The sequence below is a fragment of the Pelodiscus sinensis genome, chromosome 1 (genome assembly GCF_049634645.1).
Source record: "Pelodiscus sinensis isolate JC-2024 chromosome 1, ASM4963464v1, whole genome shotgun sequence".
NCBI lineage: Eukaryota > Metazoa > Chordata > Testudines > Trionychidae > Pelodiscus > Pelodiscus sinensis.
This window is the reverse complement of record NC_134711.1, coordinates 329,958,824-330,029,085: the sequence shown is the minus strand read 5'-3', so window position 1 is coordinate 330,029,085 and position 70,262 is coordinate 329,958,824. Positions and strand designations below refer to the sequence as shown.

Below are 70,262 nucleotides of genomic sequence, written 5' to 3'. Positions count from 1 at the left end.
GGGTCCTTGGCAAGCTCATGTCCCACTGATGACATGGGAGGGCACCTTTCCCAGCGGGGGGCAGCCATGTGGGAGCCCCCCCCAAACACTCACCGGGTTGCTGCCCCAGCCGGGGATCAGGAGTCTCTGCCTGGGATCCAGGTGGGGAGCTGAAGGGGCAGGAACCGCACTGGCCGGGGCTCGGAGTCAGGGACATTTATCCTGCCTGCCTGGGAGTCCCAGAGAGGTCGGAGCCAGCAGGGAGCCCTGGGCACAGAGCAGTTTCCAGCTCAGCCGCAGGCAGGGGCAGGGGCAGGGGCAGGCTGGGATCAGGGGATTTGTATGTTTACATCAGTGATCATCCTGACGGCTTTGCCCTCATAGGCCCAAACACCCAGGCTGCGTGTTCTCTGCAGGGAGCCGGGCAGCCCTGATGCGTCCCCCTGGGATCACAAACCAATAGATCAACAAACACAAACGGTTCCTCAATTTTACAGTATTTAAATTTAAGTATTTAAATTTCAGAATAACTGAAATGGACTCACAGACATTAGAAGTTGGTACCGGCAGTAAGGTGCGTTACAGCAGGTGAGAGCCTTAAAGCACTGACCCTAATTAGAGAACCCCAGGGTTGGAAGAGACCTGAGGAGTCATCGAATGCAACCCCCTGCTAAAAACAGGCTCAATCCCAGTTTAATCCTCCCAGCCAGGGCTTTGTCCCGCCGGGACTTAAAAGCTGTAGTGATGAAATTCGACCCCTTCCCTGCCAATGTAGACACAGCCTAATATGCCTCTAAGCTCTCTTGGTCAAAAGGAGACACTGGGCCTATAATTCAAAGAGTCGCTTTCCTCATTTTAGCCCGAGCGGACGGAAGCCCTGTGTCAGATCCGTGGCAAATGGCGTTTTCGAGTGACAGTGTTATGCTGAAACAAAACACACGAGATCTTTTATAGGGGAAAAGACAGCACACCGTATTTCTTAAGAATACAACAGTAACATATGCTTTTCAGTCACTCACACACACAAACGCCATACGCACAGTCCCACCAGATGATGTTGTAGTTACCAGTTCAGAGTCTGGATCAATGTAGTGGCCAGCCATATCGATCACAGAGTGGGAGCCGGGCTTTGTCGGTCATGATCTTATCCTCTCCTGGAGTTGGTGGCAAGACAAACCCAAAGTTCCATAGCAAAGCGCCCCGCTTTTATAGTCCTTTTCTTTGTTGAAGTCTATGGATTCTGCTGAGCCTGTCTGTGTCCGGTGTGTTATCTTTTTGATGTTAATCATTCCCCGAACATTTCCAAGAGGCTCATCCTGTAATCAATTGTCTTTTGGGGTGCTCGCTCCACTTTAGAGTCTTCAGTCTGCCAATCTGATCAATTCCTGAGCATATCTACGCACTGATGGATCCTCTGACGCCGACAAGTCTGTTTTCACCCATTCTTCGCCCCTCCTTTCTTGGCCATCTGGCTCTGAGGATAACTTTCCCTCCTCTATCTCCACACATACATAACACTTTCACACATAAATAAGCTCTACAAGGACCTTCTAAGAAAGCAGAAACAATAGCATTTTATATTGAGCAAAGCCAAAAGACATTGTCAATTATGCCTTAAACAAAACTATTCACACTGAAATTCGGGCCTTCAGCACTCTTCTACTTTCATTAATATAGATACACTATGAGATCCTGTCTCTTTACTTAGTAAACGTACTAAACTTACCAAATATATACAAATATAATTGAAAGGCTTAATTAATAAAATATGAAATGTGTAACCTTAACGTTACTACATTATTAAGCCGAAAAATCTTACTCCAACAACAGACCCACAAGTGATGTCAGAGAAATGTTCTGTGTTGAGAGAGCCTGGTAAAGCCGGGCCCTGCTCAGCTCCGCTCAGGGTGGTCACCATGGATCCTTCCTCTCCCGGCCACGAGGGGAGACAAGTTTTGATTTTCCTGCCCGAGAGCCCAGGACAGAGCCGGGCAGAGGCACCAGCATTTCCTACCCTGAGTCCCCAAATGACTCCGCTACAAAATGTGAATCAATGTCCAGGACACAGCCACTGGGGGCAGGGCCCCCCAGGCCTCTCTAAGCTGCCTGGCCTGAAATCGAGCCCCAGGTTCTGTCTGTTCCTGCCCTCCTCAGCCTTATCTCTGATTAGTGGTGGCTCCTCCTCCACCTGCATGGGCCGCCATGCGCCTTAACCCAGCTGGCCCCATGTGGGGTGGACTTGCCCTCTAGCCCTCCAACTCCAGCCAGTAGCCTTGGTCGTGGGGATACTTGCTGCTCGACAAGTGCCTGGGCCAGGCCCACAGGCCAGTCTGTCTCTTGTGGGGTGTCCCTGGATGCCCTGCTCTGCCATTCTAACTCCCCTGCAGTTTCTTGTTAGGCCAGCTGGGCAGCTCCCGTGCTCATATTCAACAGAATCCCACAGCATGAAGGGTCTTAATTCCCCAAAGTTGGGGGGTGTCCAGCCTGTGGTGGAGCCAAGCGCAGCTCCCTGCCAGTGTAACCACACACCTCGGCTATGTCTACCCTGGCGAGTTCTTGTGCCAGAAATATGCAAATGAGGCTAAGCATGGAATATCGCCGAGCCTCATTTGCCTACCAAATGAGCCGCCATTTTTGCAGAAGAGGCTCTTGCAGCAGAAGGAGCTATCTACACTGCCCCTTCTTGTGCAAGAAAACAGAATAGTTTTCGTTATAAGTATTTCCGGAAAAAGAGTGTCTACATTGGCAGGCTGCTTTTCCGGAAAAGCCCTTTTTCTGGAAAAGCATCTGTGGCCAATGTAGACGCGCTTTTCCGGAAAAGAGCCCCGATCGTCATTTTCGCGATCAGGGCTTTTTTCCAGAAAAGACTACTGTGCTGTCTACACTGGTCCTTTTCCGGAACAGTGTTCCAGAATAAGGACTTATGCCTGAGCGGGAGCAGCGTAGCTTTTCTGGAATAGCGGCTGATTTTGTACAGTACAGCGTCGTTGCTTTTCCAGAAATTCAAGGGCCAGTGTAGACAGCTCGCAGCTTATTCCGGAAAAGCGGCTGATTTTCCGGAATAAGTGGCCCAGTGTAGACACAGCCTAGATGTGTGGGTTACAGGGGAAACTATGTGCAAGCGGGTTGCCGTGTGCAAGGGCAGTTTTGTGTGAGGGGGTTGCCGTATGCAAGGGGGCAGGCTTGTGGTCTCTTTACCACCTCCCCACACACTGCTGTTCTCTCTACCCTCAATGCTCACACACACTGATGGTCTCTCTACCCCTTTTTCCCCAACACACACTCCTGGTCACTCTACCTCCCCACCCCACCCCACACATACACTGCTGGTCTCTCTGTTCCCCACCACACACACATACTGGTGATTTCTTTACCCCCAACCCTACAGACAATGCTGGTCTATCTACTCTCTCTCCCCCTCCCGCCATACTGCTTGTTTCTCTACCCCACTCACCCGCATACATTTCTCGCCTCTCTACTCCCACTCCCCCCCACGCGCTGCTGGCATCTCTACCACACACCCTCATGAAATGATGTTCTTTCTACCCACCATGCCCACACACACTAAGCTGGTTTCTCTATCCCACAACACACACACACACTCATGATCTCTCTAGCCCCCTACACTGCCCACCCACCTTCCACACATTGCTAGTCTTCCTACACCCCACACTCACACACACTCTGCTGATTTCTCTACTTTCCTCCCCCCCCCCACACACACACTGCTGGTCTGTCTACCTCCCCACAGTGCTGGTCTTTCTATCACCCCCCAAACACACACTCACCAGGTCCCAGGCTCCCCCTTGTACCTTCTTCCCCCAGCCACCCCTACAGTCAGAGAACCCCACTGGTACATTTCTCAGGGGGAGCGGGCAGGGGGCCATACCCAAACTTCCCACTGGAGCGTGTTGGTTCCCATGACACATGGGCTGGGCAGGTACCTCAGGAGAGACTGGCAGGTTAGCAAGAGCTTCCAGACCTGAATTACCCCGAAGGAAAGTACAGAAGGCGGTGGGAGACCTGGTGTTAATGTGAGCTCTGCGCGATTTGGAGCAGGGGTTTCACCCTAAGTCTTATGTGAGCGGCCGGAGCGCTGGGCTGGGGGGTTCTCTGTGTCCCACAAGGTCTGTGTGTTGTGGGCGCATCCCCACTGACCAGGGGGCAGGTCACTCGGCCGTTGTCCAGGCCCTGGGCTGGGATGCAGTGCAGTGAGGCAGGAGGCCTGTGTGAGTCCAGCATCCATTGCGTAAGAACACTAGACTGTGCTGGCACTCGGCCCATAATGGAGCCCAGGGCCACTGGCACCAGCATCCAACTGGGAAATAAATGGTTATAAATTTGGGAGTCCAAAGGTGAGTCTCGCGATGGATGTGTGGGAGACGCTGGACACAAACAAAGTCCTGGTCCTCGCCCGGGCAATGGTAGCCCTGCAGTAGGGGGGAAGGCACGTCAGGAGGAGAACACCCCACACAGATCACTCCCCAACCAGCATGGCCTCTATTCCTTCCTCGGGGGGGCAAAGGAAGGGCGTGACTTTTGCCTTTCCAACGGCTGCCACTGCCCACTCACCAGAGTACAGTCCACTTAGCCAGAGGCAGGGAGGGGGAAGAAATCTCCCCAATCCTGTTCCGTGGCTGCCAGTGTCTCCCAGAGAGGGTGTGTCTAGACTACAGGGGTGATTAGAAAACAGTGGCCTTTTTTCGAAAAAACGTCCCCTGAGTCTAGACTGCTACCACGTTCTTTCGAAAGAAAATCCAAAGAACGGGGCAGTTTTTTTGCCTGCGGAAAACCTCGTTTTTCGAGAAATAAATCCTTTTTTCGAAAGTGCTCTTTCGAAAAAAGGTCCTCTGTAATACAAACTGTGCTTTTTCGAATGAGACCATCCAGACTGATTGGGTGCTCTCTTTCAAAAAAACGGATTGCTTTTTTGTATGTACTGAACATAAGAACATAAGAACGGCTGTACTGGGTCAGACCAAAGGTCCATTTAGCCCAGTGTCCTGTCTGCCTACAGTGGCCAGCACCAGGTGCCCCAGAGAGGGTGGACCGAAGACAATGATCAAGCGATTTGTCTCCTGCCATCCCTCTCCAGCCTCTGATTATAGTCTATTGGTTATAGTCTAGATGCCCTCTTTCGAAAGAGACTTGCAGTCTAGATGTAGCCTGACTGGAAATGACCCGTGCTTAGAGACAGAAGATCCATGTACCCCAGAATCTCCTTCATGCCGTTATTTTCTTTTGTGTCCCGGGTACCTGTGACCAGGGTGGGCTCATGGGCATTAGCAAACCCACCCTGACACAGCAGAGCTGTAGCTGGACTGTCCACGCTTTGGGGTTTGAGGCAGATCCTATCCGGCTGACTGGGGGAAGGAGCTTTATAGATGGCCCCTATGAGCACCGTTGGGAGTGTGATGGGTTGGGCCCCCTTGGGATATTGTGTAATGTGCTGACATACCACTGAGCTGCCTTTTCTGTCAGCCTGAGCGTGCTTTTGTCCTGTCTTGCTGAACCAGGCTCTTCAGCCTCCTCCAGCAACACATCGGTAGCCGCACCCAACTGCGGAATGAGACAGACTCTGAAATAAGCTCAGGGATGTCTCAGCTGAAGGGACCTGCCACAGCTCCCCGGTGCCCATCTCCCTCAGAGTGCAGAGCCAAAATTTTATGAAACTCGTCTTAAAGAAGTAGCTAGTAGAAGGAAGCAGATTTCTAAGACACTCAAACAGCGCACACAAATTAAACTTGATTCACTAAAGAAACTGGTTACAAACGACGACTCTGCTTCCTGGATCTTGTTTTAAGTACATAAGAACATAAGAACATAAGAATGGCCATACTGGGTCAGACCAAAGGTCCATCTAGCCCAGTATCCTGTCTACCGACAGTGGCCAGCACCAGGTGCCCCAGAGAGGGTGGACCGAAGACAATGATCAAGCGATTTGTCTCCTGCCATCCCTCTCCAGCCTCTGACAAACAGAGGCCAAGGACACCATTTTATCCCCTGTAGATTCCTTCACAGGCCAGGTATCTTTCTAACCCTGGTGTCAGGGCTTTTCTCCACTCTGGCATTTTGAATGGAGACAATGGGAGCCCACAAGAGACTTTAAAAATACTTTGCCACTAAATACTTCCCCAAGGTGAAAGATTCCTCAGCCTTGGATTGATATCGCTGCCACCACCCAAACACGAAACGCTTGTAAGAAACCAGGAAGGTGCACGTGGCAATTCCTTCCTATAAGTGACCCTCAAGCTATTTTACACTTCCTCTGGTGCAGGCTTGAAAACCCTGTGTGGCGGCGCGTTGGGGTTTTCCCGTCTCCTGCACCCCCGTAGTGTCACGGACAGACTCCACCAGCCAGCAGAATAGAGGGAGTTTATTGCTTCTCCAGGATACAGCACAGCACAGATGTAATCTGGTTCCAGGAACTGGGGCTAGGAGGCCTCAGTGCCCCCCCTTGAGATGGGGGGTGGCTGGGCCCTACAATCCCAGCCCCCTCCCTAGCTCCTTCTCCCCTGCTTCCCAGACAGAAACCAACTAACTCACATCCAGCTCTGCCCCCAGCCAGGGCTCCACTCCCCTTCTTCGCATTGTTCCGCTCCCAGGGGGATACCGGTCGGACAGGTTCAGAGCCTCCTTTGCATAATGACTCATTCGCTGCCCTGCTGGGCCACGCTACAGCCAGCAGCCAGTGGCGGTCACTCACAACCCACTGCCCAGCATAGCAACCAGCAAGGTACCACACACTATGTCACACCCTGTTATTGCGATCAGCTGAAAAGGGAAATGTATATTTCTCTGACTGGTTTGGCTGTGCTGTCTTAGGCAGCTGCACACAGAACCTCCTGCCTTCTAGGATGCAGCAACCAACTCATTTCCCAAAAAGGGTGATTTTTACTTAAGAAAGAACAGGAAAAATAGAGAAAACTCCTTGGATGAAATATGGCTTGGTTGCACGGTGATACAGAACAACTGGAAAAAAGTATTAAAAACATAGGGAATTGTTTTCCAGGGAGTCAGCCCGGGAAGTTACAGTGAAAGAGGGTAATTATATGTGCTCAGCACAGAGAAGACACCTGAAAATAGAGAAAAACATCTGATCACATTTGACAAAACAGTCCCTGTTCTACTCATATAGCTATCGTTTCTAGAATGAGTCTTTCTCTAAGCATGGACGCCACTGGATTCTCGATGTGTGGGTCCTCAGCTCCTCACCGGTTCTTCTGGGGTATCTGCTCTGGACAAACAAGATGAAGAGGAAGGGCTTTCAGATTACCATTCATCAGCCCACACTGTGTTTTCATTGGATATCCGGGCCCCATGATATCCTACTTCATACTCCCTAGTATGTCTGGGGACTCTCTAGGACTCATGGTCTATGCTTTTAAACAGTTTTCTCTGTTCTTCCCTGTAGACCTCAGTTCCAGTCCTTTTCTTCCCGGCTGTTCTCAACTATCTCTTTGGATGGGACGCATAAAAGACCCAAACTGAAGTCCTTGATTGCTTCCACTGCCACCTTAAATAGGTTTTCCATAAAGCAGGAGCCCTTTGTTCGATGGCCCCACCTCACCATCTGAGAGGGAGGATCGTATCAGGAGGCCAGATCACCTAACTCTAGTATCTCAGCGTCCACGAATAAGCGGCAGAATGGAGCATGCACATGGATGCCCGGCCTTTTCACAGTCCTTTGTCCTCACTGATGGCCAGCCAGCCTCATTTGGCTTTTCCATTGTTGCACCTAATGTGTTAGCAGTGGGTGTCAACCAAAGAAGCACAGCTCCACTCCAGATACGTGGTCAAAATGCCTCACTTCAAATGCAGAAATGAGACAGGCATGCAAATAGGACAGTCACATTCAGTAAATCACAACCTTTCCCGTGACACCTCACATGAGTTACCTGGCATTCAGCATATCTCAGTTCTGTCGCAGGCAGATCACGTGCCCATTTTCTAAAAGAATTTGGAGTGTCACATCACAACAAAATCACTGGACTGTTCCAGACTTTCCCAGTTGTGCGGCGATTCGCTGCTGTACAGAAACCATCTGGCGAAGAGAATTCCATGTGCACAAGGCGGTGGGACGACTGTGCAGAAGAAAGTCACGTACTAGTACTCTTACAATGCTGGCAACATATATGAGCTCAATTTAAATGCAAAACCACTAGTTCAGTCCGCAGTAGTCACAGATGCAATCTAAACGAACTATGTTTCCCATCCTGGTACTTCATGGCAGGACATAGCACTCTTGATAAAAGTGGGTTGTGGTTAAATTAGTTAACAGACGGACATACATGAAACATTGCGGTCTGCAAACTCAGTAAAGGCTCCCCGGACATGCCAAGTACCTGGTACAACAGGCAATAGAAGCTTTCAGTTCCAAAGTTCTCTATCTAGGTGGGGTTCTTTATGCCAGGCGATCTAGGAGGAGATTTATGCCAGGCGAGCTAGGCAGCAGGAGATTTCACATGTACAATACTAGCACTGGGAAGAGGGCAGGATTAGCAGCACAGCGCAAAGCATCAACTGTTCTTACATAGCATAATGAGATGTTGGAACTCCCGTGCACAATGTGAGCAGGGTACAGAAGAGAGTGGAGATGAACGGAGAGGAGAGTATACACTTTTATAGCAATGAGGGTGAAGTGCTTATTTAGCAGGGATTGAAAACTTCCTGCTTCCACGGACAAGCCAGCTCTAACTGTGGGGGTTTAGGAAGAATCTTTCCCTTGAGCGGGACAGCTGTGTAAACCTCCATGGGGTTTCCTCTGAAGCAGCCAGAACTGGCTACTAGAGACAGGATATGGATCAGACGGACCAGTGCTCTGATCCAGCCGGGTTACTCCTATGTCCCTAGATATCTAATGGCCAAAACCATTCTCTAACCGAAGGGGTGTCTCTGGGGTGTGTGATGTGGCAGCAGCACTCCATGGAATGCAGAGATAGTTGATGGCCAGCAAGGTGAGTTACCTTGCCCATCACGTGTTAGCGTCTTTATGCCTGTCCATTTGGCATAAAGTGGGCAGCATAAGAACAAAACTCCCCTGTGGCCTTCATCTCAGACTAATGAAGCCTCCTTAATTTGGGGGGTGCACTAAAGAGGATCGCATTGAGCCTTGGCCCTGGATTTGCAGGGAAACTTCCCTGGGGGGTGAAAATGTCTGTTTTACTACATGGAGTTAATGGGTTAACATCTCTGTTTTGGAGCCAAGAGGCCCTCTCTTTGCCATGTGGAAGAAGCCAGCTAGTGAGTCACATTGCACTGGAGTCAGAACTATTTCCACTTCCGAGACAATAGGCAGCCTATTTGCTCCCTCAGCTGCTTTGTTTTCATCCCGTAAACAATGGGGTTTAGCATGGGGGGGACGAGCACGTAGAGATCGGCCAGCAGGATGTGAAAGTGCTTAGGGATATTGTGGCCAAAGCGGTGGGTTAGGAAAGTGAAGAAGGCTGGGATATAAAATAAGAGGATGATACAGACGTGGGAGCCGCAAGTGCTGAGAGTTCTCTGTCTGGCATCTTTGGTGGGTAGCTTGAAGACAGCCCTGAGAATCAGCACATAAGACACAACAATAAACACAACATCTAATATAAAGGCTACAATAGGCACTGCCAAGCCATACCAGATATTGATAGAGATGTCCGCACAGGCCAGCCTGGCCACCCCAATGTGCTCACAGTAGGAGTGAGGGATGATGTTGCTTGCACAGAAGGGCAGCCGTTTGAGCAGAAAGACATCGGGAACAATTATACAAAAACTTCTGATGACGATGGCCATGGCTATTTTCCCGATCTTCTTTTTGGTGAGGATAGTCGTGTACCTCAGGGGGTCACAGACGGCAACATACCTATCGAACCCCATGGCCAGCAGGATGGTCGACTCGGCGGCAACCCCAAAGTGCAAAAAGAACACCTGGGTGAGGCAGGAAGTGAAGGAAATGTCCTTGGGTCCAAACCAGAAGATGGCCAGCGTGTTGGGCACGGTGGACGTGCATAACAGTAAATCAGACACCGCCAGCATGGAGAGGAAAATGAACATGGGCTCGTGCAGCCTGCGCTGGGTGGAGATGAGCAGGAGGAGACCACAGTTCCCCAGAACAGCCACCGTGTACATCAGTGTGAAGGGGATGGAGATCCAGGGGTGCCAAGGCTCCAGGCCTGGGATGCCAACCAGGATGAAGTTGAGGTGACTGAACGTTGTGCTGTTGGGTGTGTCCATGGGACGCTGAGGGCTCCGCTTGGGTGCCGGGCCTGGCTGGAAGCAGACAAGGTCAGTGCTTGCTGGGCTCTCCCCCCTCTCACACTTAATTCTGACTTCCCGCTCTCTCCCTGCTCTCCTGGCTGTGAGAGTGAGCTCAGAGTTGTGCAGGGCAGAGCCGGAGCCCATGACAGAGACCTGTTAGGAACTGGGAGGTGACCACTCTGCAAACCAGCCACTGAGCAAGCAGGGCTGGGCAGAGAGTTTCAGAGAGCCCAGCCCATAAAGCCGGCGTCCCTCAGCTTCAGTAAACATCCAGAAAAAACAATGCTGAATGGACCGTTCAGTTACTCTAGCTCCGTGAGGTTTTACTGCCCCAGCTCTGGCCCTGCTCCCTGCTTTGCCCCTGAGAGACGCTGAACCCTTCAGGGGGCTGCCGAGCCCACGAACACAGCGGCCACTCAGATCTGCCTAGTGCAGAAAGGGGCACTAATGGATTCGGGGTATGGGGACACAGAACTGGGCCCAGGTTCCCAGCAGTGGCCCTACCAGCTACAGAGACGGTGAGGATAGAATCTCCCTGCCACCCGAGCATGTTTGGCCCCAGCTCTGCACTGAGGGATCCTGTTCACCCGACCCCTGAGTCCTGGTCATGTCCAGTGCCCCTGGAGCTTCTCACAGCGCTGCTTGGCCGGCAGGGAGCGCTGCGCCCAGCCCATGGAAATTCAGAAAATGCAAATCATTGACTGTTACCACTAAAGTATACAACTGTTCGATAGATTTGGGAGAGCCTCTCTGTCCATCTGTCTGTCTGGTGAAGAGCTCCTCTGAAATGAGTGGAGCCAGCACCACCAGATTTGATAGGCAGCTTCCTTTTTCCACAACTTACAGCAAGGTCAGAGTTTTTCTGTGTGGAGAAAACGGAAAGTGTTCGAGATGGGATTGCTCCTCTGAACACCCAACAGAAAAGCAACAGACTCACTTGCAAAGGTGCTTCCACCTCTCATTCAGGATGGGTACTGCTCCAAGCCTCACCTCCCCAGGCTCCCTTTGCGGAGGGCAGGTGAGGCTGAAGCTGCCCCCAGTCCATGAGGGATCACTGCTGGAGGTGCCGCTTTGTGAGGGGAGAGTGCACATTTTACTCCACTCCACACTTTCGCTAGGGAAATCAGGGCACACATGAACCGGGACTTGCCCCAGTGGGGGAAATGCCCGGATCGCCCAGCAATGCCACCTGTAGCTTCAGTGGCCATGGAAATGAGATCACCCTGTCCCCAAGCTGTGGTGGGGAGAAAGGGTTGGAGTAGCCCTCTCTCCTGGGGTAGCCTGCACACTCTGAATCCCCCCTCTTCAGCTCAGCGCAGGGCAATGGCTCAAAGGAATCCTGGGCATGTTCAGCTCCAAGTGTCAGCTCGGAGGAAGGCCTGGTCCCCTCCCAGAGCTGAAGAGAGACAAAACCTGCAGCTCCCATCTGCAACCGGTGGCTCATGACTGCAGCTGCAGGCGATCTCGGAAAAGTGTCACGCTCCCCCACATCTGCCCCTACTGGAATTTCCTGCCCTTTCCTGTAACCCTGGTGCTGCCCACAGGTGCAGGGGGAGGCTCGACAAACCTGACCGTAATCCAGCTCAGTCTGGGAAGGCCCGTTGGCAGGAGCTGCACGTTGCTCTTTGCTGTTTTTTCTCGCTGCCCCAGGCCAGCAGCTTGTCAGTGAGGGCTCCCTGAGGCCACAGCCCGGCCCAGCTCGGAGACGCCCGGGAGACTCTCCAGGGTAAGAGCTGAGAAGGAGCCTCCGGCATGAACGACCCCCCATGGGCTCTTCTGGGTCCTGGAATGTCCGCTGGATCCAGAAATGTCCGAGTGCCCCTGATAGGCAAACCCTGCCTGGGTGCCGGGCACCTCCCTTCCTGGGCGCCTGGAAGCCAAGTCCGTGGGGCCTTTCTCCCGGCTGCAGATGTCCTAACGCTCATCCCAGCCCTTCTCACTGCTTCAGTTGTCTCCCTGGGCAGCCGTTCCCTAGACCCCTCCGGGCAGGCGCAGTCCCCTGCAGCCCTGACGCAGGGTTTGGGAGCGGAGACGTCGGCTGCTCCATGAGAATTGCCCCTTCCCACCCAGCACAGAGTAACTACAGAGCGTCCGTCTGTCCCTGCCCGTCTGTCCATGCACCCGCCCTCTCTGCCCCCTCCAGCCCTGCCCCAGTGTCTGTGTCCCGGATGTTCATTCGCATTTCGTAGCGGAGACATTGGGGGCTCAGGGTCAGGAAATGCTGGTGCCTCTGCCCAACTCTGCTGCGGGCTCTCTGGCTGGGAAACCAAGACTTGTGTTCATGGCTGTTCTCTGTTTGCTTTCCCTGCCTTTCCTTCCCCTGTGGGCGCCATCCTACTCCACCCAACCTGTCCCCCACTCCCAGGGGCACCAGGGGTCGTGGGGGGTTCCCCTGGATTGGGTCAAATCGCACTGATAACATGCAAGGGCACCTTTCTCAGCAGGGGGGCAGCCATTCAGAAAGCCCCCCCAAAAACACTCACCGGGCTCCTGCCCCAGCCAGGGATGAGGAGTCTCTGCTGGGATCCAGGTGGGGAGCTGCAGGGTCAGGAACTGCACTGACCGGGGCTTGGAGGCAGGGACATTTATCCTGCCTGCCTGGGAGTCCCAGCGGGGTCGGATCCAGCAGGGAGCCCTGGGCATAGAGCAGTTTCCAGCTCAGCCACAGGCAGGGGTAAGCTGGGACCAGGGGATTTTTGTGTTTACATCAATTATGTTGGCTTCACTCTCAAAAGCCCAAAAGCCCAGGCTGCGTGTTCTGTGCAGGGAGCCGGGCAGCCCTGATCAACAAACACAAATGGTCCCTCAATTTTACAGTATTTAAATTTAAGTATTTAAGTTTCAAAATCACTGAAATGGACTCACAGACATTGGAAGTTGGGGCCGGCAGTAAGGTGCGTTACAGCAGGTGAGCGCCTTAAAGCACTGACTCTAGTTACAGCATCTCAGGGTTGGAGGAAACCTGAGGAGTCATCAAATGCAACCCCCTGCTAAAAACAGGCTCAATCCCAGTTTAATCCTCCCAGCCAGGGCTTTGTCCCGCCGGGACTTAATAGCTGTAGTGATGAAATTCGACTCCTTCCCTAGGGAACCCCTTTCAATGCTTCACCATCCTCCTCCGGAAATAATTTGTCGTATCATCCAACTTAGACCTCCCCCACTGCAACTCGATGCCATTGCTCTTTGTTCTGCCATTCCTCACCACTGAGAACAGCCTCTCTCCATCCTCTTTGGAACGTCCTGTCAGGAAGTTGAAGGCTGCCATCAAATCCGCGCCTCAATCTTCTCTTCTGAAGTCTAAACAAATCCATCCCTTAGCCTCTCCTCATAGGTCGATGTGCTCCAGCCCCTTAATCATTTCCATTGCCTTCCAGTGGACCCTCCATATGCTTTCCATAGTGGGGAGCCCACAAATGGATGCAATACTCCAGGGCTGTGTCTAGACTGGCAAGTTTTTCCGCAAAAGCACCTGCTTTTGCGGAAAAACTTGCCAGCTCTCTACACTGGCCACTTGAATTTCCCCAAGAACACTGACGATCTCATGTAAAAAATCATTTTCTTGCGGAAATACTATGCTGCTCCCGTTCAGGCAAAAGTCCCTTTTGCTCAAAGCTTTTGCACAAAAGGGCCAGTGTAGACGGCTAAGATTTGTTTTGCGCAAAAAAGCCTCGATCAGAAAATGGCGATCTAGACCCTCTTTTCCGCAAATGCTTTTAACGGAAAACTTTTCCGTTAAAAGCATTTGCAGAAAATCATGCCAGTCTAGATATAGTCCAGATGTGGCCTCACCAGAGCTGAATAAAGGGGAATTATCACCTCTCTGGTTCTGCCAACAACGCTCCTTCCAATACACCCTGAGGCTACATCTACATTGGCATGATCAGTGGTGAATGGGCCGCCAAGTGCCTTAACCCAGCTGGCCCCGGGTGGGGTGGACTCACCCTCTTGCCCTCCAACTCCAGCCAGTAGCCTTGGTCGTGGGGTTATTTACTGTTGGACAAGTGCCTAGGCTGGGCCCTCAGGCAAGACTGTCTCCTTCCAGGTCCCGTGTCATGAAGGGAAGCCTGTTTGTCTCCTCCAAGGTGCTTTGCCCCCTGCCCATCCTTAAGTCACTCCAGTCCTTCCCCATCCCCATAGCCTGGCTGCTTCCCACTAACTAGGTGAGGGGATTGGCCACCTGCCCGTCCCTTGGCCAGCACTGCCCTGTCTACCTGGCCGTCTGCAGTGTTCCTGAGTCACTGGTCCCCGCACTGTTGCCAGGTGACTAGCTTTCAACTGGACGCACAGGGGGAAAGGGACGTGGACAGCGCCAGTCAGCACCACTAGCTGGGCCACCAAGAATGTAGCCAGTAATGCACCGGGGTAAGGCAGGCCCCCTGCCCGCCCTGGCTCTGGGCCCCTGGAAGCAGCTGGCATGTCCCGGTCCCAGACACAGGGGCTCCGTGCGCTGCCCCCACCCTGGGGTGATGCTGCAGCTCCCATTGACAAGGCCCTTCAGCCAATAAGAGCTGCAGGGCCGGTGCCGGCGGTTGAGGGCAGCACATGGAGCCCCCGGCTGCCCCTGCACCTGGTAGCCAGAGGGACGGGATGGCTGCTTCTTGTGAGCCCTGACCAGAGCCTGCGCCTGCCACCCTGCCTCACTCAAAGCCCCCACTTGAACCCCAAACCCCTCAGCCCCCTCCACCTCAGAGCCTGCACCCCAAACCTGCCTCATCCAGAGCCCCTCCCACCCCCTGAACCCCACAGCCCCAGCCCAGAGCCTGCACCCCAAACCTGCCTCAGCTAGAGCCCCTCCCACCCCCTGAACTCCTCAGCCCCAGCCCAGAGCCTGCACCCCAAACCTGCCTCAGCCAGAGCCCCTCCCACCCCCTGAACCCCTCAGCCCCATCCCAGAGCCTGCACCCCAAACCTGCCTCAGCCAGAGCCCCTCCCACCCCCTGAACCCCACAGCCCCAGCCCAGAGCCTGCACCCCAAACCTGCCTCAGCCAGAGCCCATCCCACCCCCTGAACCCCTCGGCCCCAGCCACAACCCAGGGTCCTGATCTCTGGCCCTCCCCAGTGCCCTGAGCCAGCCTCTGCCCTGTAACCATGAGCCAGTCAGTGACGGGGGAGAGCAAGTGATAGGGGGCAGGGAGGGAGGAGGGAGGACACAGGGAGCAGTGGGCAGGGGCGGGGTCTCTGGAAAGGGGCGGGGTCTGGGTGGGGCAAGGGTGTTTGGTTTTCTGAATCCAAAAAGTTGAGACTCCTCCGACTGCCCCTGGGCTTCTCACCAAGGCGCTCGCTGGGGGCATTAGAGCTCAGACCCGGCAGTCCAGGGAGAACAGGCTGCAGGGAACACGCCTGGGCCAGCTGGAAGGAGAACAGAGCAGAAAGGACCTGACACGCCCTCACCACCCCAGACAGCCGGCACCAGCCACCGCTCAAGACAGGGTGGGCTGAGGCCCTGAGACAAACAGTAGCCGCTGGAGGGGGCGGCAGATTGACTGATCCGGGGTAGGGGGGCTGAGAGCCAGCGCCTGAGCACAGACGGGCACTGGGGGCCCCTCACAGCTAAGAGGGCCGCCTGCCCTAGACACATAGATGGAGAGCACCCTTTTTGGTGTCCTTTTCTAGACAGGTACAAAAAACGTACATCACTTCTTTAAGTACCGGGTTGCCACCCTCTGTTGCCTAGATACCACCCTCACCTTATGGAAGGGGGACTTACTTACTTTCCTTCATGCTGTCAATTCTGACCCAGTCCTGTGCATTAATTTTTAGGGAGTCTTTGTACCAGGATATTCCTTAAGATGTTCCGTTACTCCCCTTTGCTTACAGTCTGTACCCAGTGCCTCCCTGTGTCCTTCCATGGTCGACCTAACTTACAAAATTACACAGTTATCAGTAGGGCCTCTTTCTTGGCTCCTGTTACTGGACCAAAGCCTTGCTCACTAGATTGCAGGCCTGTTGCTGTTTTCATGTTACAGGTCTCTATTTAGGCCTGCTGACTCCATGTTACTGACCCTCAACTTACCACACACTGATGTTCTCTCTACCTCCCATGCCCACACACACTAAGATGGTTTCTCTACTTCCCCCCCCCCCCCACATACACTGCTGGTTTCTCTATCCCCCAACACACACACACACACATGATCTCTTTAGCCTCCTACACTGCTTATCGCTCTACCCCCCACCTTCCACACATTGCTAGTCTCTCTACTCCCCATGCTCACACCCACTCTGTTGATTTCTCTACCTCCCCCCCCCCCACAAACACACACTTCTGGTCTCTCTACCTTCCCACAATGCTAGTCTTTCTATCGCCCCCCAAACACACACTCACCAGATCCCAGGGTCCCCCTTGTGCCTCCCCGCCCCAGTTACCCCTACAGTCAGAGAAGTTCTCTCACTGGTACGTTTCTCAGGGGGAGCGGGCAGGGGGCCATACACAAATTTCCCACTGGAACGTGTTGGTTCCCATGACACATGGGCTGGGCAGGTACCTCAGGACAGAGTGGCAGGTTAGCAAGAGCTTCCAGGCCTGAATTACCCAGCAGGAAAGTACAGAAGGCGGTGGGAGACCTGTTAATGTGAGCTCTGTGTGACTTGGAGCAGGGGTTTCACCCTAAGTCTCATGTGAGCGGACGGAGCGCTGGGCTGGGGGGTTCTCTGTGCCCCACAAGGTCAGTGTGTTGAATGCGCATCCCCACTGACCCAGGGGCAGGTCACTCGGCCGTTGTCCAGGCCCTGGGCTGGGATGCAGTGCAGTGAGGCAGGAGGCCTGTGCGAGTCCAGCATCCATCGCTTAAGGACACTAGACTGTGCTGGTGCTCAGCCCATAGTGGAGTCCAGAGCCATGAGCACCGGCATCCAAATAGGAAATAAATGGTGATAAAATTGGGAGTCCAAACGTGACTGGTGATGGATGAGCGGGAGAGGTTGGACACAAACAAGGTCCTTGCCCTCCCCTGGGCAATGGTAGCCTTGCAGAAGGGGGGGAAGGCCCACCAGGAGAACACCCCCGCGCAGATCACTCCCCAACCAGCATGGCTCTATTCCTTCCTCAGGAAGGACAAAGAAAGGGGGCGACTTTTGACTTTCCAGCGGCTGCCACTGCCCACTCACCAGAGAACTGACCACAGAGCCAGAGGCAGGGAGGGAAAGAAATCTTTCCACTCCTGCTCCGTGGCTGCCAGTGTCTCCCACTGAGGGTGTGTCTAGACTACAGGGATTGTTCGAAAACAGTGGCCTTTTTTGAAACAAACTTCCCCGGAGTTTAGACTGCTACCGCGGTTTTTTTTAAGTAAATTGAAAGAATGGGGGAGTTTTTTCGAATGCGGAAAACCTCTTTTTAGGAGGAATAACACCTTTTTTTGAAAGTGTTCTTTTGGAAGAAAGGTGCTATGTAATGCAAGCCGCGCTGTTTCAATAGAGAGCATCCTGGCTGCCTGGGTGCTCGCTTTCAAAAAAAAAACAGCTTGCATTTTCAAAAGTACTGGTTACATAGAACATAAGAACATAAGAACGGCCGTACTGGGTCAGACCAAAGGTCCATCTAGCCCAGTATCCTGTCTGCCGACAGTGGCCAGCACCAGGTGCCCCAGAGAGGGTGGACCGAAGACAATGTTCAAGCGATTTGTCTCCTGCCATCCCTCTCCAGCCTCTGACAAACAGAGGCCAAGGACACCATTTTATCCCCTGGCTAATAGCCTTTTATGGACCTAACCTCCATGAATTTATCCAGCTTCTCTTTAAACTCTATTATAGTCCTATAGTTATAGTCTAGATGCTCTTTTTTGAAAGAGACTTGCAGTCTAGACGTAGCCTGACTGTAAATGACCCGTCCTTAGAGACAGAAGATCCATGGACCCCAGAATCTCCTTCATGCCATTATTTTCTTTTGTGTCCCAGGTACCTGTGACCAGGGTGTGCTCATGGGCATTAGCAAACTCATCCTGACACATCAGAGCTGTAGCTGGACTGCCCATGCTTTGGGGTTTGGAGCAGACCCCATCCTGTTGACTGAGGGAAAGAACTTTATAGATGGTCCCGATGAACACCGTTGGGAGTGTGATGGGTTGGGCCCCCGTGGGATATTCTGAAATGTGCTGACATACCACTAAGCTGCCTTTTCTGTCTGCCTGAGCATACTTTAGTCTTGTCTTGCTGAACCAGGCTCTTCAGCCTTCTCCAGCAACACTCCGGTAGGGCCGTACCCAGCTGTGGAATGAGATGGACACTGAAATCAGAAATATGTTTATTAATTACAAAAGATGGATTTCAAGTACTTAAAGAGGTAGCTAGTAGCAAGGCACTTTAACACATACGAGGTATCAGTTTTACATCTTTCCTCAGTTTTACTAGCAATTAGCACATCATCAACATACTGAACTAACACAGAACTGCAGGGAAGAGAGATAGAATTAAGGTCAGCTTTTTAAAAACTGAGAAAACAGAGTAGGGCTTTTACAATAACTTTACAAAAACATGTCCAGGTTAATTGATGACTCTGAAAGGAAAAGGCAAAGAGAAATTGGGAATTCTTATGCACTGGAATAGAAGAGAAGGCAGAACATAAATCTATTACAGAAAACCAGGTTAGGTACTACTGGAAATCTAGGGATTACAAACTTATTAATGGCTCTTAGGTCTTCTACAAATCTATAGATTTGCTTTTTCACAGGTAGTATAGGTGTATCACATGGTGAAGTTGTATAAACAAGTATCCCTTGTTCAAAGAGGGAAGAGATTACAGGCTTAATGCCCTCTTGTGCCTCCCTAGACAATAGATACAGGGCTACCCTTGGAAAAGGCTTGTTGTGTCTGTATGTTATTTGCACTGGTGTTGCAGAGGCTAGCAACCCCACTTCATTCACATGGGCTTCCCACAATGTCTCTGGGACATCTGAGAGGTCCAGGTGGGGTGTATATCCTGAGGTCTCATCAGATTCCTCTGAGAGTAGTAATGCCATCAAATTTGAAGCCTGATAGGGCGGAAGGTCAACAAATATCCCTTCCTCTCTACAGAGAAGGTTTGCACCCAATTTACACAACAAGTCACGTCCCATAAGGTTTACAGGAGAACAGGGAGATAACAGGAAAGAATGTTCAGCTGTCAAGGGTCCAAAGGGGGTGGGGGTGCAGATGGCACATCTGGGGAATCAAACTGTTTCTTTAGAGTAGCCAATTTTTGCTGCAGCTATTTCAATAGAATTCCTTTTTGGCTAGCCATAATGCTCTGATTCTTTTTTTTACTGCCACATCCTCCCAGAGGCACCAATATTCCATCTGGTTAGGATGTTTTTCCTCGAGGAAAACTCTAAAATAAGAAAGCTTTTGTAAGTCAAAGTTCTAGTTGCCATTTATTCTGGGAATTCCCCTGAGTATAGCCATTCCAAATGCTCAATAATTCCTTACGTCTCCTTAGTTTCAAACCAGCAGGCAATACCTAGCTGACTGATCATCTGAGACAAGGGAGTCCCAGGCTGTGAGAAACCTTTTCCCTCAGTCGGAGACAGACTTGAGGGAACAATCTCACCCATGTTAGCACTGTCCTATCCAAGAACAGCACAGGAGCCCAACAGTACTACCCTCTCCAAGGATAGCACAGGCGTCCAGCAACACTACCCTCTCCAAGGATCGTACAGGCGTCCAGCAACACTACCCTCTCCAAGGATAGTGTGGGAGTCCACACAAACTGTCAGCTTCACTCACACTCCTTATGTGCCGGGGGAAACCGCCCTTGCTTTCAGCAGCTGTGCAGTGACACTGACAGCACTGGTGCGGCTGCAGTCCCCCTCCGGACTTCACTCACTCAAAACCATGCGCTTGGACTCGCCACCAATCAGTCAGCAACAATAACAACAACAACAAAATCCAACCCCTATTTGGCTATACCCAGTGTTTTCGTTTTAAATTTCCCTCAAGCCTCTTAACAAAAAATTTTAAGTAAAAGATGACTCTTACCGCCAGCCGGTCCAGCTGGTGACGAGAACAGGGAGGCGGACTGGGGGATTTTAAATGGATCCCTTACCCTCCAGATGCGCGCTGTAGTCCATTCCCATTCCCCGTCATCAGCCTTTCCAACTGGAGTTCCAAGCCATCCCACTTCTGACACCAAATTGAAGGGGAAATCTCACTCCCCTGGGGTACAGAGCCCCCAGAAGGGTCCGAGGCCGGAGGTCAAATCAGTGAGGCAGGAGAGAAACCTAGAAGGGAAAACTTTATGATACATGCATGCAGGCTGTCACTTCCAAGAGTGAAAGCAGCAGCAATGAGAGACAGATTCAGGTATCCTATATACAGAATGCTTAGACAGTTCAGTTGTTGATTGTTCTTCTTTAACATATCAAAGTCTCAGCAGAAGTACTCTGAGACTTCTGTTCCCCCCCAGGAGTGCTAGAAGTAAGTTTTTACAGTACACAAAGCCACATGAGAATGTGGAGTGGAGAAGTCTACAAGGCAAACTGTGACAAAGATAAGGGTTTACATGACAAATTGTGACAGACTAGGAGTATCCATGAACTTGAGATAGGAGGCATTGTAAGGGTCTTGATTAGAGTTAATTTGATTTCTCTCTGTTACAGGGAGAGAGGTCTGGAAAACTTTTTAACCCTTACAGCAGTTTTCTTTTAGAGAGTTTTGATTTCCTGCACAGTCCCCCCTTTAGACACAATTGGAGTTATTTGATTTTTTCTCCCACATTACCATGTAAGATAGTACAAAAGACATTTCCCTTTGCTTGGGAAGTTGCGAAACTTTCCTGAGAGTATCCTGGAGATTTTTGCCCTTGAATGCATTCCTGAATAAAGCTGGTTGCTTAAGAAGGGTTCCTGAAATTGATATGCTAGGGGTTTTGGACCCCCATCCGAACCCTCGGATTAAAATTCTCCGTCACTATTCTAGGATGCATTTCATCAGGCCCTGGTGACTTGAAAGCATTTAACCTTTCTAGATGACTTTTTAACGTGTTCTTTTTTTATTTTATCTTCTAAACCTAACCCCTTCCCATTAGTATTCACTATGATATGTAGTCAAAATGCCTCACTTCAAATGCAGAAATGAGACAGGCATACAAATAGGACTGTCACGTTCAGTAAATCACAACCTTTCCCGTGACACTTTACATGAGTTACCTGGCATACAGCATATCTCATTTCTGTCACAGGCAGATCATATGCCCATTTTCTCAAAGAATTTGGAGTGTCACATCACAGCAAAATGGCTGAAATGTTCCAGGCTTTCCCAGTTCTGCGCCAATCCGCTGCTGTACAAAAACCATCTGGCGAACAGAATTCCATGTGTGTAAGACAGTGGATGACTGTGCAGAAGAATGTCATGTACTGGTACTCTTACAATGCTGGCAACATGTATGAGCTCAATTTCAATGCAAAACCACTAGTTCAGTCCACGTTAGTCCCAGATGCTGCCGAAAGGAGCCATGTTTCCCATAGTAGTACAACATGGAAGGACACAGAGCTCTTGATAAAAGTGGGTTGTGGTTAATTTAGTCAACAGAGGCACATACATGAAACATTGTGGTCTGCAAACTCAGTAAAGGCTCCCCGGACATGACAAGTACCTGGTACAACAAGTAATAGAAGCCTTACGTTTCCAACGTTCTCTATCTAGGTGGGGTTCTTTATGCCAGGCGATCTATCCATGCTAGGCAGGAGGAGATTTCACATGTAAAATATCAGCACTGGGAAGAGGGCAGGATTAGCAGCACAGCGCAAAGCATCAACTATTCTTGCACAACACAATGAGATGTTGGAACTCCCGGGCACAATGTGAGCAGGGTACAGAAGAGAGTGGAGATGAACGGAGAGGAGAGTATACACTTTTATAGCAATGAGGGTTAAGTGTATATGTAGCAGGGAATGAAACCTTCCTGCTTCCACGGACAAGCCAGCTCTAACTGTGGGGGTTTAGGAAGAATCTTTCCCTTGAGTGGGATACCTGTGTAAAACCTCCATGGGGTTTACTGGCTACTAGAGACAGGATACGGATCAGATGGACCAGAGCTCTTATCCAGCCTGGCTACTCCTATGAGCCTAGATATCTAATGGCCAAAATCATTCTCTAACCGGAGGAGTGTCTCTGGTTTATGTGATGTGGCAGCAGCACTCCATGGAATGCAGAGATAGTTGATGGCCAGCAAGGTGAGTTAGCTTGCACATCATGCATAAGCTTCTTAATGCCTGTCCATCTGGCATAAAATGGGCAGCATAAGGACAAAACTCCCCTGTGGCCTTCCTCTCAGACTAATGAAGCCTCCTTAATTTGCGGGGTGCACTAAAGTGGATTTCGTTAAGCCTTGGCCCTGGATTTGCAGTGAAACTTCCCTGGGAGCAAAAATGTCTGTTTTACTACATAGAGTTAATTGGTTAACGTCCCTGTTTTGGAGCCAAGGGGCCCTCTCTTTGCCATGTGGAAGAAGCCAGATAGTAAGTCACATTGCACTGGATTCAGCACCATTTCCACTTCAGAGACAACAGGTAACCTATTTGCTTCTGCAGCTGCTTGGTTTTCATCCCGTAAAGAATGGGGTTTAGCATGGGGGGGACGACCACGTAGAGATCGGCCAGCAGGATGTGAATGTGTTTAGGGATATTGGGGCCAAAGCGGTGGGCTAGGAAAGTGAAAAAGGCAGGGATGTAAAATAAGAGAATGATACAGACGTGGGAGCCGCAAGTGCTGAGAGGTTTGTGTCGGGCGTCTTTGGTGGGTAGCTTGAAGACAGCCCTGAGGATCAGCACATAAGACACAGCGATAAACACAACATCGAGCATAAGGGTTACAATAGGCACTGCAAAGCCATACCAGATATTGAGAGAGATGTCCGCACAGGCCAGCCTGGCCACCGCGATGTGCTCACAGTAGGAGTGCTGGATGACGTTGCTTGCGCAGAAGGGCAGCCGTTTGATCATAAAGACTTGGGGAACAATTATACAAAAACTTCTGACGACAATGGCCGTGGCTATTTTCCCGATCTTCTCGTTGGTGAGGACAGTCGTGTACCTCAGGGGGTCGCAGACGGCGACGTACCGATCGAACCCCATGGCCAGCAGGACGGCCGACTCAGCAACAAACAGAAAGTGCACAAAGAACACCTGGGTGAGGCAGGCACTGAAGGAAATGGCCTTGGGTCCAAACCAGAAGATGGCCAGCGTGCTGGGCACGGTGCAGGTGGATATCAGTAAGTCGGCCACCGCCAGCATGGAGAGGAAAATGAACATGGGCTCGTGCAGCCTGCTCTGGGTGGTGATGAGCAGGAGGAGACCACAGTTCCCCAGAACAGCCGCCGTGTACATCAGCGAGAAAGGGATGGAGATCCAGGAGTGCCAGGGCTCCAGGCCCGGGATGCCGACCAGGACGAAGCTGAGGTGACTGAACGTTGTGCTGTTGGGCGCGGCCATGGGGTGCTGAGGGCTCCGCTTGGGTGCTGGTCCCGGCTGGAAGCAGAGACAAGGTCAGTGCCTGCTGGGATCCCGCTACCTCACACTCACTTCTCACTTCCCACTCACTCCCTGCATCCCAGCTGCGAGAGCTGCACTCAGAGCTGCGCAGGGCAGAGCTGGAGCCAGTGACAGGGACCTGTCAGGAGCTTTGAGCTCAGAGGTGACCACTCGACAAACCAGCCACAGAGCAGGCAGGGCCAGGCGGAGAGTCTCAGAGAGCACAGCCCGTGAAGCCGGCCTCCCTCAGATCTGGAACACATCCGGAAGCTATTATGGACCTTTTAGTTACTCGAGCACCAGGATAATTTATTGCTCCATTTCTGGCCCTGCTCCCTACTTTGCCATGGAGAGATGCTGAACCCCCCGGGGAGCTGCAGAGCCCACGAACACAGCGGCCACTCAGAGGTGCCTCAGTGCAGAAAGGGGCACTAATGGATTCAGAGCCTGGGGACACAGGACTGGTCCCAGGATCCCAGCGGTGGCTGGACCGGCCCCAGACACAACAGGGATAGAATCTCCCTGCGCCTACGGACAGTCCCCGGCCATAGAGCCCCCCGAGCACGTTTGGCCCCACCTCTGCGCTGGGCGCTCCTGTTCACTGGACCTCTGGGTCCTTGTCATGTCCATCACCCATTGATCTTTCTGCAGCTCTGCTTGGCCAGCAGCAGGATCAATCCTGCTAACCCTGCGCACAGCCCGTGGAAATTTAGCAAATGTGAATCATTGGCCGTTCCCCCTAAAGTATAATATTGTATGATATATTTCAGAGGGTGTGTCTGTCCATCTGTCTGTCTGGCAAAGAGCTCCTCCAAAATGAGTGGAGCCAGCACCACCACATTTGGTAGGCAGATTCCTTTTCCCACTACTTACAGCAAGGTCAGCGGTTTCCTGTGTGGAGAAAACAGGAAGTGCCCGAGAAGGGATTGTTCCTCTGAACACCGAACAGAAAAGCAACAGACTCACTTGAAAAGGCGCCTCCACCTCTCGTTCAGGACAGGTCCTGCTCCAAGACTCACAGCCCCACACTTCCTTTGCCGTGGGCAGGCGAGGCTGAAGCTATACCTCCTCCACATGGGATCACTGCTGGAAGTACCGCTCTGTGAGGGGAGGATGGAGAGTACATGTTTTGCTCCCGTCCTCATTTTGGCTGAGTAAATCAGGACGCACATGATCCTGGACTTGCCTCTGTGGGGGACATGCCCGGCTCTCCCAGCTGTGCCTGTCGGATCTGCAGCTGCCATGAAAATGAGATCACCTGGCCCCAAGCTGTGGTGGGGAGAGAGGGTTGGAGTAGCCCTCTCTCCTACGCAGCCTGCACACTGAACACTCCCTCCGCAGCTCAGCCTAGAGCAATGGCTCAAAGGAACCCCGGCCATGTTCAGGTTATTACACCCCCCCCCCCCCCCGGCAAAGTTCCCTGTGTGTCAGCCCTAAGGAAGGCCGGGTCCGGGTCCCCTCCCAGCACCAGAGGGAGGCCCCTGAAGAGAGACAAAACCTCCCACTCCCCGTTGCAACCGATGGCTGATGACTGCGTGTCACATTCACTCACATATGCCCCTGCTGGTGTTTCCTGCTCTTCCCTGTAGCCCTGGTGCTGCTCCCGAGTGCAGGGGCAGGCTGGTCAAAATGGACCCTACTCGGACCCAGGCTGGATAGCCCCGTTAGAAGGAGCCGCACGTTGCACTTTGCTGTTTTAACTCGCTGCCCCAGGCCAGCAGCTAGTCAGTGAGGGCTCCCTGGGGGCACAGCCGGGCCCAGCTCGGACACACCTGGGAGACTCTCCAGGGTAACAGCTGAGCAGGAACCTCCAGCACAAATGCCCCTCGCCCCCCATGGGCTCCTCCATCCACCAGGTCTGGAAATGGCCGAGTGCCCCAGGCAGGGACGTTCTATTGCAAACCCTGCCTGGGCGCCAGGCGCCTCCCTGCTTATGTACCTGGACGCCAAGTCCCTGGGGCCTTTCTCCTGCCTGCAGAAGCCCTGCCGCTCACCCCAGCCCTTCTCACTGCTTCAGTTGTGTCCCTGGGCAGCCTTTTCCCAGACCCCCAAGGCAGGCCCAGCTCCCGGCAGCCCTGATGCAGGGTTTGGGAGCGGAGACGTCGGCTGCTCCATAAGAATTGCAGCTTCCCTCCCAGCACAGAGTAACTACAGAGCGTCCGTCTGTCCCTGCCTGTCTGTCCATGCACCCGCCCTCTCTGCTGCCTCCAGCCCTGCCCCCGTGTCTGTGTCCATTCGCATTTCGTAGCGGAGTCATTGGGGCTCAGGGTAGGAAATGCTGGTGCCTCTGCCCGGCCCTGCTCTGGGCTCTCAGGAAGGGAAACCGAGACTTGTGCCCCTGGCAACCTGCTCTGTGCTTCCCCTGCCTTTCCTTCCCCTGCGGGCGCCATCCAGCTCCTCCTGATCTGCCCCTCGTTCCCAGGGACACCAGGGATCATGGAGAGTTCTCCTGGGCTGGGTCCGTGGCGAGCTCAGGTCCCACTGATGACACGAGAGGGCACCTTTCTCAGCAGGGGAGCAGCCATGCAGGCCTCCCCCCCCCCAAACACTCACCGGGCTCCTGCCCCAGCCGGGGATGAGGAGTCTCTGCCTGGGATCCAGGTGGGGAGCTGCAGGGTCAGGAACCGCACTGGCCGGGGCTCGGAGGCAGGGACATTTATCCTGCCTGCCTGGGAGTCCCAGCGGGGTCGGAGCCAGCAGGGAGCCCTGGGCACAGAGCAGTTTCCAGCTCAGCCGCAGGCAGGGGCAGGCTGGGATCAGGGGATTTGTGTGCCTGTCCCTGCCCTGCTCAGCTTTGTCTCTGATTAGTGCTGGCTCCTCCTCCGTGTGCAGCCCAGTGGTGAATGGGTCACCACAGTCATGAACCCAGCCAGCCTGTGTGGTGGACTCACCCTCTAAGCCTCCAGCCTGTAGTCTTGGGCGTGGGGATACTTCCTGCTCGACAAATGCCTGGGCCAGGCCCACAGGCCAGCCTGTAGCCTTCCAGGTCCCGCGTCATGGGGGGCAGCCTGTTTGTCTCCTGCGGGGTGTCCCGGGACGCCCTGCTCTGCCATTCTAACTCCCCTGCAGCTTCTTGGTAGGCCGGTTGGGCAGCTGCCCCGCGCTCGTGTTCAATGGAATCCCCCAGCGTGAAGGGTCTTAATTCCCCAAAGTTGGGGGGTGTCCAACCTGTGGTGTAGCCAAGCGCCGCTCCCTGCCAGTGTAACCCACACACCTAGTGTGGTTACCATGCAGTGGCACCTAGACCATGCGACAGTTAAGATCAAGAGACCTCTACAGCGTGGGCTGGGAGCCAGCTGGCTTTTAGCTCAGAGGCTAGCGGCTCCTGTACTCTGCTTCAGAGGGCCCAGGTTCAAATCCACCTGGTGGTGGTTACACCTGAACACCCCCCCTCCAAGATAATCAACCCACCGCTCTCCAAAACTGCTGTTAGCGTGGCTACGTTGGGGGTTGAAGACTCAGCCCCTGGCCAGAGCCAAGTTCTGGGAGAGCCGTGCAGGGAGCTGGTTTGAGCTGTCACAGAGTTCCACATCCTCCCCCTTCCCACCCACCCACCCCCTGAGACCAGCTGAGAGTCTGACACGGGCTGGGGGCTGATTTCATTGCACTGACCCACAGGCAGGTGGAGGCTCCATGTAGACCCCATGACTGCGCAGGCCCCCTGGCTGGGCTTCAGGCTGCCCTGGCCAGTGGCTGGGACCTCAGGGTGAGGACAAAGGGATACAGGAGGGTCCCCCCAGGAAAATGTGGATGGGTTGGGGGTATCTACTTCCAGACAAGGGGAGGGCCCCAGCTCCCTCGGTCCTGCCCCATCACCCAGCACCCTTCCATTGCGGGTCTGAGCTCCCATCATAGCTGCTTTGCCTCCTGTCCAACCCTAGGTCGCTCCAGCCCTTCCCCATCCCCATCTCCTGGCTGCTGCCCACTAACTGGGCAAGGGGATGGGCCACCTGCCTGGACCCTGGTCAGCACTTCCCTGTCCACCTGGCCATCTGCAGTGTCTCCCAGTCACCCTTCCCTCTCCCAGTCACCGTTCCCCCACGGTTGCCAGGTTGCCAGGTGACTGGTTTCTGAGCGGACATATGGTGAGAGAGGGACCTGGACAGCTCCAGTCAGCACTACTAGCTGGGCCACCAAGAGTGCAGCCAGCCATGCAGCGGGGTAAGACAGGCCCCATGCCCTGGCTCTCTGGCCCTGGAAGTGGCTGGCACGTCCCGGTCCTAGACACAGGCTCCGTGTGCTGTCCCCACCCTGGGGTGGGGCTGCAGCTCCCATTGACGAGGCCCTTCAGCCAATAAGAGCTGCAGGGACAGTGCCTTTAATTGAGGGCAGCCCATGGAGCTCCCTGGCCACCACCCCAGCACCCATCAGGAAGAGGGACAGGATGGCTACTTCCTGCATGCCCTGACCAGAGCCTGTGCCTGCAACCCTGCCTCACTCAAAGCCCCCACTTGAACCCCAAAGATCTCAGCACAGCCCTTCCCACCCCTTGAACCTCTCAGCCCTTTGGGGTCTACACCCCAAAGCCCACCTCAGCCCGAGTCAAATAGCAGCTGCTCAAGGAGGTGGCAGATCGACCAATCCCAGTCAGGGGGGGCTCTGCGCCAGCACCTCAGAGCATGAAAGGGGGCACCTCACAGCCAGGGGTGCCGCCTGTCATACACTCCTAGATGCTTGAACCCTGTGCTGCCCCATGCTCTTCCCCCGCTCCATCCCTTCCTCCAATCTCATGCCTGCCCCATCGCTCTTCCTCCACTCTACCCAAGGCCACATTCCACTTCTGCCAAAACTGCCCCCTGTCCCTGCTCCTCCTGCCCCTCGGCCTGCCAAAAGTTACCTCCCATTTCACCCCAACGCCTCCCACCTCTTCCCCCTCTGCTCTGACCCTCCCCTACCCCTGCCTGCCCCCACTCCTTCCCCACCTCCTCCCAATGCTTCCTGCCCCAGGGCTGCGGATGGGGCTGAGTGTTGTCACAGAGTGGCAAGGCCCTCGCCCCTTAGGACAAGGGGTTAGGCCCTGAGGCCTGGCAAAGGGGGCTCAACTCCACGTGTGTATCTGTTCTCAAGCTCAGTGGCAATAACCAGAGCTTGTCCCTAGCAGAGAGGGTGGCCAGTCAATAAACACACCCCCTTCCCTCAGGGCAGTGAAGCCCAGTGGCCAGAGTCAATGACACTCCTCCCTTTGCCGAAGACAATGGGGCCTAGTGGTCAGAGTCAATAATACCCCTCCTTTTGTTAGTCAGGGACTTGGTCTCCTCAGCCTCTTCACCTGCCCCGTATCTCTGTCACCGGTTGTCAGTTCAGTCTAACGCAGGGTGGCTGGTACAAGAACAACTTTATTTAATACTGTACAACCCAAATCCGGTTGTCACAGTGAAACAGTTGCAAGAAGCCAGAACCAACACACAGGGAACTGAACTCGGGCACTACAAGTAAGAGGGGATCACGGTGCCATGTTCTCCGTGTTCACAGCAGCGGTCGGCAGATGTCTCAGGACAGGGAAAAAGGGAACCCAATAAAGCCGGTTGGTGTTGTAGGGTTCAGGCAGGTGGAAGGTTTTCTCGCATCTTCCCTCAGGTCTGCTCTCCTTGACATGTCGTCCTGTGTGCAGTTTTCAAAGAGGAAAGCGAATGATAGAAGTGTTTGTGGTATGTTTGTGGTGTGTGTGAGAGTGTGTGTGTGTGTGTGTGTGTATAGTGTGTGTGGAGGGTGAGAGTGTTTGTGGTTTATGAGTCTGTTTCCGGAATGTGTGTGTGATATATCAGTGTGGGTGTGGTAGGCGTGGGTGTGACGTGTGTGTTGTATCTGGTGTGTGGTGTGTGTGTATACATGTGTGGTGAGTGTGTGGGGTGTGTGTGTGTGTGTGTGTTTGTGTGTGGTGAATGTGTGTGTGTTGCTTGTGAGGTGTGTGTTATATGCGGTGACATCATCTGATCGCAATCATCTGATCGCATTTGAGAAAACAGCCCCTGTTCTGCTCATATACCTGTACTTTCTAGACTTAGTCTTTCCCTAAGGCTATGTCTAGACTGCAAGCCTCTTTTGAAAGAGGCTCTTTCGAAAGATACTTTCGAAAGAGCCTCTTTCGAAAGAGAGCGTCTAGACTGCACGCGGAATTTCGAAAAAGCAAGCCGCTTTTTCGAAAGAAAGCACCCAGTGAGTCTGGATGCTCTCTTTCTAACAAGCCTGTTTGCTTTCAAGAACGCCTTCTTTCGAAAGAGCACTTTCGAAAGAAGGCGTTCTTCCTTGTGGAATTAGGTTTACAACCGTCGAAAGAAAAGCCGCATTCTTTCGATTTAATTTCGAAAGAACGCGGCTGCAGTCTAGACGCAGGTGAAGTTTTTTCGAAAAAAGGCTACTTTTTTCGAAAAAACCCCTGAGTCTGGACACAGCCTAAGGGTGGACACCACTGGATTCTCAATTTGTGGGTCCCCAGCTCCTCACCGTTTCTTCTGGGGTCTCTCTCTGGACACACAAGATGAAGAGGAAGATTACCATTCATCAGCCCACACTGTGTTTTCATTGGATCTCCTGGCCCCCTGCCATTCTACTTCAACTAAAGTGCTGGAATATTCAGACAATTGAATTTCTCCCTCTCAGTTCTCATATTTTTCCCTATAGCCCTCAGTTCCAATCCTTTTCTTCCCAGCTCTTCTCAACTCTCGCTTTGGATGGGAGGCAGAAGAGACCCAAACTGAAGACCTTGATTTCTTCCACTGCTGCCTTAAATCGGTTTTCCATAAGGCAGGAGCCCTTTGTTTGATGGCCCCCACATCACCGAAGAAAAGTGAAGCCATCCAAGAGGGATGATCGTATCAGCTTATACCCAAAGTAGCACAGCTGAACTACAAATAGAATCATAGAATCAGAGAATACTAGGACTGGAAGGGACCTTGAGAGGTCATCGAGTCCAGTCCCCTGCCCTCATGGCAGGACCAAATACTGTCTAGACCATCCCTGATAGACATTTATCTAACCTACTCTTAAATATCTCCCATGCTGGAGATTCCACAACCTCCCTGAGCAATTAAAACAGTACTTGACCACCCTGACAGTTAGGAATTTTTTCCTAATGTCCAACCTAAACCTCCATTTCTGCAGTTTAAGCTCATTGCTTCTTGTTCTGTCCTCAGAGGCCAAGATGAACAAGTTTTCTCCCTCCTCCTAATGACACCCTTTTAGATACCTGAAAACGGCTATCATGTCCCCCCTCAGTCTTCTCTCTTCTAAACTAAACAAACCCAATTCTTGCAGCCTTCCTTCATAGGTTATGTTCTCTAGACCTTTCATCATTCTTGTTGCTCTTCTCTGGACTCTCTCCAATTTCTCCACATCTTTCTTGAAATGTGGTGCCCAGAAATGGATACAATACTCCAACTGAGGCCTAACCAGCGCAGAGTAAAGCGGAAGAATGACTTATCGTGTCTTGTGTCTTGCTCACAATACACCTCTTAATGCTGTTTTTGCAACAGCATCACACTGCTGACTCATATTCAGCTTGTGGTCCAGTATAACTCCTAGATCCCTTTCTGCCATACTCCTTCCTAGACAGTCGCTTCCCATTCTGTATGTTTGAAACTGATTGTCCCTTCCTCAGTGGAGCACTTTGCATTTCTCTTTATTAAACCTCATCCTGTTTATTCAGACCATTTCTCCAACTTATCCCGATCATTTTGAATTATGACCCTATCCTCCAGAGCAGTCGCAACCCCTTTCAGCTTGGTATCATCTGCAAACTTAATAAGCATATTTTCTATGCCAATATAAAAATTGTTGATGAAGTTATTGAAGGGACCTGGTCCCAAAACAGACCCCTGCTGAATCCCACTTGTTATTCCTTTTCAGCAGTATTGAGAACCATTAATAACTACTCTCTGAGTACGATTATCCACCCAGTTATACACCCACCTTATAGTAGCCCCATCTAAGTTGTATTTGCCTAGTCTATTGATGAGAATATCATGCGAGACTCATAGACTCATAGACTCATAGACTTTAAGGTCAGAAGGGACCATTATGATCATCTAGTCTGACCCCCTGCACAGTGCAGGCCACAGAATCTCACCCACCCCTCTTAGAATAATCCTCTCACCTATGTCTCAGATATTGAAGCCTTCCAATACTTTGAAGGCCCCAACATGCAGAGAGTCCTTCAGCTGTGATCTGTGCCCAATGCTACAGAGGAAGGCGAAAAACCTCCAGGGCCTCTGCCAATCTACCCTGGAGGAAAATTCCTTCCTGACCCCAAATATGGCGATCAGCTAAACCCTGAGCATGTGGGCAAGACTCACCAGCCAGACACCCAGAAAGTTCCCTATAGCAACTCATATCATCCCTCCATTGACCTATTTCCAACTGGAAATGAATGGTCAATTAGTTACCAAGATCATGTTATTTCATCCAACCATCCCCTTATCATAGAATCAGAACTGGAAGAGACCTCAGAAGGTCGTCAAGTCCAGCCCTCCGCTCTAGGCAGGACCAATCCCATCTAAATCAACCCGGCCAGGGCTTTGTCAAGCCGAGACGTAAACACCTCTAGGGATGGAGACTCCACTACTTCCCTAGGTAACCCATTCCAATGCTTCACTACCCTCCTAGTAAAATAGTTTTTCCTAATATCCAATCTGGACCTCTCCCACCACAACTTGAGACCATTGCTCCTTGTTCTGCCATCTGTCACTACTGAGAACAGCCTCTCTCCATCCTCTTTGGAACCTCCCTTCAGGAAGTTGAAGGCTGCTATCAAGTCCCCCCTCACTCTTCGCTTCTGCAGACTAAACAGACCCAAATCCCTCAGCCTCTCCTCGTAGGTCATATGCTCCAGACCCCTAATCATTTTGGTTGCCCTCCGCTGGACCCTCTCCAATGCGTCCGCATCCTTTTTGTAGTGGGGGGCCCAGAACTGGACACAGTACTCCAGATGTGGCCTCACCAAAGCCGAATAAAGGGGAATAATGACATCTCTGGATCTGCTGGCAATGCTCCTCTTAATGCATCCTAATATGCCATTAGCCTTCTTGGCTACAAGGGTACACTGTTGACTCATATCTAGCTTCTCATCCACTGTAACCCCCAGGTCCTTTTCTGCAGAACTACTACTTAACTGGTTGGTCCCCAGCCTGTAACTATGCTTGGGATTCTTCCGTCCCAAGTGCAGGACTCTACACTTGTCTTTGTTGAATCTCATGAGATTTCTAGTGGCCCAATCCTCCAATTTGTCTAAGTCACTCTGGACCCTATCTCTGCCCTTAAGCGTATCTACCTCTCCCCCTAGCATAGTGTCATCTGCAAACTTGCTGAGGGTGCAATCTATCCCCTCATCCAGGTCATTAATAAAGATATTGAACAAAACCGGTCCTAGAACCGAACCTTGGGGCACTCCACTAGAAACCGACCGCCATCCTGACATCGAACCGTTGATCACTACCCGCTGGGCCCGGCCTTCTAGCCATCTTTCTATCCATCTTACCGTCCATTTATCCAATCCGCATTCCCTTAACTTGCTGGCAAGAATATTGTGGGAGACCGTATCAAAAGCCTTGCTAAAGTCAAGGTATATAACATCCACTGACTTTCCCATGTCCACTGAGCCAGTTACCTCATCATAGAAGCTAATCAGATTGGTCAAGCACGACTTGCCCTTTGTGAATCCATGCTGACTATTCCTGATCACTTTCCTCTCATTCAAGTGTCTCAAAATGGATTCCTTTAGGATCCCTTCCATGATTTTTCCAGGAACCGAGGTAAGACTGACCGGCCTATAGTTCCCTGGATCGTCCTTCTTCCCTTTTTTGAAGATGGGCACTACATTTGCCTTTTTCCAATCATCCGGGATTTCGCCCGATCTCCACGACTTTTCAAAGATAATGGCCAAAGGCTCCTCAATGACATTTGCCAACTCCTTCAGTACCCTTGGGTGCATTAAGTCTGGACCCATGGATTTGTGTACGTTTAGATTTTCTAAATAGTTCCTAACCTGTTCTTTACCCACCAAGGGCTGTCCATCTTCTTCCCATCTTGCGTCGCTTAGCACAGGAGTCCAGGAGCCGACCTTGTCCGTGAATACAGAGGCAAAGAAAGCATTGAGTTCTTCAGCTTTCCCCACATCCTCTGTCACTAGGTTACCTCCTTCATCCATTAGGGACTGCACACCCTCTCTGATCACCTTCTTTTTGTTGACATGCCTGTAGAAACCTTTCTTGTTATCCTTCACATCCTTAGCCAGTCGCAACTCCATTTGCGCTTTCGCCTTCCTGATAACCCCCCGGCATTCTCGAACTATACATTTAAGCTCCTCCCTAGTCATTTGTCCAAGTTTCCACTTTCTGTAAGCTTCCTTTTTGTGCTTAAGTACACCAAGGATTTCCCCTGTAAGCCAATCCGGTCTCCTACCAGGTTTGCCTCTCTTGCTACGTGTCGGGATGGTTTCTTTCTGTGCCTTCAATAAGGCTTCTTTAAAATACTGCCAGCTGTCCTGGACTCCTTTCCCCTTCATGTTAACATTCCAGGGGATTCTTTCCATCAGATCTCTGAGGGAGTCAAAATCTGCTTTTTTGAAGTCCAAGGTGTGTATTTTACTACTCTCTTTTCTTCCTTTGGTCAGGATCCTGAAATCTACCATCTCATGATCACTGCTTCCCAGGTTGTCACCCACCTCTACGTCCCCTATTAGTTCCTCCCTGTTTGTGAGGAGAAGGTCAAGCTGTGCACGGCCCCTGGTCGGATCCTTCAGCACTTGTACCAAGAAGTTATCCCCAACATTCTCCAAAAACTTCCTGGATTGCCTGTGTACTGCCGTATTGGTTTCCCAACAGATGTCAGGGTGATTAAAGTCCCCCATGAGAACCAGGGCCTGCGATCTAGAAGCTTCGCTCAGTTGTTCGAAGAAAGCCTCATCTACCTCATCCACCTGGTTCGGTGGCCTGTAGCAGACACCAACCACAACATCACTGCTGTTTGCTCCTTTAAACCTGACCCATAGACTTTCAACAAGTTTTTCTCCCTCTTTATACTGGAGTTCAGAGCAATCATAGTGCTCTCTTACATATAGTGCAACTCCTCCTCCTTTTCTCCCCTGCCTATTCTTCCTGAACAATCTATACCCTTCCATGACAGCGCTCCAGTCATGCGAGTCATCCCACCAAGTCTCTGTTATCCCAATTAAATCATATTTCTTGGCCTGGGCCAGGGCCTCCAGTTCTTCCTGCTTGTTGCCCAGGCTTCTCGCATTAGTGTACAAACCTTATCAAATGCCTTACTAAAGTCTAGTTATACCACACCCACCACTCCTCCCTTATCCAAAAGACTCATTATCCTATCAAAAAAGCTATCAGATTGGTTTGACATGATTTCTTCTTTACAAACTAATGCTGGCTGTTCCCTATCAGCTTGCCACCTTCCAAGTGTTTACAGATGATTTCCTTAATTACTTACTCCGTTATCTTCCCTGGCACAGAAGTTAAACTAACAAGTCTGTAGTTTCGTGGGTTGTTCTTATTTCCCTTTTTATAAATGGGCACTAGATTTGCCCTTTCCCAGTCTTCTGGAATCTCTCCTGTCTGCCTTGATTTTCCAAAGATGATAGCTAGAGGCTCATATACCTCCTTTATCAGCTCCTTGGGTATTTAAGGATAAAATTAATTTGTTAGTATGACCTCTGTGAGACCTGGATTTTAAGCCTGGTCTTTGGAAACGGGTTCATGCTTGGCCATAGGTGAAACTGGTATAAACCTGTTTTACTGTTATGAACCTGTTGTTAGGCCAAAGAAGGGAATGTGATGGGGTAAGTAATGATTGGAGGGGATTTGGTGCAGAGGGCATGACCTGTGTATGTGTGTAACTATAGGTGGTCAGTAGGAAAGGGGTGATTACCATGTAAGATAGTACAAAAGACATTTCCCTTTGCTTGGGAAGTTGTGAAACTTTCCTGAGAGTATCCTGGAGATTTTTGCCCTTGAATGCATTCCTGAATAAAGCTGGTTGCTTAAGAAGGGTTCCTGAAATTGATATGCTAGGGGTTTTGGACCCCCATCCGAACCCTCGGATTCAAATTCTCCGTCACTATTCTAGGATGCATTTCATCAGGCCCTGGTGACTTGAAAGCATTTAACCTTTCTAGATGACTTTTTAACGTGCTCTTTTTTTATTTTATCTTCTAAACCTAACCCCTTCCCATTAGTATTCACTATGATATGTAGTCAAAATGCCTCACTTCAAATGCAGAAATGAGACAGGCATACAAATAGGACTGTCACGTTCAGTAAATCACAACCTTTCCCGTGACACTTTACATGAGTTACCTGGCATACAGCATATCTCATTTCTGTCACAGGCAGATCATATGCCCATTTTCTCAAAGAATTTGGAGTGTCACATCACAGCAAAATGGCTGAAATGTTCCAGGCTTTCCCAGTTGTGCGGCAATCCGCTGCTGTACAAAAACCATCTGGCGAACAGAATTCCATGTGTGTAAGACAGTGGATGACTGTGCAGAAGAATGTCATGTACTGGTACTCTTACAATGCTGGCAACATGTATGAGCTCAATTTCAATGCAAAACCACTAGTTCAGTCCACGGTAGTCCCAGATGCTGCCGAAAGGAACCGTGTTTCCCATAGTAGTACAACATGGAAGGACACAGAGCTCTTGATAAAAGTGGGTTGTGGTTAATTTAGTCAACAGAGGTACATACATGAATCATTGTGGTCTGCAAACTCAGTAAAGTCTCCCCGGACATGGCAAGTACCTGGTACAACAAGTAATAGAAGCCTTACGTTTCCAAAGTTCTCTATCTAGGTGGGGTTCTTTATGCCAGGCGATCTATCCATGCTAGGCAGGAGGAGATTTCACATGTAAAATATCAGCACTGGGAAGAGGGCAGGATTAGCAGCACAGCGCAAAGCATCAACTATTCTTGCACAGCACAATGAGATGTTGGAACTCCCGGGCACAATGTGAGCAGGGTACAGAAGAGAGTGGAGATGAACGGAGAGGAGAGTATACACTTTTATAGCAATGAGGGTTAAGTGTATATGTAGCAGGGAATGAAACCTTCCTGCTTCCACGGACAAGCCAGCTCTAACTGTGGGGGTTTAGGAAGAATCTTTCCCTTGAGTGGGATACCTGTGTAAAACCTCCATGGGGTTTACTGGCTACTAGAGACAGGATACGGATCAGATGGACCAGAGCTCTTATCCAGCCTGGCTACTCCTATGAGCCTAGATATCTAATGGCCAAAATCATTCTCTAACCGGAGGAGTGTCTCTGGTTTATGTGATGTGGCAGCAGCACTCCATGGAATGCAGAGATAGTTGATGGCCAGCAAGGTGAGTTAGCTTGCACATCATGCATAAGCTTCTTAATGCCTGTCCATCTGGCATAAAATGGGCAGCATAAGGACAAAACTCCCCTGTGGCCTTCCTCTCAGACTAATGAAGCCTCCTTAATTTGCTGGGTGCACTAAAGTGGATTTCGTTAAGCCTTGGCCCTGGATTTGCAGGGAAACTTCCCTGGGAGCAAAAATGTCTGTTTTACTACAAAGAGTTAATTGGTTAACGTCCCTGTTTTGGAGCCAAGGGGCCCTCTCTTTGCCATGTGGAAGAAGCCAGCTAGTAAGTCACATTTCACTGGATTCAGCACCATTTCCACTTCAGAGACAACAGGTAACCTATTTGCTTCTGCAGCTGCTTTGTTTTCATCCCGTAAACAATGGGGTTTAGCATGGGGGGGACGAGCACGTAGAGATCGGCCAGCAGGATGTGAATGTGTTTAGGGATATTGTGGCCAAAGCGGTGGGTTAAGAAAGTGAAGAAGGCTGGGATGTAAAATAAGAGGATGATACAGACGTGGGAGCCGCAAGTGCTGAGAGGTTTGTGTCGGGCATCTTTGGTGGGTAGCTTGAAGACAGCCCTGAGGATCAGCACATAAGAAACAACAATAAACACAACATCTAATATAAAAGTTACAATAGGCACTGCAAAGCCATACCAGATATTGATAGAGATGTCCGCACAGGCCAGCCTGGCCACCCCAATGTGCTCACAGTAGGAGTGCTGGATGACGTTGCTTGCGCAGAAGGGGAGCCGTTTGATCAGAAAGACTTGGGGAACAATTATACAAAAACTTCTGATGACGATGGCCGTGGCTATTTTCCCGATCTTCTCGTTGGTGAGGACTGTCGTGTACCTCAGGGGGTCGCAGATGGCGACGTACCGATCGAACCCCATGGCCAGCAGGATGGCGGATTCGGCGGCAACCCCAAAGTGTAAAAAGAAGAGCTGGGTGAGGCAGGAACTGAAGGAAATGGCCTTGGGTCCAAACCAGAAGATGGCCAGTATGTTGGGCACCGTAGATGTAGATAATATTAAATCTGCTACCGCCAGCATGGAGAGAAAAATGAACATGGGCTCGTGCAGCCTGCGCTGGGTGGCGATGAGCAGGAGGAGACCACAGTTCCCCAGAACAGCCGCCGTGTACATCAGCGCGAAGGGGATGGAGATCCAGGGGTGCCAAGGCTCCAGGCCCGGGATGCCGACCAGGACGAAGCTGAGGTGACTGAACGTTGTGCTGTTGGGCGCAGCCATGGGGTGCTGAGGGCTCCGCTTGGGTGCTGGTCCCGGCTGGAAGCTGAGACAAGATCAGTGCCTGCTGGGATCCCGCTACCTCACACTCACTTCTCACTTCCAACTCACTCCCTGCATCCCGGCTGCGAGAGCTGCACTCAGAGCTGCGCAGGGCAGAGCTGGAGCCAGTGACAGGGACCTGTCAGGAGCTTCGAGCTCAGAGGTGACCACTCGACAAATCAGCCACAGAGCAGGCAGGGCCAGGCGGAGAGTCTCAGAGAGCACAGCCCGTGAAGCCGGCCTCCCTCAGCTCTGGAACACATCCAGAAGCTATTATGGACCTTTCAGTTACTCGAGCACCAGGATAATTTATTGCTCCATTTCTGGCCCTGCTCCCTACTTTGCCATGGAGAGATGCTGAACCCCCCGGGGAGCTGCAGAGCCCACGAACACAGCGGCCACTCAGAGGTGCCTCAGTGCAGAAAGGGGCACTAATGGATTCAGAGCCTGGGGACACAGGACTGGTCCCAGGATCCCAGCGGTGGCTGGACCGGCCCCAGACACAACAGGGATAGAATCTCCCTGCGCCTACGGACAGTCCACGGCCATAGAGCCATCCGAGCGCGTTTGGCCCCACCTCCGCACTGGGCGCTCCTGTTCACTGGACCTCTGGGTCCTTGTCATGTCCATCACCCATTGATCTTTCTGCAGCTCTGCTTGGCCAGCAGCAGGATCGATCCTGCTAACCCTGCGCACAGCCCGTGGAAATTTAGCAAATGTGAATCATTGGCTGTTCCCCCTAAAGTATAATATTGTATGATATATTTCAGAGGGTGTGTCTGTCCATCTGTCTGTCTGGCAAAGAGCTCCTCCAAAATGAGTGGAGCCAGGACCACCACATTTGGTAGGCAGATTCCTTTTCCCACTACTTACAGCAAGGTCAATGGTTTCCTGTGTGGAGAAAACAGGAAGTGCCCGAGCAGGGATTGTTCCTCTGAACACTAAACAGAAAAGCAACAGACTCACTTGAAAAGGCGCCTCCACCTCTCGTTCAGGACAGGTCCTGCTCCAAGACTCACAGCCCCACACTTCCTTTGCCGTGGGCAGGCGAGGCTGAAGCTATACCTCCTCCACATGGGATCACTGCTGGAAGTACCGCTCTGTGAGGGGAAGACGGAGAGTACACGTTTTGCTCCCGTCCTCATTTTGGCTGAGTAAATCAGGACGCACATGAACCTGGACTTGCCTCTGTGGGGGACATGCCCGGCTCTCCCAGCTGTGCCTGTTGGATCTGCAGCTGCCATGAAAATGAGATCACCTGGCCCCAAGCTGTGGTGGGGAGAGAGGGTTGGAGTAGCCCTCTCTCCTACGCAGCCTGCACACTGAACACTCCCTCCGCAGCTCAGCCTAGAGCAATGGCTCAAAGGAACCCCGGCCATGTTCATGTTATTACACCCCCCCCCCCCCGGCAAAGTTCCCTGTGTGTCAGCCCTAAGGAAGGCCGGGTCCGGGTCCCCTCCCAGCGCCAGAGGGAGGCCCCTGAAGAGAGACAAAACCTCCCGCTCCCCGTTGCAACCCATGGCTGATGACTGCGTGTCACATTCACTCACATATGCCCCTGCTGGTGTTTCCTGCTCTTCCCTGTAGCCCTGGTGCTGCTCCCGAGTGCAGGGGCAGGCTGGTCAAAATGGACCCTACTCGGACCCAGGCTGGATAGCCCCGTTAGAAGGAGCCGCACGTTGCACTTTGCTCTTTTAACTCGCTGCCCCAGGCCAGCAGCTAGTCAGTGAGGGCTCCCTGGGGGCACAGCCGGGCCCAGCTCGGACACACCTGGGAGACTCTCCAGGGTAACAGCTGAGCAGGAACCTCCAGCACAAATGCCCCTCGCCCCCCATGGGCTCCTCCATCCACCAGGTCTGGAAATGGCCGAGTGCCCCAGGCAGGGACGTTCTATTGCAAACCCTGCCTGGGCACCAGGCGCCTCCCTGCTTATGTACCTGGACGCCAAGTCCCTGGGGCCTTTCTCCTGGCTGCAGAAGCCCTGCCGCTCACCCCAGCCCTTCTCACTGCTTCAGTTGTGTCCCTGGGCAGCCTTTTCCCAGACCCCCAAGGCAGGCCCAGCTCCCGGCAGCCCTGATGCAGGGTTTGGGAGCGGAGACGTCGGCTGCTCCATAAGAATTGCAGCTTCCCTCCCAGCACAGAGTAACTACAGAGCTTCCGTCTGTCCCTGCCTGTCTGTCCATGCACCCGCCCTCTCTGCTGCCTCCAGCCCTGCCCCCGTGTCTGTGTCCATTCGCATTTCGTAGCGGAGTCATTGGGGCTCAGGGTAGGAAATGCTGGTGCCTCTGCCCGGCCCTGCTCTGGGCTCTCAGGAAGGGAAACCGAGACTTGTGCCCCTGGCCATTCTCTCTGTGCTTCCCCTGCCTTTCCTTCCCCTGCGGGTGCCATCCAGCTCCTCCTGATCTGCCCCCCGTTCCCAGGGACACCAGGGATCATGGAGAGTTCTCCTGGGCTGGGTCCGTGGCGAGCTCAGGTCCCACAGATGACATGCGAGGGCACCTTTCCCAGCAGGTGAGCAGCCCTGCAGGCCTCCCCCCCCCCAAACACTCACCGGGCTCCTGCCCCAGCCTGGGATGAGGAGTCTCTGCCTGGGATCCAGGTGGGGAGCTGCAGGGGCAGGAACCGCACTGGCCGGGGCTCGGAGGCAGGGACATTTATCCTGTCTGCCTGGGAGTCCCAGCGGGGTCGGAGCCAGCAGGGAGCCCTGGGCACAGAGCAGTTTCCAGCTCAGCCGCAGGCAGGGGCAGGCTGGGATCAGGGGATTTATGTGCCTGTCCCTGCCCTGCTCAGCTTTGTCTCTGATTAGTGCCGGCTCCTCCTCCGTGTGCAGCCCAGTGGTGAATGGGTCACCACGGTCCTGAACCCAGCCAGCCTGTGGGGTGGACTCACCCTCTAAGCCTCCAACTCCAGCCTGTAGTCTTGGGCATGGGGATACTTCCTGCTCGACAAATGCCTGGGCCAGGCCCACAGGCCAGCCTGTCGCCTTCCAGGTCCCGCGTCATGAGGGGCAGCCTGTTTGTCTCCTGCGGGGTGTCCCGGGACGCCCTGCTCTGCCATTCTAACGCCCCTGCAGCTTCTTGGTAGGCCGGTTGGGCAGCTGCCCCGCGCTCGTGTTCAATGGAATCTCCCAGCATGAAGGGTCTTAATTCCCCAAAGTTGGGGGGTGTCCAACCTGTGGTGTAGCCAAGCGCAGCTCCCTGCCAGTGTAACCCACACACCTAGTGTGGTTACCATGCAGTGGCACCTAGACCATGCGACAGTTAAGATCAAGAGACCTCTACAGCGTGGGCTGGGAGCCAGCTGGCTTTTAGCTCAGAGGCTAGCGGCTCCTGTACTCTGCTTCAGAGGGCCCAGGTTCAAATCCACCTGGTGGTGGTTACACCTGAACACCCGCCCCCCCTCCAAGATAATCAACCCACCGCTCTCCAAAACTGCTGTTAGCGTGGCTACGTTGGGGGTTGAAGACTCAGCCCCTGGCCAGAGCCAAGTTCTGGGAGAGCCGTGCAGGGAGCTGGTTTGAGCTGTCACAGAGTTCCACATCCTCCACCCACCCACCCACCCACCCCCTGAGACCAGCTGAGAGTCTGACACGGGCTGGGGGCTGATTTCATTGCACTGACCCACAGGCAGGTGGAGGCTCCATGTAGACCCCACGACTGCGCAGGCCCCCTGGCTGGGCTTCAGGCTGCCCTGGCCAGTGGCTGGGACCTCAGGGTGAGGACAAAGGGATACAGGAGGGTCCCCCCAGGAAAATGTGGATGGGTTGGGGGTATCTACTTCCACACAAGGGGAGGGCCCCAGCTCCCTCGGTCCTGCCCCATCACCCAGCACCCTTCCATTGCGGGTCTGAGCTCCCATCATAGCTGCTTTGCCTCCTGTCCAACCCTAGGTCGCTCCAGCCCTTCCCCATCCCCATCTCCTGGCTGCTGCCCACTAACTGGGCAAGGGGATGGGCCACCTGCCTGGACCCTGGTCAGCACTTCCCTGTCCACCTGGCCATCTGCAGTGTCTCCCAGTCACCGTTCCCTCTCCCAGTCACCGTTCCCCCACGGTTGCCAGGTTGCCAGGTGACTGGTTTCTGACTAGACACATGGTGAGAGAGGGACCTGGACAGCTCCAGTCAGCACTACTAGCTGGGCCACCAAGAGTGCAGCCAGCCATGCAGCGGGGTAAGACAGGCCCCATGCCCTGGCTCTCTGGCCCTGGAAGTGGCTGGCACGTCCCGGTCCTAGACACAGGCTCCGTGTGCTGTCCCCACCCTGGGGTGGGGCTGCAGCTCCCATTGACGAGGCCCTTCAGCCAATAAGAGCTGCAGGGACAGTGCCTTTAATTGAGGGCAGCCCATGGAGCTCTCTGGCCACCACCCCAGCACCCATCAGGAAGAGGGACAGGATGGCTACTTCCTGCATGCCCTGACCAGAGCCTGTGCCTGCAACCCTGCCTCACTCAAAGCCCCCACTTGAACCCCAAAGATCTCAGCACAGCCCTTCCCACCCCTTGAACCTCTCAGCCCTTTGGGGTCTACACCCCAAAGCCCACCTCAGCCCGAGTCATATAGCAGCTGCTCAAGGAGGTGGCAGATCGACCAATCCCAGTCAGGGGGGGCTCTGCGCCAGCACCTCAGAGCATGAAAGGGGGCACCTCACAGCCGGGGGGGCCGCCTGTCACACACTCCTAGATGCTTGAACCCTGTGCTGCCCCATGCTCTTCCCCCGCTCCATCCCTTCCTCCAATCTCATGCCTGCCCCATCGCTCTTCCTCCACTCTACCCAAGGCCACATTCCACTTCTGCCAAAACTGCCCCCTGTCCCTGCTCCTCCTGCCCCTCGGCCTGCCAAAAGTTACCTCCCATTTCACCCCAACGCCTCCCACCTCTTCGCCCTCTGCTCTGACCCTCCCCTACCCCTGCCTGCCCCCACTCCTTCCCCACCTCCTCCCAATGCTTCCTGCCCCAGGGCTGCGGATGGGGCTGAGCACTGTCTTAGAGTGGCAAGGCCCTCGCCCCTTAGGACAAGGGGTTAGGCCCTGAGGCCTGGCAAAGGGGGCTCAACTCCACGTGTGTATCTGTTCTCAAGCTCAGTGGCAATAACCAGAGCTTGTCCCTAGGAGAGAGGGTGGCCAGTCAATAAACACACACCCTTCCCTCAGGGCAGTGAAGCCCAGTGGCCAGAGTCAATGACACTCCTCCCTTTGCCGAAGACAATGGGGCCTAGTGGTCAGAGTCAATAATACCCCTCCTTTTGTTAGTCAGGGACTTGGTCTCCTCAGCCTCTTCACCTGCCCCGTATCTCTGTCACCGGTTGTCAGTTCAGTCTAACGCAGGGTGGCTGGTACAAGAACAACTTTATTTAATACTATACAACCCAAATCCGGTTGTCACAGTGAAACAGTTGCAAGAAGCCAGAACCAACACACAGGGAACTGAACTCGGGCACTACAAGTAAGAGGGGATCACGGTGCCATGTTCTCCGTGTTCACAGCAGCGGTCGGCAGATGTCTCAGGACAGGGAAAAAGGGAACCCAATAAAGCCGGTTGGTGTTGTAGGGCTCAGGCAGGTGGAAGGTTTTCTCGCATCTTCCCTCAGGTCTGCTCTCCTTGACGTGTCGTCCTGTGTGCAGTTTTCAAAGAGGAAAGCGAATGATAGAAGTGTTTGTGGTATGTTTGTGGTGTGTGTGAGAGTGTGTGTGTGTGTGTGTGTGTATAGTGTGTGTGGAGGGTGAGAGTGTTTGTGGTTTATGAGTCTGTTTCCGGAATGTGTGTGTGATATATCAGTGTGGGTGTGGTAGGCGTGGGTGTGACGTGTGTGTTGTATCTGGTGTGTGGTGTGTGTGTATACATGTGTGGTGAGTGTGTGGGGTGTGTGTGAGTGTGTGTGTGTTTGTGTGTGGTGAATGTGTGTGTGTTGCTTGTGAGGTGTGTGTTATATGCGGTGACATCATCTGATCGCAATCATCTGATCGCATTTGAGAAAACAGTCCCTGTTCTGCTCATATACCTGTACTTTCTAGACTTAGTCTTTCCCTAAGGCTATGTCTAGACTGCAAGCCTCTTTCGAAATAGAGCGTCTAGACTGCACGCGGAATTTCGAAAAAGCAAGCCGCTTTTTCGAAAGAAAGCACCCAGTGAGTCTGGCTGCTCTCTTTCTAACAAGCCTGTTTGCTTTCAAGAACGCCTTCTTTCGAAAGAGCACTTTCGAAAGAAGGCGTTCTTCCTTGTGGAATTAGGTTTACAACCGTCGAAAGAAAAGCCGCATTCTTTCGATTTAATTTCGAAAGAACGCGGCTGCAGTCTAGACGCAGGTGAAGTTTTTTCGAAAAAAAGGCTACTTTTTTCGAAAAAAACCCTGAGTCTGGACACAGCCTAAGGGTGGACACCACTGGATTCTCAATTTGTGGGTCCCCAGCTCCTCACCGTTTCTTCTGGGGTCTCTCTCTGGACACACAAGATGAAGAGGAAGATTACCATTCATCAGCCCACACTGTGTTTTCATTGGATCTCCTGGCCCCCTGCCATTCTACTTCAACTAAAGTGCTGGAATATTCAGACAATTGAATTTCTCCCTCTCAGTTCTCATATTTTTCCCTATAGCCCTCAGTTCCAATCCTTTTCTTCCCAGCTCTTCTCAACTCTCGCTTTGGATGGGAGGCAGAAGAGACCCAAACTGAAGACCTTGATTTCTTCCACTGCTGCCTTAAATCGGTTTTCCATAAGGCAGGAGCCCTTTGTTTGATGGCCCCCACATCACCGAAGAAAAGTGAAGCCATCCAAGAGGGATGATCGTATCAGCTTATACCCAAAGTAGCACAGCTGAACTACAAATAGAATCATAGAATCATAGAATACTAGGACTGGAAGGGACCTTGAGAGGTCATCGAGTCCAGTCCCCTGCGCTCATGGCAGGACCAAATACTGTCTAGACCATCCCTGATAGACATTTATCTAACCTACTCTTAAATATCTCCCATGCTGGAGATTCCACAACCTCCCTGAGCAATTAAAACAGTACTTGACCACCCTGACAGTTAGGAATTTTTTCCTAATGTCCAACCTAAACCTCCATTTCTGCAGTTTAAGCTCATTGCTTCTTGTTCTGTCCTCAGAGGCCAAGATGAACAAGTTTTCTCCCTCCTCCTAATGACACCCTTTTAGATACCTGAAAACGGCTATCATGTCCCCCCTCAGTCTTCTCTCTTCTAAACTAAACAAACCCAATTCTTGCAGCCTTCCTTCATAGGTTATGTTCTCTAGACTTTTCATCATTCTTGTTGCTCTTCTCTGGACTCTCTCCAATTTCTCCACATCTTTCTTGAAATGTGGTGCCCAGAAATGGATACAATACTCCAACTGAGGCCTAACCAGCGCAGAGTAAAGTGGAAGAATGACTTCTCGTGTCTTGTGTCTTGCTCACAATACACCTCTTAATGCTGTTTTTGCAACAGCATCACACTGCTAACTCATATTCAGCTTGTGGTCCAGTATAACTCCTAGATCCCTTTCTGCCATACTCCTTCCTAGACAGTCGCTTCCCATTCTGTATGTTTGAAACTGATTGTCCCTTCCTCAGTGGAGCACTTTGCATTTGTCTTTATTAAACCTCATCCTGTTTATTCAGACCATTTCTCCAACTTATCCCGATCATTTTGAATTATGACCCTATCCTCCAGAGCAGTCGCAACCCCTGTCAGCTTGGTATCATCTGCAAACTTAATAAGCATATTTTCTATGCCAATATAAAAATTGTTGATGAAGATATTGAAGGGACCAGGTCCCAAAACAGACCCCTGCTGAATCCCACTTGTTATTCCTTTTCAGCAGTATTGAGAACCATTAATAACTACTCTCTGAGTACGATTATCCACCCAGTTATACACCCACCTTATAGTAGCCCCATCTAAGTTGTATTTGCCTAGTTTATTGATGAGAATATCATGCGAGACCTTATCAAATGCCTTACTAAAGTCTAGTTATACCACACCCACCGCTCCTCCCTTATCCAAAAGACTCATTATCCTATCAAAAAAGCTATCAGATTGGTTTGACATGATTTCTTCTTTACAAACTAATGCTGGCTGTTCCCTATCAGCTTGCCACCTTCCAAGTGTTTACAGATGATTTCCTTAATTACTTACTCCATTATCTTCCCTGGCACAGAAGTTAAACGAACAAGTCTGTAGTTTCGTGGGTTGTTCTTATTTCCCTTTTTATAAATGGGCACTAGATTTGCCCTTTCCCAGTCTTCTGGAATCTCTCCTGTCTGCCTTGATTTTCCAAAGATGATAGCTAGAGGCTCAGATACCTCCTTTATCAGCTCCTTGGGTATTTAAGGATAAATTTAATTTGTTAGTATGACCTCTGTGAGACCTGGATTTTAAGCCTGGTCTTTGGAATCGGGTTCATGCTTGGCCATAGGTGAAACTGGTATAAACCTGTTTTACTGTTATGAACCTGTTGTTAGGCCAAAGAAGGGAATGTGATGGGGTAAGTAATGATTGGAGGGGATTTGGTGCAGAGGGCATGACCTGTGTATGTGTGTAACTATAGGTGGTCAGTAGGAAAGGGGTGATTACCATGTAAGATAGTACAAAAGACATTTCCCTTTGCTTGGGAAGTTGTGAAACTTTCCTGAGAGTATCCTGGAGATTTTTGCCCTTGAATGCATTCCTGAATAAAGCTGGTTGCTTAAGAAGGGTTCCTGAAATTGATATGCTAGGGGTTTTGGACCCCCATCCGAACCCTCGGATTAAAATTCTCCGTCACTATTCTAGGATGCATTTCATCAGGCCCTGGTGACTTGCAAGCATTTAACCTTTCTAGATGACTTTTTAACGTGTTCTTTTTTTATTTTATCTTCTAAACCTAACCCCTTCCCATTAGTATTCACTATGCTATGTAGTCAAAATGCCTCACTTCAAATGCAGAAATGAGACAGGCATACAAATAGGACTGTCACGTTCAGTAAATCACAACCTTTCCCGTGACACTTCACATGAGTTACCTGGCATACAGCATATCTCATTTCTGTCACAGGCAGATCATATGCCCATTTTCTCAAAGAATTTGGAGTGTCACATCACAGCAAAATGGCTGAAATGTTCCAGGCTTTCCCAGTTGTGCGGCAATCCGCTGCTGTACAAAAACCATCTGGCGAACAGAATTCCATGTGTGTAAGACAGTGGATGACTGTGCAGAAGAATGTCATGTACTGGTACTCTTACAATGCTGGCAACATGTATGAGCTCAATTTCAATGCAAAACCACTAGTTCAGTCCACGTTAGTCCCAGATGCTGCCGAAAGGAGCCGTGTTTCCCATAGTAGTACAACATGGAAGGACACAGAGCTCTTGATAAAAGTGGGTTGTGGTTAATTTAGTCAACAGAGGCACATACATGAAACATTGTGGTCTGCAAACTCAGTAAAGGCTCCCCGGACATGACAAGTACCTGGTACAACAAGTAATAGAAGCCTTACATTTCCAAAGTTCTCTATCTAGGTGGGGTTCTTTATGCCAGGCGATCTATCCATGCTAGGCAGGAGGAGATTTCACATGTAAAATATCAGCACTGGGAAGAGGGCAGGATTAGCAGCACAGCGCAAAGCATCAACTATTCTTGCACAGCACAATGAGATGTTGGAACTCCCGGGCACAATGTGAGCAGGGTACAGAAGAGAGTGGAGATGAACAGAGAGGAGAGTATACACTTTTATAGCAATGAGGGTTAAGTGTATATGTAGCAGGGAATGAAACCTTCCTGCTTCCACGGACAAGCCAGCTCTAACTGTGGGGGTTTAGGAAGAATCTTTCCCTTGAGTGGGATACCTGTGTAAAACCTCCATGGGGTTTACTGGCTACTAGAGACAGGATACGGATCAGATGGACCAGAGCTCTTATCCAGCCTGGCTACTCCTATGAGCCTAGATATCTAACGGCCAAAATCATTCTCTAACCGGAGGAGTGTCTCTGGTTTATGTGATGTGGCAGCAGCACTCCATGGAATGCAGAGATAGTTGATGGCCAGCAAGGTGAGTTAGCCTGCACATCATGCATAAGCTTCTTAATGCCTGTCCATCTGGCATAAAATGGGCAGCATAAGGACAAAACTCCCCTGTGGCCTTCCTCTCAGACTAATGAAGCCTCCTTAATTTGCTGGGTGCACTAAAGTGGATTTCGTTAAGCCTTGGCCCTGGATTTGCAGGGAAACTTCCCTGGGAGCAAAAATGTCTGTTTTACTACATGGAGTTAATTGGTTAACGTCCCTGTTTTGGAGCCAAGGGGCCCTCTCTTTGCCATGTGGAAGAAGCCAGATAGTAAGTCACATTGCACTGGATTCAGCACCATTTCCACTTCAGAGACAACAAGTAAACTATTTGCTTCTGCAGCTGCTTGGTTTTCATCCCGTAAACAATGGGGTTTAGCATGGGGGGGATGACCACGTAGAGATCGGCCAGCAGGATGTGAATGTGTTTAGGGATATTGTGGCCAAAGCGGTGGGCTAGGAAAGTGAAAAAGGCAGGGGTGTAAAATAAGAGAATGATACAGACGTGGGAGCCGCAAGTGCTGAGAGGTTTGTGTCGGGCGTCTTTGGTGGGCAGCTTGAAGACAGCCCTGAGGATCAGCACATAAGACACAGCGATAAACACAACATCGAGCATAAGGGTTACAATAGGCACTGCAAAGCCATACCAGATATTGAGAGAGATGTCCGCACAGGCCAGCCTGGCCACTGCGATGTGCTCACAGTAGGAGTGCTGGATGACGTTGCTTGCGCAGAAGGGCAGCCGTTTGATCATAAAGATTTGGGGAACAATTATACAAAAACTTCTGACGACAATGGCCGTGGCTATTTTCCCGATCTTCTCGTTGGTGAGGACAGTCGTGTACCTCAGGGGGTCGCAGACGGCGACGTACCGATCGAACCCCATGGCCAGCAGGACGGCCGACTCAGCAACAAACACAAAGTGCACAAAGAACACCTGGGTGAGGCAGGCACTGAAGGAAATGGCCTTGGGTCCAAACCAGAAGATGGCCAGCGTGCTGGGCACGGTGCAGGTGGATATCAGTAAGTCGGCCACCGCCAGCATGGAGAGGAAAATGAACATGGGCTCGTGCAGCCTGCGCTGGGTGGCGATGAGCAGGAGGAGACCACAGTTCCCCAGAACAGCCGCCGTGTACATCAGCGAGAAAGGGATGGAGATCCAGGGGTGCCAGGGCTCCAGGCCCGGGATGCCGACCAGGACGAAGCTGAGGTGACTGAACGTTGTGCTGTTGGGCGCGGCCATGGGGTGCTGAGGGCTCCGCTTGGGTGCTGGTCCCGGCTGGAAGCTGAGACAAGGTCAGTGCCTGCTGGGATCCCGCTACCTCACACTCACTTCTCACTTCCCACTCACTCCCTGCATCCCGGCTGCGAGAGCTGCACTCAGAGCTGCGCAGGGCAGAGCTGGAGCCAGTGACAGGGACCTGTCAGGAGCTTCGAGCTCAGAGGTGACCACTCGACAAACCAGCCACAGAGCAGGCAGGGCCAGGCGGAGAGTCTCAGAGAGCACAGCCCGTGAAGCCGGCCTCCCTCAGATCTGGAACACATCCGGAAGCTATTATGGACCTTTTAGTTACTCGAGCACCAGGATAATTTATTGCTCCATTTCTGGCCCTGCTCCCTACTTTGCCATGGAGAGATGCTGAGCCCCCCGGGGAGCTGCAGAGCCCACGAACACAGCGGCCACTCAGAGGTGCCTCGGTGCAGAAAGGGAAACTAATGAATTCAGAGCCTGGGGACACAGGACTGGTCCCAGGATCCCAGCGGTGGCCAGACCGGCCCCAGACACAACAGGGATAGAATCTCCCTGCGCCTACGGACAGTCCCCGGCCATAGAGCCACCCGAGCGCGTTTGGCCCCACCTCCGCACTGGTCGCTCCTGTTCACTGGACCTCTGGGTCCTTGTCATGTCCATCACCCATTGATCTTTCTGCAGCTCTGCTTGGCCAGCAGCAGGATCAATCCTGCTAACCCTGCGCACAGCCCGTGGAAATTTAGCAAATGTGAATCATTGGCTGTTCCCCCTAAAGTATAATATTGTATGATATATTTCAGAGGGTGTGTCTGTCCATCTGTCTGTCTGGCAAAGAGCTCCTCCAAAATGAGTGGAGCCAGCACCACCAGATTTGGTAGGCAGATTCCTTTTCCCACTACTTACAGCAAGGTCAATGGTTTCCTGTGTGGAGAAAACAGGAAGTGCCCGAGAAGGGATTGTTCCTCTGAACACCAAACAGAAAAGCAACAGACTCACTTGAAAAGGCGCCTCCACCTCTCGTTCAGGACGGGTCCCGCTCCAAGACTCACAGCCCCACACTTCCTTTGCCGTGGGCAGGCGAGGCTGAAGCTATACCTCCTCCACATGGGATCACTGCTGGAAGTACCGCTCTGTGAGGGGAGGACGGAGAGTACACGTTTTGCTCCCGTCCTCATTTTGGCTGAGTAAATCAGGACGCACATGAACCTGGACTTGCCTCTGTGGGGGACATGCCCGGCTCTCCCAGCTGTGCCTGTTGGATCTGCAGCTGCCATGAAAATGAAATCACCTGGCCCCAAGCTGTGGTGGGGAGAGAGGGTTGGAGTAGCTCTCTCTCCTACGCAGCCTGCACACTGAACACTCCCTCCGCAGCTCAGCCTAGAGCAATGGCTCAAAGGAACCCCGGCCATGTTCATGTTATTACACCCCCCCCCCCCCGGCAAAGTTCCCTGTGTGTCAGCCCTAAGGAAGGCCGGGTCCCCTCCCAGCGCCAGAGGGAGGCCCCTGAAGAGAGACAAAACCTCCCGCTCCCCGTTGCAACCGATGGCTGATGACTGCGTGTCACATTCACTCACATATGCCCCTGCTGGTGTTTCCTGCTCTTCCCTGTAGCCCTGGTGCTGCTCCCGGGTGCAGGGGCAGGCTGGTCAAAATGGACCCTACTCGGACCCAGGCTGGATAGCCCCGTTAGAAGGAGCCGCACGTTGCACTTTCCTGTTTTAACTCGCTGCCCCAGACCAGCAGCTAGTCAGTGAGGGCTCCCTGGGGGCACAGCCGGGCCCAGCTCGGACACACCTGGGAGACTCTCCAGGGTAACAGCTGAGCAGGAACCTCCGGCACAAATGCCCCTCGCCCCCCATGGGCTCCTCCATCCACCAGGTCTGGAAATGGCCGAGTGCCCCAGGCAAGGACGTTCTATTGCAAACCCTGCCTGGGCGCCAGGCGCCTCCCTGCTTATGTACCTGGACGCCAAGTCCCTGGGGCCTTTCTCCTGGCTGCAGAAGCCCTGCCGCTCACCCCAGCCCTTCTCACTGCTTCAGTTGTGTCCCTGGGCAGCCTTTTCCCAGACCCCCAAGGCAGGCCCAGCTCCCGGCAGCCCTGATGCAGGGTTTGGGAGCGGAGACGTCGGCTGCTCCACGAGAATTGCACCTTCCCTCCCAGCACAGAGTAACTACAGAGCGTCCGTCTGTCCCTGCCCGTCTGTCCATGCACCCGCCCTCTCTGCCACCTCCAGCCCTGCCCCCGTGTCTGTGTCCATTCGCATTTCGTAGCGGAGTCATTGGGGCTCAGGGTAGGAAATGCTGGTGCCTCTGCCCGGCCCTGCTCTGGGCTCTCAGGAAGGGAAACCGAGACTTGTGCCCCTGGCCATTCTCTCTGTGCTTCCCCTGCCTTTCCTTCCCCTGCGGGTGCCATCCAGCTCCTCCTGATCTGCCCCCCGTTCCCAGGGACACAAGGGATCATGGAGAGTTCTCCTGGGCTGGGTCCGTGGCGAGCTCAGGTCCCACAGATGACATGCGAGGGCACCTTTCCCAGCAGGTGAGCAGCCCTGCAGGCCTCCCCCCCCCCAAACACTCACCGGGCTCCTGCCCCAGCCGGGGATGAGGAGTCTCTGCCTGGGATCCAGGTGGGGAGCTGCAGGGGCAGGAACCGCACTGGCCGGGGCTCGGAGGCAGGGACATTTATCCTGCCTGCCTGGGAGTCCCAGCGGGGTCGGAGCCAGCAGGGAGCCCTGGGCACAGAGCAGTTTCCAGCTCAGCCGCAGGCAGGGGCAGGCTGGGGTCAGGGGATTTATGTGCCTGTCCCTGCCCTGCTCAGCTTTGTCTCTGATTAGTGCCGGCTCCTCCTCCGTGTGCAGCCCAGTGGTGAATGGGTCACCACGGTCCTGAACCCAGCCAGCCTGTGGGGTGGACTCACCCTCTAAGCCTCCAACTCCAGCCTGTAGTCTTGGGCGTGGGGATACTTCCTGCTCGACAAATGCCTGGGCCAGGCCCACAGGCCAGCCTGTCGCCTTCCAGGTCCCGCGTCATGAGGGGCAGCCTGTTTGTCTCCTGCGGGGTGTCCCGGGACGCCCTGCTCTGCCATTCTAATGTCCCTGCAGCTTCTTGGTAGGCCGGTTGGGCAGCTGCCCCGCGCTCGTGTTCAATGGAATCCCCCAGCGTGAAGGGTCTTAATTCCCCAAAGTTGGGGGGTGTCCAACCTGTGGTGTAGCCAAGCGCCGCTCCCTGCCAGTGTAACCCACACACCTAGTGTGGTTACCATGCAGTGGCACCTAGACCATGCGACAGTTAAGATCAAGAGACCTCTACAGCGTGGGCTGGGAGCCAGCTGGCTTTTAGCTCAGAGGCTAGCGGCTCCTGTACTCTGCTTCAGAGGGCCCAGGTTCAAATCCACCTGGTGGTGGTTACACCTGAACACCCCCCCCTCCAAGATAATCAACCCACCGCTCTCCAAAACTGCTGTTAGCGTGGCTACGTTGGGGGTTGAAGACTCAGCCCCTGGCCAGAGCCAAGTTCTGGGAGAGCCGTGCAGGGAGCTGGGATGAGCTGTCACAGAGTTCCACATCCTCCCCCTTCCCACCCACCCACCCCCTGAGACCAGCTGAGAGTCTGACACGGGCTGGGGGCTGATTTCATTGCACTGACCCACAGGCAGGTGGAGGCTCCATGTAGACCCCCCGACTGCGCAGGCCCCCTGGCTGGGCTTCAGGCTGCCCTGGCCAGTGGCTGGGACCTCAGGGTGAGGACAAAGGGATGCAGGAGGGTCCCCCCAGGAAAATGTGGATGGGTTGGGGGTATCTACTTCCAGACAAGGGGAGGGCCCCAGCTCCCTCGGTCCTGCCCCATCACCCAGCACCCTTCCATTGAGGGTCTAAGCTCCCATCATAGCTGCTTTGCCTCCTGTCCAACCCTAGGTCGCTCCAGCCCTTCCCCATCCCCATCTCCTGGCTGCTGCCCACTAACTGGGCAAGGGGATGGGCCACCTGCCTGGACCCTGGTCAGCACTTCCCTGTCCACCTGGCCATCTGCAGTGTCTCCCAGTCACCCTTCCCTCTCCCAGTCACCGTTCCCCCACGGTTGCCAGGTTGCCAGGTGACTGGTTTCTTACTAGACACATGGTGAGAGAGGGACCTGGACAGCTCCAGTCAGTACCACTAGCTGGGCCACCAAGAGTGCAGCCAGCCATGCAGCAGGGTAAGACAGGCCCCATGCCCTGGCTCTCTGGCCCTGGAAGTTGCTGGCATGTCCCGGTCCTAGACACAGGCTCTGTGTGCTGCCCCCACCCTGGGGTGGGGCTGCAGCTCCCATTGATGAGGCCCTTCAGCCAATAAGAGCTGCAGGGACAGTGCCTTTAATTGAGGGCAGCACATGGAGCTCCCTGGCCAGCACCCATCAGGAAGAGGGACAGGATGGCTACTTCCTGCGTGCCCTGACCAGAGCCTGCGCCTGCAACCCTGCCTCACTCCAAGCCCCCACTTGAACCCCAAAGCTCTCAGCACAGCCCTTCCCACCCCTTGAACCTCTCAGCCCTTGTCCAGAGTCTACACCCCAAAGCCCACCTCAGCCCGAGTCAAATAGCAGCTGCTCAAGGAGGAGGCAGATCGACCAATCCCAGTCGGGGGGCTCTGCGCCAGCACCTCAGAGCATGAAAGGGGGCACCTCACAGCCAGGGGGGGCCACCTGTCATACACTCCTAGATGCTTGAACCCTGTGCTGCCCCATGCTCTTCCCCCGCTCCATCCCTTCCTCCAATCTCATGCCTGCCCCATCGCTCTTCCTCCACTCTACCCAAGGCCACATCCCACTTCTGCCAAAACTGCCCCCTGTCCCAGCTCCTCCTGCCCTCGGCCTGCCAAAAGTTACCTCCCCCTTCACCCCAACTCCTCCCACCTCTTCCCCCTCTGCTCTGACCCTCCCCTACCCCTGCCTGCCCCCACTCCTTCCCCAATTCCCCCCAGGGCTGCGGATGGGGCTGAGCACCGTCACAGAGTGGCAAGGCCCTCGCCCCTTAGGACAAGGATTTAGGCCCTGAGGCCTGGCAAAGGGGGCTCAACTCCATGTGTGTATCAGTTCTCATGGCTCAGTGGCAATAACCACACCTTGGCCCTAGGAGAGAGGGTGGCCAATCAATAAACACACCCCCTTCCTCAGGGTAGTGAGGCCCAGTGGCCAGAGTCAATGACACTCCTCCCTTTGCCGAAGACAATGGGGCCTAGTGGTCAGAGTCAGTAATACCCCTCCTTTTGTTAGTCAGGGACTTGGTCTCCTCAGCCTCTTCACCTGCCCCGTATCTCTGTCACCGGTTGTCAGTTCAGTATAACGCAGGGTGGCTGGTACAAGAACAACTTTATTTAATACTATACAACCCAAATCCGGTTGTCACAGTGAAACAGTTGCAAGAAGCCAGAACCAACACACAGGGAACTGAACTCGGGCACTACAAGTAAGAGGGGATCACGGTGCCATGTTCTCCGTGTTCACAGCAGCGGTCGGCAGATGTCTCAGGACAGGGAAAAAGGGAACCCAATAAAGCCGGTTGGTGTTGTAGGGCTCAGGCAGGTGAAAGGTTTTCTCGCATCTTCCCTCAGGTCTGCTCTCCTTGACGTGTCGTCCTGTGTGCAGTTTTCAAAGAGGAAAGCGAGTGATAGAAGTGTTTGTGGTATGTTTGTGGTGTGTGTGAGAGTGTGTGTGTGTGTGTGTGTATAGTGTGTGTGGAGGGTGAGAGTGTTTGTGGTTTATGAGTCTGTTTCCGGAATGTGTGTGTGATATATCAGTGTGGGTGTGGTAAGCGTGGGTGTGACGTGTGTGTTGTATCTGGTGTGTGGTGTGTGGGTATACATGTGTGGTGAGTGTGTGGGGTGTGTGTGAATGTGTGTGTGTTTGTGTGTGGTGAATGTGTGTGTGTTGCTTGTGACGTGTGTGTTATATGCGGTGTTTGGTGTGTGAGCGTGCGTGTGGTGAGTGTGTGTGTAGGGGTGGTGAGTGAACAAGAGGGACTACCTGGCCGTACTGCTGTTCCCTGTGCTCGGTGCCAGCTACTATCACGGGACGTGGGAACAGGGGGTTGCTCCGCCCCTGGGGATTTTCCCAGATTCTCTGACTGGAGATTCCCGCCTGGGGGGTGGGCAGCCACCCGGCTCCTGCCTCTGGGGCCTGTGGGGCCGAGCGTCGCCCCGGCTGCCTGACGGGCTGTGGATGGGCTGTTGCTCCAGCACCGCAGAGTCGTGCAGAGCCCTGAGGGGAGGCTGAGCCCCCCACAGGTGCCCTTAGTGCTGGGTAGATCAGGGCTGGGCCACCCCGCTTCTCCGACTCTCCCCTCTCCCACCCCTGCCAGGTCTGGGATGGGGGCAGGGAAGCTGCCACCGCCCCACCAAGAGAAGATCAAAATGGTGGACAAAACCCTGACACCCCTCCCCCAACACCTGCCCTCAGGGCAGTGGGGCCCAGTGGCCAGAGTCAGTCACACCCCCTTGAGGTTAATAGGAGTGGGGTAGCAAGAGCAGGACCCAGGTCCCTGTCAGTGGGGTGGGGGGGTGGGGAGAGTCACCACTAGCCCAGCAGGGAATTTGCCTGACACAGGCCAAGCTCTTGGGGTAACTCGCCACCTTCCTCCTGCCAGACCCACCACAGCCGCATTCTCTGCCACCTTCCCCCGGCCTGGGGGCTTCTCCAGCTGCTCCCCCCTGACTGGCCCCACAGGTCGGTCCAGCCACAGCTCTTCCCCCCTGCACCCAACAGCCCCCACTGAGTTGACCCCCCCGGCCATTGTAGCCACCTCCCCTGGAGCCTGCCCATAGGGCTGCAGGGGCCCAGGAGTAATCCCCCATTGGGCCCGGGTCAGGGCTGGTGCACCTGTCACAGCGCCCACTTTTCTCTCTCTGTGGGTGCTGCAGCTACAGGGCCCCCACAGAGCTGCCCCCTGCACTCACAGCACCCCGGTGAACGGGCTGTGGCCCTGCCCCCTGCAAGCAGGATCAACCACATGCGAGGGGGGGAAACTTTATGGGAAGGGGGGGAGATCACCACCACCAGGCAGATTTGAACCCAGGATCTCTGAAGTGCAGTGTAGGAGGCTCTAGAGCTGGCTCTCGGTTTAGGCTGTAGAGGTCCCTTGCTCTTATCTCTCACTGCCAGTGGTCTAAGTGCCCCTCCGTGGGACAGAGAACCACACTAGGGCTGTGTCTACACTGGCAAGTTATTCCGGAAAATCAGCCGCTTTTCCGGAAAAACTTGCCAACTGTCTACACTGGCCGCTTGAATTTCCGGAAAAGCACTGACGATCTAATGTAAAATCATCAGTGCTTCTCCGGAAAAACTATGCTGCTCCCGTTCGGGCAAAGTCTTTTTCCAGAAAACTGTTCCAGAAAAGAGCCAGTGTAGACAGCACAGTAGTGTTTTCCGCAAAAAAGCCCCGATCACAAAATTGACGATCGGGGCTTTTTTGCGGAAAAGCTCGTCTAGATTGGCCACGGACACTTTTCCGCAAAAAATGCTTTTCTGGAAAAGCATCCTGCCAATGTAGACACGCTTCTCCGAAAATGCTTTTAACTGAAAACTTTTCTGTTAAAAGCATTTCCGGAAAATCGTGCCAGTGTAGACATAGCCTAGGTGTGTGGGTTACAAGGGCAACAATGTGCAAGGGGGTTGCCGTGTGCAAGGGCATGTTTGTGTGAGGGGTTTGCCGTATTTGAGGGTGCAGGTTTGTGGTCTCTCTACCACCTCCCACCACACTGCTGGTCTCTCTACCCTTCACTCTGCCCCCAAAACTGTTTTCTGTCTCCCTCCCCATCCCACACATACACTGCTGGTCTGTCTGTCCCCCACCACGCACACATACTGCTGATATCTCTACCCCCACCCTACAGACAATGCTGGTCTCTCTACCCACCCTCCTCTCCTCCATACTGCTTGTCTCTCTATCCCACCCACCTGCATACATTTCTGGTCTCTCTACTCCCACTCCCCCACACACATCTCTACCACACACCCACATGCAATGATGTTTTCTCTAGCCCCCATGCCCACACACACTAAACTGGTTTCTTTACCTCCCCCAACACATAAACGCTCACACAGACACACACACACACTCATGATCTCTCTAGCCCCCCACAGTGCTCATCACTCTACCCTCCACCTCCCACACACTGCTAGACTTTCCACTCCTGCTCCGTGGCTGCCAGTGTCTCCCAGTGAGTGCGTGTCTAGACTACAGGGATTGTTTGAAAAAAGTGGACTTTTTTCGAAAAAACTTCCCCTGAGTCCAGACTGTGGCTGTGTTCTTTTGAAAGTAAATCGAAAGAATGCGGCAATTTTTTCCACTGCTGTAAACCTCATTTTACGAGGAATAACACTTTTTTTTGAAAGTGCCCTTTTGAAAAAAGATGCTATGTAATGCAAACTGTGCTTTTTCGAAAGTGAACATCCAGACTGCCTGGGTGCTCTCTCTAAAAAAAAACTGCTTGCTTTTTCGAAAGTACTAGTTATAGTCTAGATGCTTTTTTCAAAAGAGGCTTGCAGTCTAGACGTAGCCTCACTGTAAATGACCCGTCCTTAGGGTATGTCTACACTACCCTCCTAATTCGAACTAGGAGGCTAATGTAGGCATACCGCACTTGCAATAGAAGCCCGGGATTTGAATTTCCCGGGCTTCATTTGCATAAGCCGGGCGCCGCCATTTTTAAATCCCGGCTAGTTCGAACCCCGTGCCGCGCGGCTACACGCGGCACGGGGTTCGAACTAGCCGGGATTTAAAAATGGCGGCGCCCGGCTTATGCAAATGAAGCCTGGGAAATTCAAATCCCGGGCTTCGTTTGCAATTGCGGTATGCCTACATTACCCTCCTAGTTCGAATTAGGAGGGTAGTGTAGACATACCCTTAGAGACAGAGGATCCATGTAGCCCAGAAACTACTTCATGCTGCAGTTTTAACCATTATTTTCTTTTGTGTTCCAGGTACCTGTGACTAGTGTGGGCTCATGGGCATTAGAAAACCCATCCTGCCACATCAGAGCTGTAGCTGGACTGCCCAGGTTTTGGAGTTTGGGGAAGACCCCATCCTGTTGACTGAGGGAAGGAACTTTACAGTTGGCCCCTATGAACACCATTGGGAGTGCGATGAATATTGTGTAATGTGCTGACATACCACTGACCTGCCTTTTGTATCAGCCTGAGCACACTTTAGTCCTGTTTTGCTGAACCAGGCTCTTCAGCCTCCTCCAGCAATGCACCAGTAGGGTGGCACCCAACTGCAGAATGAGACAGACACCAAGATTGGCTCGGGGATGTCTCAGCTGAAGAGACCTGCAACAGCTCCCAGATGCCCATCTCCCTTGGAGTGCAGAGCCAAAATAATATGAAATTTGTGCCACCCTCAATGTGGAGAGAGTCATGCACAACCCCTTGACACCCCAGGTAGAAATTCCATAAACTGGGCAATAGTATAAATCAGAAATCAGTTTATTAATTACAACAGGTGGATTTTAATTTCTTAAATAGAAGAAAGCAGATTTCTAAGACACTCAAACAGTGCACACATATTAAGCTTGATTCACTAAAGAAACTGGTTACAAATGACAACTCAGCTTCCTGGATCTTGTTTTAGGTAGATTCCTTCACAGGCCAGGCATTTTTCCAGCCTGGGTGTCAGGGCGTTTCTCCACTCTGGCATTTTGAATGGAGAAAACGGGAGCCCGCAAGAGACTTTAAAAATACTTTGCCATTAAATACTTTTCCAAGGTGAAAGATTCCTCAGCCTTGGATTGATATAGCTGCTAACACTCAAATGCAAAACTCTTGTAAGATACCAGGAAGGTGCATGTGGTAATTCCTTCCTATAATTGACACTCAAGCTATTTTACACTTTCTCTGGAGAGGGTTTGAATACCCTGCCATTGTGATCAGCTGAAAAGGGAACTTTATATTTCTCTGACTAGTTTGGCTATGTAGTCTTAGGCAGCTGTACACAGAACCTCCTGCCTTCTAGGACACAACAACCAACTCATTTCCCAAAAAGGGTGATTTTTACTTCAGAAAGAACAAGAAAAATAGAGAAAACTCAGCAGATGAAATACTGCTTGGTTGCGCAGCATTACAGAGCAATTGGAAAAAAGTATTAAAAACACCGAGAATTGTTTTCTAGGGAGTCAGCCTGAAAAGTTACAGTGAAGGGGGTAATTATATGTGCTCAGCACAAAGAAGACAAAGACACCTGAAAATACAGAAAATCATCGGATCACATTTGACAAAACAGTCCTTGTTCTACTCATATATCTGTAGTTTCTAGACTTTCCCGAAGCATGGATACTACTAGATTCTCAATGGGTGCGTCCCTAGCTCCTCACCAGTTCTTCTGGGGTCTCTGCTCTGGATACACAAGATGAAGAGGAAGGGCTACAGATTGCCATTCATCAGCCCACAGTGTTTTCATTGGATCTCCTGGCCTCTTGTCACTCCACTTCTTGCTCCCTCAGTATGTCTGGGGACTCTCTAGGTCTCACAGTCTATGCTTTAAATTACTTCAAGTGAGGAAATTAGTCTTAAGTCTTAATAGATAACTATTTGGAAAAGAGTTTAAAAAACCAAAAGGACTGGAATGTTCAGACAATGGAGTTTACCCCTGTATGACGGACCGGGCCGTATCAGGGCACCGCTGAGGGCATCAAAGTCAGGGCTCCTTAAAGCCTCCAGACTGGAGACCTTCCCAAATAGGCCACAAACCAGTACCTCAGAGCACTTCAGCTGCCTGCCTGGCCAGCTTGAAGCCTCACGAGCAAAACCCCTCCGACACCCCAGCTCTCTCCGTGCCCCAGACGACCCCAGCCCTCGTACACAGGTGAGGGGTTTTAGGACCGAATCTCACCTTCCCCGAATGAGTTCTGTCCGGTTCCAAGAAACCAGCCACAGTTCCCAGGTCAATATACACTCTGGACCTTACCCACAAATCACGCTGAGCCAATCCTTTAGCATCTACCATCTAAAGGTTTATTACTAAAAGAATGGAAAGCATGAGAGTAATGTTGTTAAGGTATCATACATTACATACATCGAATCTCCCATTTCTCGATGCAGGCTCACAACAGAGATGTTATAACTGCTGGCTTAAATGTCCTTAGTGTACATCCTATGTCAGGATGGGTCCACAGTTGCTCCCAGCTCGTGATTTCCTGCAAGGCCTTCAGAAGTCAATTGTTCCCTGGAGCTTTGCTCATTAGCATGTCCATGGGCAAACATTCCCTGCCCATTGCTCTGCCTCAGACAGAGAATCTTTCAGCATCAACACAGAGTACATATTTATAACTTCACACACAGACATTATACAATTAAATTAATAGCATATATAGAATTAGTAGAAAGTAAGATTTCATTTGATGCCCCCTTTGTACCAACGTTTTGGGAACCCCCCCCCCCATGGGTGCAGCAGTGATCTGGCTGCTCCCCTCAAATCTAGTAACGTCACACCCTCTCAGTTCTCTCTATTTTTCCCTGTACCCCTTCAGTTTCAGTTCTTTTCTTCCCAGCTCTTCTCAATTATCTCTTTGGATGGGACGCAGAAGAGACCCAAACTGAAGACCTTGATTGCTTCCACTGCTGCCTTAAATAGGTTTTCCATAAGCCAGGAGCCTTTAATTTGATGACCCGCACCTCGCCCTACAAAAATGAAGCCATTAAAAAGAGAGGATAGTATCAGGAGGCAGGTCACCTGACTCTAGTATCTCAGTGTCCATAAGTAAGTGGAGGAGTGGAGCATGCACATGGAGGCCCGGCCTTTTCACAGTCCATTGTCCTCACTGATGGCCCACCACCCCCATCTGGCTTTTCCATTGTTGCGCCTGACGTGTAAGCAGTGGGTGTCACTCAAACTAGCACAGCTGAACTATAGATATGTGGTCAAAGTGCCTCATTTCAGATGCAGAAATGAGACAGGCATGCAAATAGGACTGTCACATTCTGTAAATCTCAACCTTTCCCGTGACACCTCACATGAGTTATCTGGCATACAGCATATTTCAGTTCTGTCGCAGGCACATCACATGCCCATTTTCTGAAAGAATTTGAAGTATCAAATCACAGCGAAATGGCTGGACTATTCCAGGCTTTCCCAGTTGTGCAGCGATTCGCTGCTGTATAGAAACCATCTGGCGAACAGAATTATGTATGCATAAGGCGGTGGGACGATTGTACAGAAGAATGTGACGTACAACATACATGAGCTCATTTTAAAACCACTAGTTCAGTCCACAGTAGTCCCAGATGCCATCTAAATGAACTGTGTTTCCCATCCTGGTGCACCATAGCAGGACACAGTGCTCTTGATAAAATTGGGTTGTGGTTAATTTAGTCAACAGAGGCACATACATGACCTGGTACCAACAGGCAATAGAAGCCTTCAGTTTCCAAAGTTCTCTATCTAGGTACGGTTCTTTATGCCAGGCGATCTATCCATGCTAGGCAGGAGGAGATTTCACATGTACAATATCAGCACTGGGAAGAGGGCAGGATTAGCAGCAGAGCGCAAAGCATCAACTGTTCTTACATAGCACAATGAGATGTGAGCAGTGTACAAAAGAGACTGGAGAGGAACGGAGAGGAGAGTATACACTTTTATAGCAATGGGGGTGAAGTGTTTATTTAGCAGGGAATGAAAACTTCCTGCTTCCATGGACAAGCCAGATCTAACTGTGTGGGTTAGGAAGAATCTTTCTCTTGCACAGGATAGCTGTGTAAACCTCCATGGGGTTTCCTCTAATGCAGCCAGAACTGGCTACTAGAGACAGGATACGGATCAGATGGACCAGAGCTCTGATACAGCCTGGCTAGTCCTATGTCCCTAGATAATGGCCAAAACCATTCTCTAACCGGAGGGGTGTCTTTGGAGTATGTGATGTAGAAGCAGCTCTCCATGGAATGCAGAGATAGTTGATGGCCAGCAAGTTAAGTTAGCTTACCTATCACTTGCCCATCTTTGTGCCTGTTTGTCCGGCATAAAGTGAGCAGATTAAGACTAAACCTCCCCTGTGGTCTTCATCTCAGACTAGTGAAGCCTCCCTATTTGGGGGTGTCACTAAAGTGGATTACATTGAGCTTTGGCCCTGGATTTGCAGGGAAACTTCCCTGGTGGTGAAAATGTCTGTTTTACTACATGGAGTTAATGGGTTAATGTCCTTGTCTTGGAGCCAAAGGGCCCTCTCCTTGCAGTGTGGAAGAAGCCAGCTAGTAAGTCACATTGCTCTGGACTCAGAACCATTTCCCCTTCAGAGACAACAGGCAGCATATTTGCTCCTGCAGCTGCTTGGTTTTCATCCCGTAAAGAATGGGGTTTAACATGGGAGAGATGAGCACGTAGAGATTGGCAAGCAGAATGTGAATGGGTTTAGGGATATTGTGACCAAAGCGGTGGGTTAGGAAAGTGAAAAAGGCTAGGGTGTAAAATAAGAGGATGATGCAGACGTGGGAGCCGCAAGTGCTGAGAGCTTTGTGTCGGGCGTCTTTGGTGGGCAGCTTGAAGACAGCCCTGAGGATCAGCACATAAGACACAACAATAAACACAACATCTAGTATAAAAATTACAATAGGCACTGCCAAGCCATACCAGATATTGAGAGAGATGTCCGCACAGGCAAGCCTGGCCACCCCGATGTGCTCACAGTAGGAGTGCTGGATGACGTTGCTTGCGCAGAAGGGCAGCCGTTTGAGGAGAAAGACATCAGGAACAATTATACAAAAACTTCTGACGACAATGGCCGTGGCTATTTTCCCGATCTTCTCGTTGGTGAGGACAGTTGTGTACCTCAGGGGGTCGCAGACGGCAATGTAACGATCGAACCCCATGGCCAGCAGGATGGCCGACTCGATGGCAACCCCAAAGTGCACAAAGAACACCTGGGTGAGGCAGGAAGTGAAGGAAATGGCTTTGGGTCCAAACCAGAAGATGGCCAGCGTGTTGGGCACGGTAGATGTAGATAAAATTAAATCGGCCACCGCCAGCATGGAGAGGAAAATGAACATGGGCTCGTGCAGCCTGCGCTGGGTGGCGATGAGCAGGAGGAGACCACAGTTCCCCAGAACAGCCACCGTGTACATCAGCGCGAAGGGGATGGAGATCCAGGGGTGCCAGGGCTCCAGGCCCGGGATGCCGACCAGGACGAAGCTGAGGTGACTGAACGTTGTTCTGTTGGGCGCAGCCATGGAGCGCTGAGGGCTGCGCTTGTGCCCCAGGTCTGACTGGAAGCAGAGACAAGGTCAGTGTCTGCTGGGCTACTGCCCCCTCACACTCACTTCTCACTTCCCGCTCACACCCTGTGCCCCTGACTGTGACAGCCGTACTCAGAGATGGGCAAGGCTTAGCTGGAGCCGGAGACAGGGACCTTTCAGGAGCTCAGATCTCAGAGGTGACCACTCTACAAACCAGCCACAGAGCAGGCAGGGCCAGGCGGAGAGTCTCAGAGAGCCCAGCCCCTGTAGCTGGCCTCCCTCAGCTCTGGGACACACCCGGAAACAACAAGGGACCTTTCAGCTACTGAAGCTCCATGACGATTTACTACCTCCGGTCTGGCCCTGCTCCCTGATTTGCCGTACAGAGATGCTGAACCCACTGGGGAGCTGCCGAGCCCACGAACACAGCGGCCACTCAGAGGTACCTCAGTGCAGAATGGGACACTAATGGATGCGGAGCCTGGGGACACGGGACTGGGTCCAGGATCCCAGCAGTGGCCGGACCAGCACCAGACACGGTGGGGATAGAATCTCTCTGTACCTACGGACAGTGCCCGGCCATAGAGCTACCCGAGCACGTTTGGCCCTAACTCTGCACTAGGGACTCCTGTTCACCCGACCCCTGAGTAATTGTCCCATCCAAACCACCCTTGATCTTCCTGCAGCGCTGTTTGGCCGGCAGGGAGGATCGATCCTGCTAACTCCGTGCCCAGCCCATGAAAATTCAGGAAATACGAATCGTCTGTGACCACTAAAATATAATATTGCACTCAGCCCATGGGCCATACACCACCCCAATTGGTAGGCAGCTTCCTTTTTCCACAACTTACAGAAGGCTCAGAGGTTTTCTGTGAGAGAAAACGGGAAGTGCCTGAGATGGGATTGCTCCTCTGAACACCCAACAGAAAAGCAACAGACTCACTTGCGAAGGCGCCTCCACCTCGCATTCAGGACGGGTCCCGCTCCAAGACTCACAGCCCCAGGCTCCCTTTGCAGAGGGCAGGCGAGGCTGAAGCTTACTCCGGTCCATACGGGATCACTGCTGGAGGTCCCGCTTTGTGAGGGGAGAGGGGAGAGTGCACATTTTGCTCCACTCCTCACGCTGGCAGGCGGAAGCAGGGGGCAGGTGAACCTTGACTTGCCCCTGTGGGGGCATGCCTGGCTCTCCCAGCTGTTCCTGCTGGAGCTGCAGCGGCCATGGAAATGAGATCACCTGGCCCCAAGCTGTGGTGGAGAGAGAGGGTTGGAGTAGCCCTCTCTCCTGGGGCAGCCTGCACACTGAACCACCCCTCTTCGGCTCAGCTTAGGGCAATGGCTCAAAGGAAGCCCAGGCATGTTCATATTATTACAAAACCCCCAAAAGTTCCTTGAGTGTCCCGAGCAAGACCTGGTCCCCTCCCAGTGCCAGAGGGAGGTCCCTGAAGAGAGACAAAAACTCCTGCTCCCCACTGCAACCGGTTGCTGACGACGGGAGCTCCGGGTGATCCCGGAGAAGTGTCACGTTCCCCCACATCTACCCCTGCTGGAGTTTCCTGCCCTTCCCTGCATTCCTGGTGTTCCTCCTGGGCACAGTGGTCAGACTGGTCAAACTGGAACCTGCTCCAGCCCAGGCTGCAAAGGCCCGTTGTGGGGAGCCCCACGTTGCTCTTTGCTGTTTTAACTCGCCGCCCGAGGCCAGCAGCTTCTCAGTGAGGACTCCCTGGGGCCACAGCTCAGAGATACCCGGGAGATTCTCCAGGGTAACAGCTGAGCAATAGTCTCCAGCAAAAGCGACCCCCCACGGGCTCCTCCTGGCCATGGAACATCCACCAGGTCTGGAAATGGCTGAGTGCCTCAGGAAGACACTTTCCATTGCAAACCATGTCTGGGTGCCAGGTACCTCCCTGCCTGGCCACCTGGAAGCTCAGTTCCTGGGGCCTTTCTCTTGATTGCAGATGCCCTACCACTCACATCAGCTCTTCTCACTGTTTCAGTTGTGTCCCTGGGCAGCCTTTCGCCAGACCCCTCTGGAAAGGCCCAGTCCCCTGCTGCTCTGACGCAGAGTTTTGGAGTGGAGACATCGGCTGATCCATGAGAATTGCACCTTCCCTCTCAGCACAGAGTAACTACAGAGCTTCTGTCAGTCTCCTCCCATCTGTCCATGCACCTGCCCTCACTGCTCTCTCCAGCCCTGTCCCCGGTGTCTGCGTCCAGGACATTCATTCACATTTCGTAGAGGGGGCACAGGGTAAGGAAATGCTGGTGCCTCTATCAGGCTTTGCTTTGGGCTCTCGGGCAGGGAAACTAAGACTTCTGCTGAAAGCCATTTGATCTGTGCTTTCCCTGCCTTTCCTTCCCCTGTAGGCACCATCCTGCTCCACCCGACCTGCCCCCCTCTCCCAGGGACACCAGGGCCCGTGGAGGGTTCCCCCGGACTGGGTCCTTGGCGAGCTCAGGTCCCACTGATGACACATGAGGGCACATTTCTCAGCAGGGGGGCAGCCGTGTGGGAGCCCCCGCCAAACACTCACCGGGCTACTGAGCCAGCCAGGGATGAGGAGTCTCTGCCTCGGATACAGGTGGGGAGCTGCAGGGGCAGGAACCGCACTGGCCAGGGCTCGGAGGCAGGGACATTTATCCTGCCTGCCTGGGAGTCCCAGCGGGGTCAGAGCCAGCAGGGAGCCCTGGGCACAGAGCAGTTTCCAGCTCAGCCGCAGACAGGGGCAGGCTGGGGTCAGTGGATTTGCAGGGATCTGGGTAGCCCCGACGCACCCACCTGTAATGACAAACTAATAGATCAACAAAGACAAACCATCCCTCTAATTTTACAGAAATAATTCAGTTTCAGAATCACTGAAATGGACTCACCGACCTTGGAAGGTGGGGCCGTCAGTAAGGTGGGTTACAACAGGCGAGAGCCTTAAAGTGCTGACCCTAGTTACAGAATCCCAGGGTAGTAGGAGAGTCAGGAATCATTGAATGCAACTCCCTGATAAAACCAGGCCCAATCCCAGTTTAATCCTCCCAGACAGGGCTTTGTCCATCTCCTAAAACCTGTAGTGATGGCGTTCGACCCCTTCCCTAGGAAACCCCCGTCAATGCTTCACCACCCTTCTTGGGAAATATTTTGTTCTAATATCCAACTTAGACCTCTCTGACTGCAACTTATTGCCACTGCTTTTTCTTCTACCATCCCTCACTTTTGAGAGCAGCCTCTCTATCCTAGTCATTCTGCCTCTCTACTCTGCACTAGTTAGGCCTCCGCTGGAGTACTGTGTCCAGTTCTGGGCGCCACATTTCAAGAAAGATGTGGAGAAATTGGAAAGGGTACAGAGAAGAGCGACAAGAATGATGAAAGGTTTAGAGAACATGACCTATGAAGCCAGGCTTCATGAACTGGGCTTGTTTAGTTTGGAAAAAAGAAGATTAAGGGGGGACATGATAGCGGTTTTCAAATATCTAAAAGGGTGTCACAAGGAGGAAGGAGAAAATTTGTTCCTCTTGGTTTCTGAGGACAGGACAAGGAGTAATGGGCTTAAAGTGCAGCAGGGGAGGTTTAGATTGGACATTAGGAAAAAAATCCTAACTGTCATGGTGGTCAAATATTGGAATAAATTGCCAAGGGAGGTGGTGGAATCTCCCTCTCTGGAGATATTTAAGAACAGGTTATATAGACATCTGTCAGGGATGGTGTAGACGGAGCTTGGTCCTTCCTTGAGGGCGGGGGGCTGGACTCGATGACCTCTCGAGGTCCCTTCCAGTCCTATTATTCTATGATTCTATGATTCTTTGTAACCTCCCGTCAGGAAGTTGAAGTGTGCTATCAAATCCCCGCTCACTCTTTTCTTCTGAAGACTAAACAAATCCATCCCTCAGCCTCTCTTCATAGGTCATGTGCTCCAGCCCCCTAATCATTTCCATTGCCCTCCACTGGACCCCCTCCAATACGTCCATATGCTTTCTATAGTGCGGAGGAGAGGGGGCAGAAATGGATGCAATACTCCAGATGTGGCCTTACCAGAGCTGACTAAAGAGGAATAACCACATCTCTAGTCATGCCAGCTATGCTCCTTCTAATACACACCAATATGCCTCTACGCTCTCTTGCTCAAAAGGAGACACTAGGCCTGTAGTTCAAAGAGTCACTTTTCTCGCTTTCGTCCGAGGGGACGGAAGCCCCATGTCAGATCCAAAGTCTGGCAAACGGCGTTTTCGAGTGACAGTGTTATGCTTAAACAAAACACACGAGATCTTTTATAGGGGAAAAGACAGCACACTGTATTTATTGCGAATGCAACAGCAGCATATGCATTTCAGTCACTCACACACACAAATGCCATACACACAGTGCCACCAAATGATGTTATAGTTACCAGTTCAGAGTCTGGATCAAGGTAGTGGCCAGCCACATCGATCACGGAGGGGGAGCCGGGTTTTGTCGGTTGTGATCCAATCCTTTCCTGGAGTTGGTGGCAAGACGAACCCAAAGTTCCATAGCAAAGCACCCCGCTTTTATAGTCCTTTTCTCTGTTGATGTCTATGAATACCGCTGAGCCGGTCTGTGTCTGTTGTGTCATCTTTTTTATGTTAATCATTCCCAAAACATTTCCAAGAGGCTCATCCTCTAATCAATTGTCTTTCGGGGATGCTCACTCCACTTTAGAGTCTTCAGTCTGCCAATCTGATCAATTCTTGAGCATATCTACGCACTGATGGATCCTCTGACACCGACAAGTCTGTTTTCACCAACTCTTCGCCTCTCCTTTCTTGGGCATCTGGCTCTGAGGATAACTTTCCCACCTCTATCTCCACACATACATAACACTTTCACACATAAACAATCTCTACAAGGACCTTCTAAGAAAGCAGAAACAATAGCATTTTATATTGAGCAAAGCCAAAAGACATTGTAAATAATGCCTTAACCAAAACTATTCACACTGAAACTCGGGCCTTCAGCACTCCTCTACTCTCATTGACATAGATACACCATGAGATCCTGTCTCTTTACTTTGTAAACTTATTTAACTTACCAAATATATACAAATATAACTAAAAGGCCTAATTCATAAAACATGAAATGTGTAACCTTAACGTTATTACATTATTAAGCCGAAAATACAAATATAAAAAGATATAAAACCCTTTCTCAAACAACAAGTGATCTCAGAGAAATGTTCTGTGTTTAGAGAGCCTGGTAAGGCAGGGCCCTGCTCAGCTCCACTCAGGGTGGTCTCCACGGATCCTTCCTCTCCCGGCCAGGATGGGAGACAAGTTTTGGTTTCCCTGCCCGAGAGCCCAGAGCAGAGGTTTCCTGACTGTATGCCCCCAAAAGACTCCGTTATGAAATGTGAATCAATGTTCAGGACACAGCCACTGGGGGCAGGGCCCCCCAGGCCTCTCCAAGCTGCCTGGCCCGAAATCCAGCCCCAGGTTTTGTCTGTCCCTGCCCTGCTCAGCCTTGTCTCTGATGAGTGCCGGCTCCTCCTCCACGTGCAGCCCAGTGGTGAATGGGCCGCCAGGTGCCTTAACCCAGCTTCCCCCATGTGGGGTGGACTCGCTCTCTAAGCCTCCAACTCCAGCCAGTAGCCTTGGGCGTGGGGATACCTCCTACTCGACAAGTGCCTGGGCCAGGCCCACAGGCCTGCCTGTCTCGTTCCAGGGCCCGTGTCATGAGGGGCCTCCTGTTTGTCTCCTGCGGGGTGTCCCATGACACCCTGCTCTTCTATTCTAATGCCCCTGCAGCTTCTTTTTAGGCCAGTTGGGCAGCTACCCTATGCCCGTGTTCAATGGAATCCCCCAGCGCGAAGGGTCTTAATTGCCCAAAGTTGGGGGGTGTCCAACCTGTGGTGGAGCCAAGCGCAGCTCCTTGCCAGTGTAACCCACACACCTAGTGTGGTTACCATGCAGTGGCACCTAGACTAGGCAACAGTTAAGATCAAGATACCTCTACATCATGGGCTGGGAGCTAGCTGGCTTTTAGCTCAAAGTGTAGAGGCACCTATACTCTGCTTCAGAGGTCCCAGGTTCAAATCTACCTGTTGGCGCTTACACCAGAACCCCCCTCTCCCCAAGATATTCAACCCACCACTCCCCGAAGTTGCCCATGCTGCTCTTAGCATCACTACATTGTGGGTCAAAGACTCAGTGCCTGGCCAGGGCAAGTTCTGGGAAAGGCACTCAGGGAGCTGAGATGAGGTGTCACAGAGTTCCAGCTCCTCCACCTTCCCACCCACCCCCTGAGACCTGGCTGGGAGCCCAGTTGATACTGACAGGGGCTGGGGGCTGATTTCAGTGCACTGACCAACAGGCAAGGGGAAGGTTGATGTGGATCCCATGACTGCACAGGCCCTCAGGGTGGACTCCAGGTTACCCCAGCCAGTGGCTGGGACCTCAGGGTGAGGACAAAGGGATGCAGGAGGGTCCCCCCCAGGGAAACATGGGTGGGATAGGTATCTACTTCCAGACAAGGGGAGGGCCCTGGCTCCCTTGGTCCTGGGGCC

At 52.3% G+C, this 70,262-nt stretch overlaps 5 protein-coding genes across 5 annotated transcripts; all 5 read right to left on the bottom strand.

Annotated features, from left to right (window-relative positions):
- Positions 1-9,249: 9,249 nt before the first annotated feature.
- On the bottom strand, positions 9,250-10,194 carry LOC102453274 (olfactory receptor 52B2-like). Its single transcript, XM_006130093.2, has one exon. It carries the CDS (start codon positions 10,192-10,194, stop codon positions 9,250-9,252), a length of 945 nt encoding a protein of 314 aa, XP_006130155.2.
- Positions 10,195-22,668: 12,474 nt separating this feature from the next.
- On the bottom strand, positions 22,669-23,619 carry LOC142827345 (olfactory receptor 52B2-like). Its single transcript, XM_075922374.1, has one exon. The coding sequence runs from the start codon at positions 23,617-23,619 to the stop codon at positions 22,669-22,671; it is 951 nt and encodes a 316-aa protein (XP_075778489.1).
- A 13,673-nt stretch (positions 23,620-37,292) lies between these two features.
- Positions 37,293-38,243, bottom strand: LOC142827344 (olfactory receptor 52B2-like). The gene has a single exon (XM_075922364.1). It carries the CDS (start codon positions 38,241-38,243, stop codon positions 37,293-37,295), a length of 951 nt encoding a protein of 316 aa, XP_075778479.1.
- Positions 38,244-48,610: 10,367 nt separating this feature from the next.
- On the bottom strand, positions 48,611-49,561 carry LOC142827343 (olfactory receptor 52B2-like). The gene has a single exon (XM_075922360.1). It carries the CDS (start codon positions 49,559-49,561, stop codon positions 48,611-48,613), a length of 951 nt encoding a protein of 316 aa, XP_075778475.1.
- Positions 49,562-62,802: 13,241 nt separating this feature from the next.
- Positions 62,803-63,753, bottom strand: LOC102453016 (olfactory receptor 52B2-like). The gene has a single exon (XM_075932331.1). The coding sequence runs from the start codon at positions 63,751-63,753 to the stop codon at positions 62,803-62,805; it is 951 nt and encodes a 316-aa protein (XP_075788446.1).
- Positions 63,754-70,262: the final 6,509 nt, after the last annotated feature.

Excerpts from the sequence above, each read along its gene's own strand:
- LOC142827343 (XM_075922360.1), bottom strand. The coding sequence starts at position 49,561 with ATGGCCGCGCCCAACAGCACAACGTTCAGTCACCTCAGCTTCGTCCTG.
- LOC102453016 (XM_075932331.1), bottom strand. The coding sequence starts at position 63,753 with ATGGCTGCGCCCAACAGAACAACGTTCAGTCACCTCAGCTTCGTCCTG.
- LOC142827345 (XM_075922374.1), bottom strand. The coding sequence starts at position 23,619 with ATGGCCGCGCCCAACAGCACAACGTTCAGTCACCTCAGCTTCGTCCTG.
- LOC102453274 (XM_006130093.2), bottom strand. The coding sequence starts at position 10,194 with ATGGACACACCCAACAGCACAACGTTCAGTCACCTCAACTTCATCCTG.
- LOC142827344 (XM_075922364.1), bottom strand. The coding sequence starts at position 38,243 with ATGGCTGCGCCCAACAGCACAACGTTCAGTCACCTCAGCTTCGTCCTG.